The sequence below is a fragment of the Dreissena polymorpha genome, chromosome 11, assembly GCF_020536995.1.
Source record: "Dreissena polymorpha isolate Duluth1 chromosome 11, UMN_Dpol_1.0, whole genome shotgun sequence".
Lineage (NCBI taxonomy): Eukaryota > Metazoa > Mollusca > Bivalvia > Myida > Dreissenidae > Dreissena > Dreissena polymorpha.
The window spans coordinates 4,251,642-4,308,039 of record NC_068365.1 but is presented as its reverse complement, the minus strand read 5'-3'; the positions used below and the strand labels follow the sequence as shown (position 1 = coordinate 4,308,039).

The window sequence follows — 56,398 nt, the reverse complement described above, 5'->3', positions numbered from 1 at the left end:
AATAAATCAAAACAATAGCGGATTCTTCAAAACGGTAACGAAACCGAAAATGAATATTAATAACAACGCGGTTAACACCTGCTAATTAGTTTGCATTGTCAATTAATAATTGGATTGATCGACTGTTAATCAATAATTCCATATATGCCCAATTTAATTTTTTTTAAACCAAATTATGGGAGGGTAATATAGACATTGAGAGTCATAAACACAAACGTTTGAAATTTTCTAAAGTGTCAATTGAATTTCGGCATATGATTCTATTTAAAGATATGATGAAATAAGCTCCCAATCAGGACCGTTCAATTGCAACTTGCGTAAATCACCTGCGACGGTTTGCACACGTTGTGTACAGTTATTTTAGGTTACAAAATTCTACATTTAATAAATGAATTTCTTTGTCCAGACAGGGACCTATACAAACGTATAGGCCCCTGGTCCAGATAAAAAGCGCGCACAAATTGGCATGGGGGTATTTATTTGTAAATAAAAATTTCGTAGCGGGTACATCATTGAGATCATTTAATTTCCATTAAAAGTTTCGTTGTGAATTTCAACTAAAGTACAGGGGTATCTCGCGAATTATTTGGCATTGACATTTCCTCTTAATAAAATATAATGTAAACACGCTGTATCGTTACCGTTACACTGTATCAGTTCCTTCATTATTGAAACAATTATTGTATTGTATACTGACTGCACACTAGTGTCGTAACATACGGATGCAATACGTAAATTCGGACAGAACTTAAAGTCGGACACAAGTAAATAAATGATTTAATACTCTTGATTTCTTGAAACTCGGTATTTGTTGTTAAAAAGAGCTATTGCATTGATTAACACCATACGAGTCAGTCGTATTGATCATCTAAACGCTTTATTTACGTTTCCAACTTAACGTGCTGTCCGAATTTAAGTACACATACATGTGCACATACATGTAATATCTACATGTAGTATATGATTTTCTTTGGTACATTTACATTTAAGTACAAGGTGCCTGTACTGTAACATTAATTAACAATATTGACTGTGTACATCAGACTACTTGCTGTATTATGTATATGTATGTATACATATTATGTATATATGTAAATGAAGAAATAAAATAAAGATGAAAACCTGCATCTTATCATTTTGTAGGAAAATTATATGGGCTACCAAATATTTTTATTGGTAGCCCAGTGGGCTCCCTGAAAAATAAGAAATTTGTCGGACACTGATATAGTATTGACATACCTGTATGATGAAGCCAACCCCGTATCGAAATTCAACCAGAGTCGTAACATATTTAATTTATGTCACGCTATAAATCAAAGAATACTCATTTTCTTGGATACATTTCTACATATATTGGTGAATGAATATAAATTACTGCACCGAGGAATATTTTAAGGTTCAAATGTTTCAACTGCATCTTACAATAGATGAAAATAACTCTCATCAGTCTGAAATTCACAATTTTGACGCCATTGTCGCTTTGTCCAAGACTAGTTTTAATTTGGATACTTTCGAACGACCTTGACATTTTTTGCTGAAATTGTAAACATTACTTTCGTTTTCTGAAATCTATTATTTGTGATTAACAACAAGTTTGGTGGATTATAAAAATGATTTCAGTGTGAATCGGGTAGTTTTAAATATTTACTTTGAGTTTGTATTTACACTACAATTTGTTCACAAAACAAGCCAGAATATTCTTAAATACCGGGAAATGTCATTCTGAATTTGAAAACACTTGAGCACATGGTATGTTACTAAAAGTAGAAATACCATCATATGACCGTGAAATCTCGGGAGATTCGCATTTCAAGAAAGTCTGTCACATCGCTGTTTTTCTCGATATGTAAGAGCAGAATAGATAAATTTTAAATGTTTAAGATAGTATTTTGTGAAAGAATGTATCAGTTAAATGTGAAAAATGTCAATCTTTCCAATCAAGTGATTGATATGGGCCAATAACTGCATTTAAAAGCTGTTTTGGACCGGTATTTGTTAACTGTCGACTTTCGGCATTTTCTGGTTGACTTTCCTAATGGGGTTGGTCCATAACTATAAAGTCGCGCCAGTCAAAAATCATAAAAAGCGACATTTAAAGTTATGGTAGCCAGAATTAGAAAAATATGTACAACTGAGCAATCAATCATGACACTCTGATGCCTCAGGTTAGTGCAGTGATTTTTCCACCAGATTCTCACCAAGGTGATCCCGGTTGATTTCACCACAATTGAATATATGTCAGTACACAAATAAATTATACAGCAGGTAATGACAATCGATAAATGTCTTAGTTTTAATTTAATTGTTTGCACAAATTGGGACACTCTTTGTGTCTGAGATATGTTGGGTTAAATGACCTTTACAACAAAACATACATCTCTGAATCTGCGATACATTACAGTTTAAGTTTAACACATGTAAAATACCAGTATTCAGATCTTAAAATATCCTAAAAAACTCGTATGGTATGAAGTACATATATCTTGTGACGTATTTTCATTTTAAATCTTGAATTTAATGACGACTTGAATTTAATGACGACAAGTCGGACATGCAGTTAAATATTTTTATATGTATATCGTGTGACATAATTTCATTTAAACTCTAGATTTTAACGACATTAGTCTGACGCGTGCGGCGTTATTTTATTTAACAGTAAAACAAAAATTAAGTAGACTATCAAAAAAATACAAAAAGTGTACTTGTAAATAAAAACTCCTTCATTCCGTATAAAGATTGTACGTTACAGCAGAGCTCCAGATAACTTTTCTGAGTAATTGGGTTAATACTCACTACTTTTGAGTTCAATTGGGTATTTTCATATTCAATTGGGTACAAAAAAGTCGGTACCCACTACCGGGTACTTTAATTGACAATTGGGTACCTTTGTTTTAAAATTGGGTATGTTCATTGTCTTAAATTCTCACCTGCTTACCTGAATAAGCTGGTTGTAGTTCCACTCTTAATTGATTAGTTTCAGAGATTTTGTGTCATTATGTAGATGTATCCATAATATACAGTCTTGATTTAAAAAAAAAGTTCAACGATTTTTTCCACCAGTTTTCTTACAATGTAAGCACTGACAGCGATTGCCTCCGACATAATATTGTCAAGAATTAGTTTCACTATATTTTCCGCTTCTGATTTTGTGTTGCCTGCGGTTAAATATCTTAAAATTGAGTTTCTTTGTGCCTAGGATACGATGTTTCCATTTTTAAGGCCTCACGATTTCGACATTTTCACAACAATAACACGTAGTCACAAAGACACTTTTTTCCGTACATATTATTGTGCTGAAGGTTATACTGAAAGCGCTTGGACAAAGCGGAAAGAATCCGGGTATTTCGGACCAGGGTATTTCCGGGACAAATTTACTCGTTATGCAAAGGAAAAATATGATATGCGTAATCGGCAATTTCAATGGGGTTTCGGAACGCATGGTTTTATTTTTCTATGCGTAATCGGCAATTTTACATTGGATATTTGCACAAATGCCCACCTTATCTGTAGCTCTGTTACAGTAATCTGTGAAACAACGTCATTAATAAAACAAAAAAATATGTTTGACCACAACGGTGGCTAATAATGTTTACGAAAAAATACAAACAATATAGATTTATCTATTACATAACATGTTAGAATTTTATCATGCATTTATAATCACTCATAAAGAGATTTCAATATACAGTTACATGCATAGACATTTTTTTTTAAGCCAGTGCCTTTTGAATTCAGAAAATAATCAAGATAAACCATAAAATTGGGAAAAATAGATAGTAAACCATAAACTTGAGAAAAATGAGGCATTATTAATATGATTATAAATAACAGAATTACAATAATATTGTTTGGAAGTGCATGATTGAGTGCATTTTAAAATTTATATTATAAAATGCTGCTTGAATTTCTTTTTACCTTTCATATGTAAAAAAAGAAATATCATCTGCTAGTGCAAAATATGACTTGGAAAGCTGGTTTATGGTCATTTCGTAGCAAAAGAGAAGAAAATAAGTGCATTAAATAAATGAATTCATATTTTTGTATCTGGAATAGTTGTATTTTAAATAGTTCCTCCACCCTATTATGGCCGAATAAGGGCTAAATTGCTTTCCGACTTGAAATGAAAAGGCATATTGGTTGATCGTGTAGCGTTTATGTGCAAAATTTGAGGGCCTATTGATAAAGCTTGTTGATGCCAAAACAGGTAATAATAATAATTTATTATCAGGTACATGTACACAAGCAAATAAGTATATTTAACCCTTTCAGTGCGGGAACCGAATTTTAAAGGCCTTTGAAAACAGTTTGGATCCAGATGAGACGCCACAGAACATGGCGTCTCATCAGGATCCAAACTGTTTGCTATTCTGATAGTATTCTTTGAAATTTTTTTGAAGAAAATGCTTATTTTAGAAATTCAGCAGACAACATTTTAGCAGACGACAAATTTCCCAGCATGCAAAGGGTTATTAAGATGCTTAAGGTGTGGAAGACTCATAATCAGGTTTGGTGTCCCTCAAACCCTAAGCGTCTTGTAATTCCTTATGCAGTTTGTATAGATAGTGCCGCATCCTGACACGTAAAGCTTGTGCTTTGTTGGCAGCGTTAGTTGGCTGTTAACAGGTTCATTGTGGTTATCTCCACCATCAGTCTGTCCGTCTGTCCTAGCCACTATCTCCTACACCATAAGCACTAGAACCTTGAAACTTAAACACATGGTAGCTATGAGCATTATGTGCGACCCTGCACTATTTGGAATTTTGATCTGACCCCTGGGTCAAAAGTTAAAGGGGATGGGGTGGAGACGGGTCAGAGATTTTCACTCATTTTTAGCTTGACTAATATATATGAAATATATATAATGGAGCTATCCTGATCACGTCGGCGTTACTGTTAGCGTGCACATGTTAAAGTTTGTGTACTACCCCATATATTTTCTTTGTCCTTTAACAAATTACTTTTATACTTTGCATACATGTACTTCTTTACCAACATGACCCTTATCTATAAACAAGAGCAGACAACTGTATCAAGCATTTTGACAGAATTATTGCCCCTTTTATACTTAGAATATGCCTATTATTGATGAATCTATGTTAAAGTTTGCATACCACCTCAAATATTTTCTATGTCCTTTGCCATATTGCTTTGACTTATTGTTTTCATATTTTGCATACTTCATTACCAACATGATCCCAATCTATAAACAAGAGCAGACAACTGTATCAAGCATTTTGACAGAATTATTAACCTTTTATACTAAGAATATGCATATTATTGATAAATCTATGTTAAAGTTTGCATACCACCTCAAATATTTTCTATGTCCTTTGCCATATTGCTTTCATATTTTGCATACTTCTTTACCAACATGATCCCAATCTATAAACAAGAGAAGAAAACTGTATCAAGCATTTGACAGAATTATTGCCCCTTTTATACTTAGATAATTGAACATTTTGCTTAAATTGCCATAACTTCTTTATTTATGATCACATTTGATTCATACTTTGACAATACAACACTAACCTGACATACCACAATGCACTGCACCCAAACTATCCCCCATGCCCCACCCCAGAATCCCCCCCCCCAAATTTTATTTTTATAATTATTTTTGAAACTTCATCTTTTAAATTACCACCAGCCCACATAAACCACCTGTCTCCATGATGGCTTACATTAACCTGTCAAGCACTCGAAATCTCTTAAGACAATAGTTACGGTCAATCTCAACCATGCATGGCCGCATTACCAACCCTGGGGCGCCCCCTGGGTCAAACATGCGGCATGGGAATACGCGTCGGCCTCTGCCGCACCATTTTTCACCAATTGACTTCAAATTAACACTAAAGATTTCTTATGACAACACAGTGTCTCGACCATCCATGTTCACATTACCCACCCCAGGGCCCCGCCCACTTTGGTGGTAAAGATCCCAAGCTATTTCAGCATAATTAAAATCCAAGCCATTTTTGTGGTCAAGACCCGAGCTTTCTCACCATAATTAAAATCCAAGCCAGTTTGGTGGCAGAGACCCTGAGCTATTTCATCATAATTAAAATCCAAGTCAGGTTAGTGGTCAAGATCCTGAACTATTTCGGTATAATTAAAATTCAAGCCAGTTTGGTGGTCAATTTTTGTGGTAAAGACCCCGAGCTTTCTAACCATAATTAAAATCCAAGCCAGTTTGGTGGCGGAGACCCCGAGCTATTTCAGCATAATAAAAATCCAAGCTAGTTTAGTGGTCAAGATCCTGAACTAATTCGGTATAATTAAAATCCAGGCCAGTTTGGTGATCAAGACCCCGAGCTTTTTCAGCATAATTAAAATCCTAGCCAGTTTCATGGCCGAGACCTCGAGCTGTTTCAGCATATTTAAAATCCAAGTCAGTTTAGTGGTCAAGATCCTGAACTATTTCGGTATTATTAAAATCAAGGCCAGTTTGATGGTCAAGATCCTGAGCTATTTCAGCATAATTAAAATGCAAGCCAATTTGGTGGTCAAGAACCCGAACTATGAGCATAATTCAAATCCAAGCCAGTTTGGTGGTAAAGATCCCGAGCTTTTTCAGCATAATAAAAATCCAAGCCAGGTTGGTGGTCAAGATCCTGAGCTATTTCAGCATAATTTAATTCTAAGCCAGTTTGGTGGTCATGACCCCGAGTTATTTCAGCATAATTAAAATCCAAGCTGTTTTGGTGGTCAAGACCCCAAGCTATTTTAGCATATATTTATGGCATAATTTTTTCTTACCCAATTGTTTTCGTACACACATTTTTTTCGTACCCATTTTTTTCTGTTTTTTGACAGAATAATGCCCCCTTTTATAGTTAGAAAATTGAAAATTTGGGTAAATTTTGTGTTCAGGTCTACTCTTATCCTATTTGTGTTAAGGTCTACTCGTATCCTAAAGTATCAAAGCTATATCGTCTACTTAATGTTATAAGTCATGTAACTGACATTTTTAAACATTTTATTTCTTTCCCATTTTTGTTTTTTTTATTAAGGTGACATACATCAACTGTTAAATAATATTAAGTCTACCTTTTTGGTAAAATTAATGTTTTTACCAAATTTTCAAAATTGACATTACGAACACATGTAATTTGCTGAATGAAAAAGTAGCATAACTGACATTTAGTTAAATTTTCAGGAGAAGGAAAAACTTCTTTATTGAAATAAAATAGGGATACTTACAGAGTGAAACAAACACATGGGATATTTTCAGATTTGAATACTGGTATTTTACGCATCTTTAGGCAGTTCTGTGTACCAAGGATAAATACAATATTTAAACATTCATGTACAATGCACAATACTAAAAACCTGAATTGTAACTGTAATGTATTTCAGATTCAGAGATGTCTGTGTTGTTTCTAAGGTCATGTGAAAAATTAAGTTTATATGTTTATAGGTTTAAAATTGCAAATTGTCCTCTTACTTGCCCTTGTATTTCAAGATAGAATACTTTCCTTCCCAGAGGAAAGAGATCTGGGTTTGAATCCCAGTGGGGGCTTCAGAGGATGATTCATTTTAAGAAAAATGAATATATTTGCTTTACTTTGTCTCTAACTTAACCAAATAACTCTGACAATGCCTTTACAAGTATGCAGTTTTTGATAATTCAATTATGCAAGAAACATGTATAATTTTAGGGTAGACTTAGACAGCAAACTAAGAATTGGCATCCATTTTAGTTTTTTAAGTCAATACAACAATAAATGCATATAGGAACACATATTTAAATTAAAAATGCAACAATCAGAGGACATAATCAATTAAATAGTAAATGACTACTTTAAATATTTTTAGCACTGTTTGTTTTTCAGAGATTTGTGAATATGACGTTTTATGTTCTTCCCATTGAACTAATGCAAAATGTGCTTTGGAACTGGAATCATTTAGTGTTGGAAAGCTGATGTTTCACGTCCAGAGGGTCCTTGCTTCCGGAAAGCTGAAAATTGTATATGATCTCCCCACTCATTCCATCCCGCGAAACCCTTAAGGGGCTAACTTTCGTTAAGCTGGCGCATATAGTCGCGATTTGGGGCGCTTGAAAACTGGCCCAGCACGTTTGCTGAAATTTGACATGTATATGTACCAGAATGCGATCTACCTGTTGGCGTAGGCGTTATACCTGGGAAAAATCAAGTTTTTTGATTAAATCACGAAAAAGTTTCGCAAGTTTTACATAACCGGAATTACAAAATGCGCTATGTGGATATACCGAAACCCTACCGAAATCCCCGAAATCAAACTTTGATAAAAACAATGTTTCATTAGTGATTTCAGTGTATTTCGCAACGATCTATATTAAAATACGCAGTTTTTCAATACACAATCAATATTAATGGGGATTTTGTGGGATCTCGTGGATTTCTGAGGATTTTGGTAATTACGGGAAATTCGGTATTTCTTCACACCCGTCAAAATGGTCGACTTCGTCAGAATGAACGCTTAGAAAGTATTTACAAAAAAACATCATCTCAAACGATGTAAAGTGAACGCTACTTATCTGTTTTGTAGATAAGTATACGATCCATTGGAAAACACTAACATTTGACATAAAAAAACGCCAGTGGATATGGAAATCTTCATCGTTGGAAATAGCAGACGGCGTCGACCAATGGCGAAAAGAACGCGAGAAAGTATTAACAAAATAACATAATTAAAAATGATGTAAAGTGAACGCTAATTCGCTGTTTTGTAGATAAGTATACGATCTATTGAAAACCATAACATTTGACATAAAACACCCGTGGATATGCAAATCTTCTGCGTACCAAATAGCAGACATCATGCGGCGTCTAATCTGAGTCTACGCTGTTTGCCAAGGCCGATAGTATAATGAATGGAAATGCACAAACTCAGCAACTGGCAAGCATATATGCATTAGTAGATTGTTTCGTGATTATTTAGAAACGACTACATAATTCTTTTGGTTCAGCCAGTGCAACTTAACAGAAATAAGTATAATAGTTTCTACACCTGACAACAATGTGCCAACTTTATGCAAGGTAAGTTGTTTACATTATTTAAAATATTTCAAGCTTACAGTATACAACAATAAACAGCTGGTACAATGTAATGTCATCGTTTTAATTTTAATAAGCCCGTGGTTAATTACCCTTTTTAATCTTATGGTTCAATGCATCTCTAACACCTTCAATTGACATTCTCGGCTCGGGTACTACTTACCAGTACATGTACCCCGGGTACTCTTAACTTTACTCACATGTAGCCCGGGTACGGTAAAGAAACTTAAACATACCCGCAAATATTAGATTGTATCCGAGTTGTATATCTGCCAAAAATCCGATGTCGTTAAACATGCTAGCGATTAAAGTAAAACAATATTGTTTACCTTAAAGAAACTTCTCTTTAAAAAAAATCTGCATCAACATGCTTTTTAGTATGAGTGTTGAGAGGACGCCGTAGGAATAATCAAGTAATCAAGAATACGTCTCTGTTTCTGCTTTTATTTCCTTCATGTATAATGACGATAAGGATTGACGACTAACATTGACGGCAATGATAACAAGCATTGAAAACTAACACTAACGACAAGGATTGGCGTCTAGATGTAACATTGACGATTCTCTACAATAAATGAAATTAACAATAAAGAATGAATAATACGATTATAGTACAACAGATCTGCTATTCGAAGTATAATATGATAGCATACACTCATTAGAATAAAAGGTTTCATAAATAACAATTTGAAACATTTTCAATAAATATCGAAATATCTTATACAATATTTATTACACAGCATGAATTATTTGTTAAAACATAATATAAATACCAAATATGGTGTTCCCCATTTAACGGACCTCGCAAACCAAAAAATGTTTCTTTAAAATAATCTATGACGGTAAAAAGTGAACGTGCGACATCGCGGAAAATATACTTGACAACGTCATACAATGACGCGACTTTAAACAATTTAAGATTTTAAATTGAATCACATTAATGATTGTAAAAATGAGTTTTGATAATACATTGTATAAATGCCATTTAACAGAAAATTGACATAAATGTAAACATAATTAATTTTTACAAAATAGCCGACAACAACCGATTTAGTGTTAAAATTCCCGGGTATGTTTTAGTATATTTACCGTACCCAGGGTACGAGCCTTACTAACTGTATTATTATTATATCTCACCGACTACCTTTACCTTGTTGTGTTTCAACCTGAAATTTATGTAAAATCCGGCTTTCTTTACTTTTATTTTTCATTCATTTGATTACGCAATTGTTGACGTATCTCGTGGAAAATTATTTGAATCTTTGGATTTTAGTGACGACAAGCTGGAAGTGTCAATTTATTTTTTACAATGAATCTAAGATGTATTTAATTTTTGTGTGTTTGTCATGCATAGTTCAGTGTTTTCCAGAAAAATTTGAGTAGCCAGTTATATGGCCGGCAACTATGCAGTAAAACCAAAGCATTTGTGACATTTACTTGATATATTTGGGAAAAGTAGCCGGCATCAAGAGTTAATGTAACCGGCAAGATCGCTAGCAGCCGGTATTTAAAGAGAACACTGATAATAGTAAACTAAATCTCTACGACGGGATTACAGTTTTGTAAAATTGTTTTTTGGGTGATAATGGTTCGTAATTCATACTAATGTTATTAAAAAATATCGGCTTTAAATTTAATTTGGAGAATGGGATGGAAGAACAGAAAATGAAGAGCATACAGGGATGGAAATAAGTGGTTTACCGTGAACCCGGGGCAAGTAGATTTTTGCCTGGGCAACTCAATTTCAAAAGTTGGTAAACTTCTTTTTTTTAAAGCTTAAAACAATTCACTGCAATAAAAATTGAAAAACAATTGATCACCATGGATCAATACTAGTTAAATAACATTCATTATTTAGGAATAGGACATGATTCAATTCAGGCTCATAATAAAACATCATGCATTGAACATGTGTTGTCAGCAAATGTATTTAATTATCTATTATTTTATTAAAAGAATGTATAATATTCACATGTTCATATTTCTGGGCTCGTTATTCTTTATCTGGGCAACCAAAATACTAAAGATGGTTGCCCACAATAGTAAACAGTTAGTTTCAATCCCTGGCATATCATTGTATCTCTATTGTTATAAGCATTGCATTAAAGTTGTGATTGAGGTTAGCCTGTTGTTTATGGTATATTTACATTTTAGCTTGACTGTTATATATGAAATATATATAGTCGAGCTATCCTACTCAACCCGGCGTCGGCGTGCGCATTGGAATGTTTGCGTACCACCTCAAATATATTTCCTATGTCCATTGACATATTGCTTTTATATTTTGCATACTTCATTACCGACATAACCCCAATCTATAAACAAGAGCAGACAACTCATTTACTGTATCAAGCATTTTAACAGAATTAGGCCCTTTTTCACTAAGAATAATATGCATATTATTGATAAATCTATGTTAAAGTTTGCATATGACCTCAAATATTTTTTATGTCACTTGACATATTGCGTTCATACACCATGTATTTTGCTTATTAACCAACATGACCCCAATGTATAAACAAGAGCAGATAACTGTATCAAGCATTTTGTAACAATTATGGCCTTTTTTTCACTTAGAATAAGCATATAATTGATAAATGTATTATTAAGTTTGCGTACCACCTTTAAATTGCCATAACTTGTTTATTATGCTCCCCCCCCCAAATTTTTAAGGGGGAGCATATAGTCGCCGCTTCGTCTGTCCGTCGGTGCAAAAATTTGTTTCGTACCCAATTTTTTTGTACCCAAATTTATATATGTACCCTTTTTTTTCGTACCCAAATAGTTTTTTGTACCCTAATTTTTTCGTTCCCTATAGGTTTTCATAACCAAATTTTTTTTCGTACCCAATTTTTTTTTACACAAATTTGTTAGAACCCAAATTTCTTTGAACCCATTTGTTCGTACTCAAATTTTTTTCGTACCCAAATTCGTTTTGTTCCCAATTTTTTTTGTACCCAAATTTTTATTTGAACCTTTTTTTTCGTACCCAAATAGTTTTTCGTACCCTAATTTTTTTTATAACCAATTTTTTTTGTACCCACATTTTTTTGTACCCAATTTTTTCGTACACAAATTTGTTCGTACCCAAATTTCTTCGTACCCATTTGTTCGTACTCATTTTTTTTTCGTACACAAATTTTTTCGTACCTTATTTTTTATTTGTACCCATTTTTTTCGTACCAAAATAGTTTTTTCGTTCCCTTATTTTGTTTGTACCCTTTTTATCGTACTCAAATTTGTTTTCGTACCCAAATTTGTTTTCTTTTCCTACCCACATATTTTTTCGTACCATTTTTTTATAGAAATAATCGATTTTCAATTTGATTTCATCTCTCCACTCATTCCATCACGCGAAACCCTTAAGGTGTCGCAACTCTAGTATGGAATGAGTGATGTATTGGACGTCATCATTGATGACGTTCATTCGAACGAATGATAAAGGGGGCTAAGTTTCGTTAAGCTGAGGCATATAGTCGCGATTTGTGCTTCTTGAAAACTGGTCGTTAAATTTTGCTGAAATTTGACATGTATATGGAGAAGAATGCGATCTACCTGTTGGCGTAGGCGTTATACCTGGGGAAAATCTATTTTTTTTATTAAATCACGTAAAGATTTCGCAAGTTGTACATAACCGGATTTACAAAATGCGGTATGTGAATATACCGAAGCCCTACCGAAATCTCCGAAATCAAACTTTGATAAAAACAATGTTTCATTAGTGATTTCAGTGTATTTCGCAACAATCTATATTAAAATACGCAGTTTTTCGATAAATAATAAACATTAATGGGGATTTCGTGGGATCTCGGGGATTCCTGGGGAAATTTTGGTAATTACGGGAAATTCGGTATTTCTTCACACCCGTCAACATGGCCGACTTCGTCAGAATGAACGCTTAGAAAGTATTTACAAAAAAAAACATCATCACAAACGATGTTAAGTGAACCTGTTTTGTAGATAAGTATACGATCCATTGGAAAACACTAACATTTGACATAAAAAAACGCCAGTGGATATGGAAATCTTCATCGTTCGAAATAGCAGACGGCGTCAAGACTCAATGGCTGCTAATACATGTTCGAAAAGAACTCGAGAAAGTATTAACAAAATAACATTATTAAAAATGATGTAAAGTGAACGCTAATTCTCTGTTTTGTAGATAAGTATACGATCTATTGAAAAACCATAACATTTGACACAAAAACACCCATGGATATGGAAATCTTCAGCGTAACGAAATAGCAGACAACACACGGCGTCTCATCTGGGTCTACGCTGTTTGCCAAGGCCGATAATATAATGAATGGAAATGCACAAACTCAGTAACTGGCAAGCATATATGCATTAGTAGGTTGTTTCGTGATTATTCAGAAACGACTACATAATTCTTTTGGTTCAGCCAGTGCAACTTAACAGAAATAAGTATAAAAAGTTTCTTCACCTGACAACAATGTGCCAACTTAATACAAGGTAAGTTGTTTACATTATTTAAAATATTGCAAGCTTACAGTACTGAACAATAAACAGCTGGTACAATGAAATGTCATCGTTTTAATTTTAATAAGCCCGTGGTAAATTACCCTTTTTAATGTTATGGATCAATGCATCTCTAACACCTTCAATAGACTTGTTCATGAAAAATATACACCCTCAGTGCATGTTATCCCATACACCATCAACCACTTACTAAGGCTCGATTGGTCATTCTCGGCTCGGGTACTACTTACCGGTACATGTACCCCGGGTACTCTTAACTTTACTTACATGTTCCCAGGGTACGGTAAATAAACTTAAACATACCCGCAAATATTAGATTATATCCGAGTTGTATATCCGCCCAAAATCCGATGTCGTTAAACATGCTACAGATAACGTAAAACAATATTGTTTACCTTAAACAACCTTCTCTTTTAAAAAATCTACATCAACATGCTTTTTAGTTTGAGTGTTGAGAGGACGCCGTAGGAATAAGCAAGTAATCAAGAATACGTCTCTGTTTCTGCTTTTATTTCCTTCATGTATAACGACGATAAGGATTGACGACTAACATTGACGACAATCATCACAAGCATTTACGACTAACACTGACGACAAGCATTGGCGACTAGATGTAACATTGACGATTCTCTACAATAAATGAAATTAACAATAAAAAATGAATAATAAGATTATAGTACAACAGATATGCTTTTCAAAGTATAATATAATGGCATACACTAATTAGAATAAGAGGTTTCATAAATAACAATTTGAAACATTTTCAATCAATATCGAAATATCTTATACAATATTTATTACACAGCATGAATTAATTGTTAAAACATAATATAAATTCCAAATATGGTGTTCCCCATTTAACGGACCTTGCAAACCAAATAATGTTTCTTTTAAATAATCTATGACGGTAAAAAGTGAACGTGCGATGTCACGGAAAATATTATACTTAACGACGTCATACAATGACGCGACTTTAAACAATTTAAGATTTAAAATTAAATCACATTATTGATTTTAACAATGAGTTTTGATAATATAAATGCCATTGAACAGAAAATTGACATAAATGTAAACATAATTAATTTTTACAAAATACCCGACAACAACCGATTTAGTGTTAAAATTCCCGGGTACGTTTTAGTATATTTACCGTACCCAGGGTACGAGCCTTACTTACTGTATTATTATTATATCTCACCGACTACAAGGTACCTTTACCTTGTTGTGTTTATCAACCTGGAATTTATGTAAAATCCGGCTTTCTTTACTTTTATTTTTCATTCATTTGATTACGCAATTGTTGACGTACCTCGTGGGAAATTATTTGAATCTTTGGATTTTAATGTTGACAAGCTGGAAGTGTCAATTTATTTTAAAAACGAATCTAAGATTTTAAGTATTGTGTGTTTGTCATGCATAATTCAGTGTTTTCCAAACAAAAAATGGAGTAGCCAGTTATATGGCTGGCAACTATGCAGTAAAACAAAAGTATTTATGACATTTACTTGATATATATTGGGAAAAGTAGCCGTCATGTAAATGTAAGAGTAAATGTAACCGGCAGAATCGCTGGCTGCCGGTATTTAAAGAGAACACTGATAATAGTAAACTAAATCTCTACGACACGATTACAGCGTTGTAAAATTGTGTTTTGGGTGATAATGGTTAGTAATTCATACAAATGTTATTAAAAAATATTGTGCTTTAAAATTAATTTTGAGAATGGGATGGAAGAACAGAAAATGAAGAGCATACAGGGATGGAAATAAGTGGTTTCCCATGAGCCCGGGGCAAGTAGATTTTGGCCTGGGCAACTCGATTTCAAAAGTTGGTAAACTTGTTTTTTTTAAATCTTAAAACAATTCAGTGCAATAAAAATTGAAAAACAATTGATCACCATGGATCAATACTAGTTAAATAACATTCATTATTTAGGAATAGGACATGATTCAATTCAGGCTCATAATAATACATCATGCATTGAACATGTGTATTGTCAGCAAATGTATATAATTATTTATTATTTTATTAAAAAAATGTATAATAATATTCACATGTTCATATTTCTGGGCTCGTTATTCTTTATCTGGGCAACCAAAATACTAAAGATGGTTGCCCACAATAGTAAAAAGTTAGTTTCAATCCCTGGCATATCATTGTAACTTTATTGTTTAACTGCATTGCATTAAAATTGTGATTGAGGTAAGCTTGTTGTTTATAGTATATTTACTTTTTAGCTCGACTATTATATATGAAATATATATAGTGGACCTATCCTACTCACCCGGCGTAGGTGCGCGCATTGGAATGTTTGCGTACCACCTCGAATATATTTCCTATGTCCATTGACATATTGCTTTCATACATGTATTTTGCTTCTTAACCAACATGACCCCAATGTATAAACAAAAGCAGATAACTGTATCAAGCATTTTGTAACAATTATGGCCTTTTTTTCACTAAGAATAAGCATATAATTGATAAATCTATTTTAAAGTTTGCGTACCACCTTTAAATTCATTTTTTATTGCCACAACTTCTTTATTATGTTCTCCCCAAATTTTTTAAGGGGGGAGCATATAGTCGCCGCTTCGTCTGTCCGTCCGTGCACAATTTTTGTCCGGGCTATTTCTCAGCAACTAATGACTGGAATTCAATTAAACTTAATGGGAAGCTTCACTACCAAGAGGAGACATGCATATTATCAGCCGGTTCTGGTCAAATGATTTTTCACAGAGTTACAATGTATGGCCCTATGAAATTTTCCATTAACAGTACATATAACGCGATCTACCTGTTGGCTGTTCGTTATAACTGGGAAAAATCTAGTTTTTGATTAAATCACGAAAAAGTGGTGTTTTTTATTGCGCAATCGCTATAAACACGTGGCTTGGCCGAAAGTACATGTAGCTTTAATAGCAACCCCAAGACAATTCACCCCCAGGAGACAATTCACGGGCTAGACTATTCAAATTAGATTTTTCATACCCCAATTTTTCGATTTTCGTAATCATTTTTGTCGTACCCAAATGTTTTTCATACCCAAATTTGTTCGTACCTAAAAAAAAATTCGTACCCATTATTTTCGTACCCAAATGTTTTTCGTACCCAAATTTTTCGTACCCAATTTTTTTGGTACCCAATTTTTTTGGTACCCTTTTTTTTTCGTACCCATTTTTTTCGTACCTAAATTTTTTTCGTACCAAATTTTTTTCGTAACAATTTTTTTTTTCGTACCCATTTTTTCCGTACCCAAATGTTTTTTGTTCCCAATTGTTTTCGTACCCAATTTTTTTTTCGTACCCATTTTTTTCGTACCCAAATGTTTTTCATACCCAAATTTGTTCGTACCCAATTTTTTTTTCGTACCAATCTTTTTTGTACCCAAATTTGTTCGTACCCAATTTTTTTTTCATACCCATTTTTTTCGTACCCAAATAAAAAAATTCATACCCATTTTTTTAGTACCCATATTTATTTCGTACCCAGATTTTTTTGTACCCAAATTCTTATTTGTACCCATTTTTTTCGTACCCAAATAGTTTTCGTATCCTAATTTTTTTCGTTTCCTTTATTTTTTCGTACTCTAATTTGTTTTCGTAACCAAATTAGTTTTTTTTCCTGCCCATATTATGTTCGTACCCATTATTTCTTCGTACACAAATTTGTTCGTACCCAAATTTTTTCGTACCCATTTGTTCGTACTAAATTTTTTTTCGTACACAAATTTGTTCGAACTTATTTTTTATTCATACCCATTTTTTTCGTACCCAAATAGTTTTTCGTACCTTTATTTTGTTCGTACCCTTTTTTTTTCGTACTCAAATTTGTTTTCGTACCCAAATTTTTTATTTTTTTAGTACCCACTGCCCACATATTTTTTCGTACCAATTTTTTATTTTGAAATAATCGATTTTCAATTTGATATGAACTCTCCACTCATTCCATCCCGCGAAACCCTTAAGGTGTCGCAACTCTAGTATGGAATGAGTGATGTATTGGACGTCATCATTGATGACGTTCATTCGAACGAATGATAAAGGGGGCTAAGTTTCGTTAAGCTGAGGCAAATCACTGCGATTTGGGAGTCTTGAAAACTGGTCGTTAAATTTTGCTGAAATTTGACATGTATATGGAGAAGAATGCGATCTACCTGTTGGCGTAGGCGTTATACCTGGGGAAAATCTAGTTTTTTTATTAAATCACGTAAAGATTTCGCAAGTTCTACATAACCGGATTTACAAAATGCGGTATGTGAATATACCGAAGCCCTACCGAAATCTCCGAAATCAAACTTTGATAAAAACAATGTTTCATTAGTGATTTCAGTGTATTTCGCAACAATCTATATTAAAATACGCAGTTTTTCGATAAATAATAAACATTAATGGGGATTTCGTGGGATCTCGGGGATTCCTGGGGAAATTTTGGTAATTACGGGAAATTCGGTATTTCTTCACACCCGTCAACATGGCCGACTTCGTCAGAATGAACGCTTAGAAAGTATTTACAAAAAAAACATCATCACAAACGATGTTAAGTGAACCTGTTTTGTAGATAAGTATACGATCCATTGGAAAACACTAACATTTGACATAAAAAAACGCCAGTGGATATGGAAATCTTCATCGTTCGAAATAGCAGACGGCGTCAAGACTCAATGGCTGCTAATACATGTTCGAAAAGAACTCGAGAAAGTATTAACAAAATAACATTATTAAAAATGATGTAAAGTGAACGCTAATTCTCTGTTTTGTAGATAAGTATACGATCTATTGAAAAACCATAACATTTGACACAAAAACACCCATGGATATGGAAATCTTCAGCGTAACGAAATAGCAGACAACACACGGCGTCTCATCTGGGTCTACGCTGTTTGCCAAGGCCGATAATATAATGAATGGAAATGCACAAACTCAGTAACTGGCAAGCATATATGCATTAGTAGGTTGTTTCGTGATTATTCAGAAACGACTACATAATTCTTTTGGTTCAGCCAGTGCAACTTAACAGAAATAAGTATAAAAAGTTTCTTCACCTGACAACAATGTGCCAACTTAATACAAGGTAAGTTGTTTACATTATTTAAAATATTGCAAGCTTACAGTACTGAACAATAAACAGCTGGTACAATGAAATGTCATCGTTTTAATTTTAATAAGCCCGTGGTAAATTACCCTTTTTAATGTTATGGATCAATGCATCTCTAACACCTTCAATAGACTTGTTCATGAAAAATATACACCCTCAGTGCATGTTATCCCATACACCATCAACCACTTACTAAGGCTCGATTGGTCATTCTCGGCTCGGGTACTACTTACCGGTACATGTACCCCGGGTACTCTTAACTTTACTTACATGTTCCCAGGGTACGGTAAATAAACTTAAACATACCCGCAAATATTAGATTATATCCGAGTTGTATATCCGCCCAAAATCCGATGTCGTTAAACATGCTACAGATAACGTAAAACAATATTGTTTACCTTAAACAACCTTCTCTTTTAAAAAATCTACATCAACATGCTTTTTAGTTTGAGTGTTGAGAGGACGCCGTAGGAATAAGCAAGTAATCAAGAATACGTCTCTGTTTCTGCTTTTATTTCCTTCATGTATAACGACGATAAGGATTGACGACTAACATTGACGACAATCATCACAAGCATTTACGACTAACACTGACGACAAGCATTGGCGACTAGATGTAACATTGACGATTCTCTACAATAAATGAAATTAACAATAAAAAATGAATAATAAGATTATAGTACAACAGATATGCTTTTCAAAGTATAATATAATGGCATACACTAATTAGAATAAGAGGTTTCATAAATAACAATTTGAAACATTTTCAATCAATATCGAAATATCTTATACAATATTTATTACACAGCATGAATTAATTGTTAAAACATAATATAAATTCCAAATATGGTGTTCCCCATTTAACGGACCTTGCAAACCAAATAATGTTTCTTTTAAATAATCTATGACGGTAAAAAGTGAACGTGCGATGTCACGGAAAATATTATACTTAACGACGTCATACAATGACGCGACTTTAAACAATTTAAGATTTAAAATTAAATCACATTATTGATTTTAACAATGAGTTTTGATAATATAAATGCCATTGAACAGAAAATTGACATAAATGTAAACATAATTAATTTTTACAAAATACCCGACAACAACCGATTTAGTGTTAAAATTCCCGGGTACGTTTTAGTATATTTACCGTACCCAGGGTACGAGCCTTACTTACTGTATTATTATTATATCTCACCGACTACAAGGTACCTTTACCTTGTTGTGTTTATCAACCTGGAATTTATGTAAAATCCGGCTTTCTTTACTTTTATTTTTCATTCATTTGATTACGCAATTGTTGACGTACCTCGTGGGAAATTATTTGAATCTTTGGATTTTAATGTTGACAAGCTGGAAGTGTCAATTTATTTTAAAAACGAATCTAAGATTTTAAGTATTGTGTGTTTGTCATGCATAATTCAGTGTTTTCCAAAAAAAAAATGGAGTAGCCAGTTATATGGCCGGCAACTATGCAGTAAAACAAAAGTATTTATGACATTTACTTGATATATATTGGGAAAAGTAGCCGTCATGTAAATGTAAGAGTAAATGTAACCGGCAGAATCGCTGGCTGCCGGTATTTAAAGAGAACACTGATAATAGTAAACTAAATCTCTACGACACGATTACAGCGTTGTAAAATTGTGTTTTGGGTGATAATGGTTAGTAATTCATACAAATGTTATTAAAAAATATTGTGCTTTAAAATTAATTTTGAGAATGGGATGGAAGAACAGAAAATGAAGAGCATACAGGGATGGAAATAAGTGGTTTCCCATGAGCCCGGGGCAAGTAGATTTTGGCCTGGGCAACTCGATTTCAAAAGTTGGTAAACTTGTTTTTTTTAAATCTTAAAACAATTCAGTGCAATAAAAATTGAAAAACAATTGATCACCATGGATCAATACTAGTTAAATAACATTCATTATTTAGGAATAGGACATGATTCAATTCAGGCTCATAATAATACATCATGCATTGAACATGTGTATTGTCAGCAAATGTATATAATTATTTATTATTTTATTAAAAAAATGTATAATAATATTCACATGTTCATATTTCTGGGCTCGTTATTCTTTATCTGGGCAACCAAAATACTAAAGATGGTTGCCCACAATAGTAAAAAGTTAGTTTCAATCCCTGGCATATCATTGTAACTTTATTGTTTAACTGCATTGCATTAAAATTGTGATTGAGGTAAGCTTGTTGTTTATAGTATATTTACTTTTTAGCTCGACTATTATATATGAAATATATATAGTGGACCTATCCTACTCACCCGGCGTAGGTGCGCGCATTGGAATGTTTGCGTACCACCTCGAATATATTTCCTATGTCCATTGACATATTGCTTTCATACATGTATTTTGCTTCTTAACCAACATGACCCCAATGTATAAACAAAAGCAGATAACTGTATCAAGCATTTTGTAACAATTATGGCCTTTTTTTCACAAAGAATAAGCATATAATTGATAAATCTATTTTAAAGTTTGCGTACCACCTTTAAATTCATTTTTTATTGCCACAACTTCTTTATTATGTTCTCCCCAAATTTTTTAAGGGGGGAGCATATAGTCGCCGCTTCGTCTGTCCGTCCGTGCACAATTTTTGTCCGGGCTATTTCTCAGCAACTAATGACTGGAATTCAATTAAACTTAATGGGAAGCTTCACTACCAAGAGGAGACATGCATATTATCAGCCGGTTCTGGTCAAATGATTTTTCACAGAGTTACAATGTATGGCCCTATGAAATTTTCCATTAACAGTACATATAACCGATCTACCTGTTGGCTGTTCGTTATAACTGGGAAAAATCTAGTTTTTGATTAAATCACGAAAAAGTGGTGTTTTTTATTGCGCAATCGCTATAAACACGTGGCTTGGCCGAAAGTACATGTAGCTTTAATAGCAACCCCAAGACAATTCACCCCCAGGAGACAATTCACGGGCTAGACTATTCAAATTAGATTTTTCATACCCCAATTTTTCGATTTTCGTAATCATTTTTGTCGTACTCAAATGTTTTTCATACCCAAATTTGTTCGTACCTAAAAAAAAATTCGTACCCATTATTTTCGTACCCAAATGTTTTTCGTACCCAAATTTTTCGTACCCAATTTTTTTGGTACCCAATTTTTTTGGTACCCTTTTTTTTTCGTACCCATTTTTTTCGTACCTAAATTTTTTTCGTACCAAATTTTTTTCGTAACAATTTTTTTTTTCGTACCCATTTTTTCCGTACCCAAATGTTTTTTGTTCCCAATTGTTTTCGTACCCAATTTTTTTTTCGTACCCATTTTTTTCGTACCCAAATGTTTTTCATACCCAAATTTGTTCGTACCCAATTTTTTTTTCGTACCAATATTTTTTGTACCCAAATTTGTTCGTACCCAATTTTTTTTTCATACCCATTTTTTTCGTACCCAAATAAAAAAATTCGTACCCATTTTTTTAGTACCCATATTTATTTCGTACCCAGATTTTTTTGTACCCAAATTTTTATTTGTACCCATTTTTTTCGTACCCAAATAGTTTTCGTATCCTAATTTTTTTCGTTTCCTTTATTTTTTCGTACTCTAATTTGTTTTCGTAACCAAATTAGTTTTTTTTCCTGCCCATATTATGTTCGTACCCATTATTTCTTCGTACACAAATTTGTTCGTACCCAAATTTTTTCGTACCCATTTGTTCGTACTAAATTTTTTTTCGTACACAAATTTGTTCGTACCTAATTTTTTATTCATACCCATTTTTTTCGTACCCAAATAGTTTTTCGTACCTTTATTTTGTTCGTACCCTTTTTTTTTCGTACTCAAATTTGTTTTCGTACCCAAATTTTTTATTTTTTTAGTACCCACTGCCCACATATTTTTTCGTACCAATTTTTTATTTTGAAATAATCGATTTTCAATTTGATATGAACTCTCCACTCATTCCATCCCGCGAAACCCTTAAGGTGTCGCAACTCTAGTACTACATGAATAATGGTTTAGTATGGAATGAGTGATGTATTGGACGTCATCATTGATGACGTTCAATCGAACGAATGATAAAGGGGGCTAACTTTCGTTAAGTTGGTGCAAATCACTGCGATTTGAGCGCCTTGAAAACTGGCTTAGCACGTTTGCTGAAATTTGACATGTATATGGACAAGAATGCGATCTACCTGTTGGCGTAGGCGTTATACCTGGGAAAAATCTAGTTTTTGATGAAATCACGAAAAAATTTCGCAAGTTTTACATAACCGGAATTACAAAATGCGTTATGTGGATATACCGATACCCTACCGAAATATCCGAAATCAAACTTTCATAAAAACAATGTTTCATTAGTTATTTCAGTGTATTTCGCAACAATCTATATTAAAATACGCAGTTTTTCGATAAATAATCAATATTAATGGGGATTTCGTGGGATCTCGGGGATTCCTGGGGATTTTGGTAATTGCAGGAACGTCGGTATTTTTTCACACACGTCAAAATGGCCGACTTCGACAGAAAGAACGCTTAAAAGTATTTACAAAATAACATCATCACAAACGATGTAAAGTGAACGCTACTTATCCGTTTTGTATACAAGTATACGATCCATTGGAAAACACTAACATTTGACATACAAAAACGCCAGTGGATATGGAAATCTTCAGCATCCAAATAGCAGACGGCGTCGACCAAAGGCTGTCAATACAGGTTCGAAAAGAACGCGAGAAAGTATTAACAAAATAACATAGATGATGTAAAGTGAACGCTAATTCGCTGTTTTGTAGATAAGTATACGATCTATTGAAAAACCATAACATTTGACACAAAAACACCCGTGGATATGGAAATCTTCAGCGTAACGAAATAGCAGACATCACACGGCGTCTCATCTGGGTCTACGCTGTTTGCCAAGGCCGATAATATTGAATGGAAGTGCACAAACTCAGTAACTGGCAAACATATGCATTAGTATGTTGTTTCGTGATTATTTAGAAACGACTACATAATTCTTTTGGTTCAGCCAGTGCAACTCAACAGAAATCAGTATTAAAAGTTTCTCCACCAGACCACAAATTGCCAACTTAATACAAGGTAAGTGGTTAATATTATTTAACATAATGCAAGCTAAGGGTTCTGCATATTATGCAGATTGAGCTGTCTTTGGGTGTAAATTGAAATCTCTTTACTAGTGATAAGGAGTGATAACATTCTAGCATTCGATGATAAAAAAAATCTGTATATGAATGTATTTTACGCAAGTATTACCCTTTTGTTGTTTGCTTGTTTTCATGATGGCGTTTCGTACACTTAAGTAACGACTAAACGTACAATCTTAACACGTAATAGCCGAGTTTCCATTTGCGGGTACTCTTTAAATACGTTAATTGTGTAGTAGTGAAATTGCAACATATCTTTTATTTATAGTTATTAGACACATATCATTATGAATAAACTGGCTACTATATATACACTAGCTCCTGTTTATCCATTTTTTTAAAGACAAGTATGTTAAAATATTCTATTGAAGCAACTGTTACGTATTTTGGCTTTACAATTTGGCTTAGATGATCGCTCAATATGCCAAGAGATGACATGAATCGAGGTATCATAAATCGTGTTTAATGACTAGACACTCAGGTATAATGCCACATGTGCTTTATGCAGGCACCCAAGAATGGGTCCTTTGATTTATGACACCATGTTTTCTTTGTTATTGTTTGGACAGTATCCAATCATAAAGAGATCATCTTTTTGTGATGAACAAAGGTGCAGGTTAAAGGGGCCTTTTCACAGATTTTGGCATGTTTTGAAGTTTGTCATTAAATACTTTATATTGATAAATGTAAACATTAAATTTTAAAAGCTCCAGTAAAAAATCAAAAGTCAAATTTAAAATAGGAAAAAAAGTAGCTCGCAGCAGGGCTCGAACCAGTGACCCCCAGAATTCTGAAGTAAAAACGCATTAGCCAACTGAGCTATCGTGCAAAGCTTACATAAGAAGCGTATTTTATACGATATATAATAATCTTGGTAGTTCCACAAATTTAAACGACAACAACAGAACTCTTCAAATTATTCAATCATTTCGCGTTGCAACGCTTAATAATTTTTAGGTTTTTAAATCGTCAAAAGATGCATATAATGGCTATATTAGACCATGGCAAATGTTCAGTTATACCGTTTCCTCACAAATATCATAACTAAACAGAAAATTTGCGAATCTGAAACAACTTTTTTCAATTTTGTCAATTTACCAAACCGTGAAAAGATCCCTTTAAAACCACTGAAACAAAGAGTGTCAAAATTGGTGTAAATAATTAAATAAAAAATAATAACATTTATCAAGAGAATTTATTTAATGTGTAACAAGACAAGTTTTTACAAGCATAAATGTTCAAGTCTGTTACTATATGTTGCGTACATAAAGTCAATATATTTGCTGTTTGTTTTCATCCATATTTGTGTTCGTTCATTAAATTTGATTTATTTTAAAAGAATTTCAATATTTGAGAAATTTTCATCTAAAAAATGGTCACAAAGATGTGACAAGTAGAAATTTTTGTGGTAACCACATACCGAGCTGGTATATTGTGCCGGTCAGTCAAAAGCTATACATAGCTTATGTTATTACATGTTATTCTCATACAGACAATAAATAAATTTTGATTAGATTTGATTTGTGTTCCACTCCTGCGTTCGCTTTAAGTAAAGACAAATAATAACAATAATATAATCGTTCTAAAAATGCATTTCCTTTCATGCTTTTGTGTTATTCAGACATAGTTAGTAAAATTATATTTGATATAGTGCATGATTATAAATAAAAACGATAATTATGTCAACCTTGTTCGCAAAAATATCTCAGCTGGTCTGTTGAAAAACATTGCGGCAAGTGGGGCTTGATTGGTCATTGTCGGCTCAGGTACTACTTATGTGTACCCCGGGTACGCTTAAGCATACTTACATATACCCTGGGTACAGTAGATATACTTAAACATATCCGGAAATGTTAACGAAAATTTGTCGTTGTCTGCTTTTTTAAATAAAAATTAATTATTTTAATATTTATGTCAATTTTCTGTTAAATGGCCTCTATATTATCGAAACTCATACTCACAAAACATGTTGATCCATTAAGAAAATTAAATTTGTTTCGTAATTACGGTAATCGGTAGCGCGTTTTACGACATCGGATTTTGGGCGAGAATAAAATTCGGGTGCAGTCTTATGTTGGCTGGGTACATTTTAGTATTTTTACCGTACCCGGGGTACATCTAAGTATACTAACATGTACCCGGGGTACATGAAAGAAGTACCCGAGCCGACAATGACCAAGAGAGCGCAAGTGGGCAGTGCAGTTCTTTTATATGGCTTCAATTACACCTTGTTTACACTCTAGTCTCGAAGTCTTATTTAGAGTCCAATCTAAATTACACTCAGCCAGAAAATTTCTTTAAATGATGTCTGGGTTGAGTTAAAAAATGGTTTTGTCAGTTTAAAACCATGGCTGTTGCGGGCAGGGCAGTTGCCCTTATATGGCAATAGTAAAATCTTGTTACCACTCTACAAATCACATTTAATTTCCATCCTTCAAGAAACAGTGTAAGGTCATTTGTTCTAATGATGCCTTGGCTGAATTTGAATAAACTGTTTCAGTTCCTTGAAAAACATGGATGCCAGGCGGGGGGCAGTTTTCTTATACGTCTATAGTGAATCCTTGTTATGGCACTTATTAAAACATTTATTCACAAATCTTCATGAAATTTGGTCAGAATGTGTCGATTTTGGCCAGTATTTTATTCTTTAGGTTCATTATTCTTTGAGTTCATTCCTAGTATTTACATTAAAAGGAAAGTACGATTCCCGTTTTCTAATATTTGACTTTTTGGTTAATTCCATGCAAATAGTGTGTGCATTTTGAATTGAACATTGCATTTTCATTTATAAGTTAAATGATATAATAATACAAGACTGTTAAGAAGGTGCACAATATGTATTACAGAGTATAGTCGCATTATACTACAAGTACTAATTGAAGCTGTAGGGTTGTGTTCAGGCAGTCTGCGTTTGGTTGCCGAACCGATCACAACGTTTAATACGTTGCAGCAATTAGAGACCATATACCATTGGAAGTATCTGTGATATTGGATGCCTTTTGAGTGTGGGTGAACCAAGCAACTTTGCGAATTATACCATTGCTTGCTGGGTAGCCTAGAGCTCGTATATTGGTCTGAGTCACAGGTTTCCTAAGGGTGAGCGCCTGGGGCCCATGACCCTCTTGTTACTAGCAGAGTAATACAAAAATATGGCATAATTTCAGATTTGAATACAGTTATTTTACACCACTTCTTTAGGCAGTTTGATGTACTAGTAAAAATAAAATACTTGAACATTCATACACAATGACCCAAACCATACAGAACAGATAAGCTGACTATACTGCAAAGATTTGCGGACCATAAGGAATGCTGAATGGGTCAACGTCCCATCGGCTACAACTTCCCCTTACCCCGGGAACTTTGAAGTATACTAATTTTTTCATACCCAAAAGTTTAGTACCCACATTTTTGTTCATACCCAAAATTTTCGTACCCAAATTTTTCACATATGGGCACGAAAAAATAATAAAAAATTGCGTACAAAAAAAAAAAATGATTTTGATAAGAAAAATATGGATAAAAAAAAATTGGGTTACGAAAACATACATGTACGTAATTTTTGGGTAAGAACAAATTATGTAAAAAAAATGCGGCACAACAAAAATTTGGGTATGAAAAAAAAATGGGTAAGAATATTGTGGGTACGAAAAAAATAATGGTATTAAAATTTTGTGTACGAAACAAAATTGGTACGAAAAATTGTGCATAATAATTTTTTCAGGGTACTACATCCCCGTACCCCAGTGTGCTTTACGACACCATGTTGTTAGTTAAGTCTGGACAATACCTGATAAAAACGAGATAATCGGATTATGCAAATCGAAGGGGCAATTAAACACCGAAATACAAATTGTTATACGATTTTATGATGCATACAAGCAAATGGAAAATATTACAGTTAATTTCATGTTTATTTAATGTGTCAACGTGTTAGTTTTATCACACAAATACCGTTTTGTTAAAAAAAAATTATATTGTTTATTTGGAATTGATGTTTTTATTGCTTTTTTTCAATCTTATTTGTTTCAGTCAAGTAGAACAACGTGTGTTTCCGGGACTCATCAATTGAAGAAACACCATCAACTTGAGACAACAGAACAACTTTAAATGCTAAATGACTTTGAAACTAACAACAATAAGAATTTTAAAGCGAGATTATACAATTTTTTAAACTATTTAGGCATTTATATAAAATGTGTAAAAAACATATAATGTATAATACATATATTTCAATAAAAAATAAAATAAAAGTTAACAACAAGAACAGGGAAATGAACTACGCTGTGGCTGATATTTGGGCCATTTACCAGGCCTTTTACCCGTTGCGCTGACTGCAATGTTTTTTTCTTGGGTGAAAAGTCGCCTATAATGGCAAAATAACGCATAACAAATGCTAAATTTAAACATCGATTGGGAATGTTTCATTAGTATGTTTATGTTCCTACTCACATAAATTGTGTTCTCCCCCATCTGTGTTTACACGGGCTTTGGACCGTTCCCTGAGAACAAAGCGTTCACAGGAAGCCACATTAAGGAGTGACACATCGCCACCTCCCCACCCTCGAACCGAAACTTTAAGTTCGGGGGTGTCTTTACGGTCGTTGTTGATTTGACCTAGTGACCTAGTTTTTAACCCTATTTGAACTATATAAAACACCAATCCAGATTTCATCAAGATAAACATTCCGGTTAAATTTCATAAAGATTGGATGAAAACTATGACCTGTATTGTCTACACAAAGTTTTTCTATCATTTGACCTTGTGACCTAGTTTTTGACCCCAAATGACCCAAATACAATTCCAACCCAGATTTCATCAAGATAACATTCTGACTTGATTTCATACATATTTGATGAAAACTGTGACCTCTATTGTATATACAAGGTTTTTCTATTATTTGACCTAGTTACTTAGTTTTTGATCTAGTGACCTTGTTTTTGACCAGACGACCCAAAAACAATCCCAACCCAGATTTCATCAAGATAAACATTTTGACCAAATTTTATAAAGATTGGATTGAAACTGTGACCTCTACTGTTTACACAAATTGTTGAGACGCACACACGGACGCCGGACAACACACAATCACATAAGCTCACCATGTGACTTTGTGACAGATAAGCTAAAAAAAAGAGTAAATCAGGTCCGTTAAGCACAGTTTATACGTTATTTTATCGGGAGGGCTACCATCCCAAGTCACTAAATACTGCCACACTTTTGATTTTAGTTTCATAACGCCATCTGATAATTATGCCCCCCTTCGAAGAAGAGGGGTATATTGCTTTGCACATGTCGGTCTGTCGGTCCGTCCACCAGGTGTTTTCCGGACGATATTCAAGAACGCTTGGTCCTAGGATCATGAAACTTCATAGGTAATTTGATCATGACTCGCAGATGACCCCCATTGATTTTCAGGTCACTAGGTCAAAGGTCAAGGTGACCCGAAATAGTAAAATGGTTTCCGGATGATAACTCAAGAACGCTTAGGCCTATGATCATGAAACTTCATAGGTAAATTGATCATGACTCGCAGATGACCCCTATTGATTTTCATGTCACTAGGTCAAAGGTCAAGGTCACAGTGACCCGAAATAGTAAAATGGTTTCCGGATGATAACTTGAGAACGCTTAGGCATAGGATCATGAAACTTGATAGGTACATTGATCATGACTCGCAGATGACCCCTCTTGATTTTCGGGTCACTGGGTCAAAGGTCAAGGTTTCAGTGACCCGAAATAGTAAAATGGTTTCCGGTTGATAACTCAACAACGCTCATGTCTAAGATCATGAAACTTCTTAGGTAGATTGATAATGGCTGGCAGATGACCCCTATTAATTTTCAGGTCACTAGGTCAAGGTCACGGTGACCCGAAATAGTAAAATGGTTTCCGGTTGATAACTCAACAACGCTCATGTCTAAGATCATGAAACTTCTTAGGTAGATTGATAATGGCTGGCAGATGACCCCTATTAATTTTCAGGTCACTAGGTCAAGGTCACGGTGACCCGAAATAGTAAAATGGTTTCCGGATGATAACTCGAGAATGCTTAGGCCTAGGATTATGAAACTTGATAGGTAGATTAATCATGACTCGCAGATGACCCCTATTGATTTTCAGGTCACTAGGTCAAAGGTCAAGGTCACAGTGACCCGAAATAGTAAAATGGTTTCCGGATGATAACTCAAGAACGCTTATGTCTAAGAACATGAAACTTCGTTGGTAGATTGATACTGGCTGGCAGATGACCCCTATTGATTTTCAGGTCACTAGGTCAAAGGTCAAGGTCACGGTGACCCGAAATAGTAAAATGGTTTCCGGATGATAGTTCAAGAATGCTTATGCCTAGAATCATGAAACTTCATAGGTACATTGATAATGACTCGCAGATGACCCCTTTTGATTTTCAGGTCACTAGGTCAAGGTGACCCAAAAAAGTAAAATGGTTTCGGATGATAACTCAAGAACGCTTATGCCTAGGATCATGAAACTTGATAGGTAGATTGATCATGACTCGCAGTTGACCCCTACTGATTTTCAGATCACTTTATTAAAGGTCAAGGTCACGGTGACCTGGAATAGTAAAATGGTTTCCGGATGATAACTCAAGAATGCTAATGGCTACGATCATGAAACTTCATAGGTGCATTGATCATGACTTGCAGATGACCCAATTGATTTTGAGGTCACTAGGTCAAAGGTCAAGGTGACCCGAAATAGTAAAATGGTTTCCGGATGATAACTCAAGAACGCTTTTGCCTAGGATCATGAAACTTCATAGGTACATTGATCATGACTCGCAGATGACCCCTATCGATTTTGAGGTCAAAGGTCAAGTTCATGGTGACACTGAATAGTAAAATGGTTTCTGTATGATAAATGAAGAACGCTTATGCCTAGGATCATGAAACTTAATAGGTAGATTTATAATGACTTGCAGATGACCCCTATTGATTTTCAGGTCTCTAGGTCAAAGGTCAAGGTCAGGGTGACCCGAAATAGTAAAATGGTTTCCAGATGATAACTCAAGAACGCTTATGGCTAGGATCATAAAACTTCATAGGTACATTGATCATGACTGGCAGATGACCCCCTTTTGATTTTCAGGTCAGTAGGTCAAAGGTCAAGGTCACAGTGACAAAAAACATATTCACACAATGGCTGTCACTACAATGGAGAGCCCATATGGGGGGCATGCATGTTTTACAAACAGCCCTTGTTTCAATTTGTCAGCCACAACTTTTTCAGCCATTTTGACTCTTTGTCGGAAAGTAGACCGTAATGCGCTTATTGATTGAATGACTAAAGAAATAAGTAACCAATATCGCGCGTCGTTATTTTAGGTTAAGATAAAACATTTACCTTCCCGTATCAAATAGTCAGAGTACAGCGCACTCTACGTATCTATGTCTATATATTAAAGAATTAAATTGAATTAAGTAGGGTTGGTATCGTAATCGAATCGACGCATTCAATTCTAGTTATAACTCGTATTAGCTGCTCAGTGGCAGGGGTATCAACGCAGGGCCCTCAATCTTTCAAATCTGTGGCCGAATTTCAGCCGCATTCCCCCAACTGAAAAGTATACGTTTTTTTCCCCTTTTGGGGGAAAAATTCCCCCTAAAATGTAATAATGAGAGTAAGTAAAAAAATCCCCCCCCCAAAAGCGAAACGCTGCAAAAAATTCCCCTCATGAGGGTAGCGAGCCTCTTTCCCTAAAATGGATTCAGGGCTCTGCAACGGGCACCACTAGATTCATTGTTGCTAGGTTCGGCTTATATCGCCTTATCGGGCTTTTCCTCCCATTTGTAGTTTAAAAATCCGAGTGTCACTTGTGTTCGGAGGCACAGCACTTAAAAAAAATCCGAGTGTCACGTGTGTTCGGAGGCACAGCACTTAAAAAAAAAATCCTAGTGTCACGTGTGTTCAAAGGCACAGCACTACAAAAAATCCGAGTGTCACTTGTGTTAGGAGGCACAGCACTACAAAAAATCCGAGTGTCACTTGTGTTCGGAGGCACAGCACTACAAAAAATCCGAGTGTCACGTGTGTTCGGAGGCACAGCACTACAAAAAATTCGAGTGTCACTTGTGTTAGGAGGCACAGCACTACAAAAAATCCGAGTGTCACTTGTGTTCGGAGGCACAGCACTACAAAAAATCCGAGTGTCACTTGTGTTCAGAGGCACAGCACTTAAAAAAAATTCCGAGTGTCACATGTGTTCGGAGGCACAGCACTTAAAAAAAATCCGAGTGTCACTTGTGTTCGGAGGCACACACATGCATTCTTTTTATGCCCCCCTTTTTATGCTTTGCACATGTCGGTCTGTCTGTCGATTGGTTCGGGTCACTAGGTCAAAGGTCAAGGTCACAGTGTCCCCAAATAGTAAAATAGTTTCCGGATGATAACTCAAGAACGCTTATGCCTAGGATCATGAAACTTTGTAGGTAAATTGATTATGGCTGGCAGATGACCCCTATTGATTTTCAGGTCACTAGGTCAAAGGTCAAGGTCACAGTGACCCGAAATAGTAAAATGGTTTCCGAATGTTAACTCAAGAACGCTTAGGCCTAGGATCATGAAACTTCATAGGTACATGGACCATGACTCGCAGATTACCCCTATTGATTTGCAGGTCACTAGGTCAAGGTCACGGTGACCCGAAATAGTAAAATGGTTTCCCGATGATAACACAAGAACGCTTATGCCTAGGATCATGAAACTTGATAGGTAGATTGATCATGACTCGCAGTTGACCCCTTTTGATTTTCAGGTCACTATATCAAAGGTCAAGGTCACGGTGTCCTGAAATAGTAAAATGGTTTCCGGATGATAACTCAAGAACGCTTATGCCTAAGATCATGAAACTTCATAGGTACATTGATCATGACTCGCAGATGACCCCTTTTGATTTTCAGGTCACTAGGTTAAAGGTCAAGGTCATGATGACCCAAAATACTAAAATGGTTTCCGGATGTTAACTCAAGAACGCTTAGGCCTAGGATCATGAAACTTTATAGGTAGATTAATCATGACTCGCAGATGACACCTATTGATTTTCAGGTCACAAGGCCAAAGGTCAAGGTAATGATGACCCGAAATAGTAAAAAGGTTTCCAGATGATAACTCAAGAATGCTTATGCCTAGGATCATGAAACTTGATAGGTAGATTGATCATGACTCGCAGTTGAACCCTATTGATTTTCAGGTCACTATATCAAAGGTCAAGGTCACGGTGACCTGAAATAGTAAGATGGTTTCCTGATGATAACTCAAGAACGCTTATGGCTAGGATCATGAAACTTCATACGTACAGTGATCATGACTGGCAGATGACCCCTATTGATTTTCAGGTCACTAGGTCAAAGGTCAAGGTCACAGTGACAAAAAACATATTCACACAATGGCTGTCACTACAACGGAGAGCCCATATGGGGGGCATGCATGTTTTACAAACAGTCCTTGTTTACAATACTAAGTCCTTAGGTTTAAAAATCTTGGCCAACTTCAGCCTTAGACTCTCCATAAATTCTGCCATTCCTTCCTCACTTAGATGTACGCCGTCTGAAAGCCAGTGGACATCCTCCCGCACGTGAACCATGGATGATACCGGAAAATATCTCTTGACACAACGATCGATAGCGCTGCCTATGGCCGTGAAGCGGTCCGATGTAAGGGCGTTATCGCGAAATGCCCACCTCTGGCAAATGCCGGCCACCACCACGGTGGCAACACCTCGGGCCTTCACCAGCCGACACAACTTAAGGATGTCCAGACTTATATCACGTGGCTGGCACCTTGAAGTGATATCGTTTCCCCCAAGGACGACGATAACTACATCTGGTTCCCATCTTAACATCCTTTCGAGCAATTGTTGATGAGGCCGCTGGGCCCTCATCCCCCCCTGCCCGAAAAACCGGAAACGACCAGGCACCTAATAAACAAAAGAAAACAATATTGATATAAACGGATATACAAGGCTACAGCGATTGTGAGTGCTGAGAGGGTGTACACACGACAACAACTTAACATACTAAGTTAATAGTCCCTGGCAATGTACTCTCTCCCTTTAGCTACATACGCCAGTAAGCTTCAAGGAAAAATAGACCATTAATGCTCATTACCATTCAACACTGGAAGCAACTCCTCAAGTATACACATATCAGTGATCCCGCCACAGTGTCTTATCCGAGGGACATAGCTGTCACCACAGAAGGCTATCTTAGTAGTGGATGATGTCATTTTGAATAAAACATTAAAAACATGACTCGCGTTTAACTTAGTTATACCCTGAACGATAAATACTACACGAAAAACAAAACCAAGTTTTATGATTGGCTGAGATATTGAGCTCTTTTGATGTCAGCTCCAGGTGCACTATAGATCTCTGTTCCTCGCATAAGTGATGGGCTCTACATCCAGATTGATAGTTTGAAATTTTGTTATGTTTTGCGAGGTAAGCGCAGAGTCGCGGTTTAATAATTTTTTGCATTAATTTTGTGAATGAAGAGGTTAAACAGATCGGTCGATATGAGGCTGGGGCGTGTTAAGTTTATTGGCTTTGAGGATCGGTATAATTGTGGCCTCATACCATTCGTCAGGTAGGGTACCTTCAGCCTATCGGAAATTTGCATGTTTATTAATGCACATAGATTTGAAAGTAATAGTATCAAAATGGGTATGATTTTTAAATGTCAAAGTTGTATGATACATATATGAAATTTACAAATATGCAAATATTAGCAAATTCAACTAGAAATGGCTCTGCAGAGGCCCACGAGTATCCCAACGCCGCATGTTTGACGCAGGGGCGTCCCAGGGTTGGTAATAGGGGGCCATGCATAGTTGAGATTAACCGTATTGTCATGAGAAAAGTTCAGTATCAATTAGAAGTGAATTGGTGTAGAAATGAAGAAATTATAGTAAAAGGCAATGTTGAGTGCGTGTGGCCTATGTGGGTGGAGTGACCCAGGGGGGGGGGGGGGGGGTGGGATGGGGCCATGCATAGTTGAGATTGACAGTATTGTCATAATAGATGTTCAGTATCAATTTGAAGTAAATCGGAGTAGAAATAAAGAAGTTAATGTAAAAAACATACAAAAATGAGTGAAAATCTCTGACCTGGCCAAAAAAACCTATAACTTTTGACTCAGGGGTCAGTTTAAAATTCCAAATAGTGCAGGGTCGCACAATAATGCATAATTGTCATTAAATCTATAGCCTAGTTAGCAAGTAATTTATTACTTTTCAAACGGTACCTTTTTAAAAACCGAAAGTAGGATTTCTAGCAGTATACATGTATGTCCATTTCGACAAACGCGCTTATTTATAAATTTTAAAGTGCTAAAAAATACGGATTTATACCTTGTAACCACCAGATATATTATAATTGGCATAGATAAAATATGTTTCTTATTTATTCTTATATTTACTTTGCCAAATAAGGTGTGTGGCTGTAACAGCTTTAATAGTTAAATTTATATTTATAGTTTTTAATTCGCACTATATAAGTTAAGATAAGTAAGCAGAGGTTTAAGTACAAAAATAATGTGCGTATGAAAATTTTGGGTAAGAAAAAAATGTGGGTACGAAAAAAAATTGGGTACGAACATTTTTGTTTCCTTTTTTTATTAGGAAAGATGGGGTACCTGTTATTATACTGGGGTACCCAAAATATCATTTGAAAATCGTTGTACGGTGAAGTATACTTTAAAGTACACTGGGTACTGGGAAGTAGTAACCGTGGGGACCTTGACGCATTTACCATGACTTTGGATTTGACATTTCCTCTGAATTAATTTCAAATAAAACATGCTATATCTTTATTGTTACGGTCTTCATAGTTGATTCATTATTAAAACATACTATATATTGATTTAAGAGAACATCTGGACAAAAATGGATGCAATTATTTTAGCTCAGCTGAGCACAAGGTGCTAATGGTGAGCTTTTGTAATCCCTTTTTGTCTGTCGTGTGTTGTGCGCTGTCAACATTTGCCTTGTTAACTCTTTATAGAGGCCACATTTATTGTCCAATCTTCATGAAATTTGGTCAGAAGATTGGTCTTGATATCTTGGATGAGTTCGTAAATGGTTACGTTTGCTTGAAAAACATGGCTGCAAAGATGCAGGGCATTTTTCTTATATGGCTTACTAAAACCTTGTTAACACTCTATAGAGGCCATATTTATTTCCAATCTTCATAAAATATGGTCAGAAGATTTGTCTTAATTGAAAAACATGGCTTCCAAGGGGCGGGGCATTTTTCCTTATATAGCTGTAGTAAAATCTTGTTAACACTCTAGAGGCCACATTTACTGTCTGATCTTCATGAAACTTGGTCAGAAGATTCATCCCAATAATATCTTGAAAGACTTGAAAAATATGTCGGTTGGTTGAAAAACATGGCTGCCAGGGGGGGCATTTTTCCTTATATGGCTATACTAAAACCTTGTTAACACTCTAGGGGCCACATTTATTTTCCATTCTTCATGAAACTTGGTCAGAAGATTTGTCCCAATAATATCTTGTTATTTCAGGTGAGCGTCTTTGGACCTTTCAGGCCCTCTTGTTTAATCAATACATTCTTATAAATATAATGGAGAAAATAAGAAGATGGTCTTTTTAAGTAGCATGAAAAATACTTTAACCTTACTTAAATGGTATGTAATGGCTAAATTTCTGGAACCATTCCCCAACTCCCATGCCCAGTACCCTGACCAGGAACTGGGTGGTCCCTTGACCCCCAGGAACATCGTCCGGTTTTCAGACATTTTCATCGTTCACCCATGCTATTGAAATTGAGATCATTAGTTGAAAGGCATGTTTGGGGGGAATAATGTCTCTGACTGCGAAACGTTTGTAAAGTTTGTGTATTGATAGTTATTACATAGTTAAAACACCACACATATGGTAAAGTAAGTATGTGTATGAACATGTCTTTGTAATTTAATTGTATCCTTTATTACGACATGAATACAAAATTTGAAATAGTAAACAAAAATGGACTGATGGATAATAATAATTTTGGGCAAGTAGTTCAGATTTTGGGGCGAGTTGGCTTTGGGGGAGTCGTCTGGTAACTATCATATAATTTGTCTCATCAAAAGTGAATAATGAAGTTTAACAATTTGCTCATATTAAAAAAAACCCAGACTAAATGGTGCTTATTTTAATTAACACAATTATAAAAAAGCTCATAACATTTCATAACTAAAAGTAATCCAGTATGTGAACAATTAATTTATTACAAAGTTTTACTGTATGTAATGAAAAAATAACATTATACAACTACATTTTCTATACAATAATCACGAATATAATACATCAAACTTAACAAATATTTCATGAACAAAGTATTTCAAGATAAAATATATAAGAAAAAAAATTGGGGCAAGTTGTCTTCTGCTTGGGGCATGTTGTCCAATATATTTGGGGTTAGTTCTTTGTTTTAAAGCGGCCTTCTCATGAAGCTGCACATTGAATGGTGGAAGTTCAAGGTCAAGGTCATCCTTCAAGGTCAAGGTCATCCTTCAAGGTCAAAGGTCAAAATAAATAAATTTAAAAGCGGCGCAGAAGGGGACATAGTGTTTCCGACAAACACATTTCTTGTTGATATTCCGATATGCTTAAGGGAGTTAATTTATTCATGTAAACGGGCGTATTTTTTAGAATTCCTTTTTCTATCGTTTATTTCACTGATTAAATGCGGTTATACTGATAGTTTTAAATTGTATTCCACCAGAAAAAAAAATCGGAGAAAGAAATATTGTGATATTTATCGTTCGTATAATGTGAGTTTTCTTATATATTTTATATTGCAGGGGTGTTAATTATAAAATGTTGAAGGCTTCAAAGTAGTCTATGTTCGTTTATATTAATGGTTAATTTTCAAGATAATGGTGAAATAGCATATGGATTATTGTAAGTATGTATTTGAAGAAATATTGATTTGGATATATGAGTAGCCATATAATAGATCAGAAATGTGGAATTTTATGTTTTTTATTCATTTATACTAATCCCCGCGTCGTGGTACCTTCCCATTAATGCGAAGTACTATAGGATTATTGTTTTATTAAAAACAGTACATTCTCGTTGCCTGAATAAATATTTGTACGATTTTAACGCGATGAGTTTTAATGTACGTATATTTTAACAGGGTATCACGTGTCTTTAAAACATTGGAAATAATGTTGTAGGATCCGGGCAAGAGCAGGTTCGCATTTCGTATCTATTCTTCGCGGGAAAGGGTTGAATTAGTGCGGTAAAAGATGTGGATTCTTTATTCATTTTTGTTAAGGTATTTATTGTAAAAAAAATCTGTAAAGCTGTAAAAACAAGAAACTGTCAGAGACGGGTGATGCTCCCCGAAGGTTTTTTTGGTCACAATATTGCACTATATATTCAGATAAAAGGAAACGTCTTGAGGGGCATAACTTTGGACAAAATAATACGATGGATGGTTTAGCAACTTAAAAAGTTCAAGGGGCCATAACTCTCTAAATAAATCATCTAACCAGAACCCACTAATAACATACGCATCTCCTGAAGGTAGTTAAGCTTCCCATAAAGCTTCATTGTATTCCAGTCAGTAGGTGGGGAGAAATAGCCCGGACAAAAATTGCACTATATGTACAGTTTATAGAAAATTTCAAAGGGCCATAACTCTGTGAAAATAAATCGGACCATAAACGGCTGATAATATGCACATCTCTTGTTGGTAGTGAAGCTTCGCATAAAGATTCATTGAATTCCCGTAATAAGTTGCTGAGAAATAGCTCGGACAAGAATTGCACTATATGTACAATGGAAAATTTTAAAAGGCCATAACTCATCCGACCAGAACCCGCTGATAATATGCACATCTCCTCTTGGTAGTGAAGCTTCCCATAAAGTTTAATTGAATTTTGGTCATTTGTTGCTGAGAAATTGCCCGGACAAAAATTGTGCACGGACGGACACACGGACAGACAAAGCGGCGACTATATGCTCCCCCCCAAAAAAAAATTTTTGGGAGTGCATAAAAATACTTCTTTATTATTAACTGCCTAAAATATATAAGAAATCTTGTGTTTTCTAGGGGTATACATTTGGCCCTTAATTGGTAATAAAATGCAGTGATAATATGTCTCTGATACTGACAATGAAGCAAATCTGCCCTTAGGCTATTTCATATCACTTTAGCAAAAGGAGATGTAACACATGTAACTTTAATTAATTTAATATTTACGTTTAACTTGTCTCCTTTCAGAAACAATACGTATTTTACAAGATCCATACCAGTCAAATATATACAAGAAGCAAGAGCGAAATTGTGCGCAGCGAGACTTGCTCATATAGAATTGAATCTCTTATTTCTTTCTTTCGAAATAATATCATGTCTCCAAACTAATATGCATTGCGCACGGTGTTTTTTATATGCGGATTAATGCTCGGTTTTAGATGAATAATTAATCAACGCCTCAATATTTAAAAAAAATTAACAGCGGATTATTGTTCACCGACTTTTTTTATAGAGATTTGATATAAATATTATAGAGCTGAAAAAACAACAACATTAAGCCCTGTTTTCCCGGAACACGCGCTGAACATACACCTTATAAAAACGCTATACCAATTCCGGTACTTGTGCACTTAATTGATTGTAAACAATGACTGTTGAAATCCTTGCGTGGGAATTTTTCTGGTAACCAAGAGCGACGTCAACGTTCACGAACCCTTTCATTCATAAATGTATAATGCGTCGTGTCAAAACCAGCATCACAGGATGTAAAATATATTTTGAACCTGACACGTCCGCTGCTGTTTGCACCCGCAAATTAGTTTAAAATGGTTTCCGAATCGGTACGTTGATTACATAACATCAGAACATAATATCCCGTCCAAAAAGGGCGCTATGCTTCTTAATAGTACATGTATATTGCAAAAAAGTGAAGCTCCCCACATATAATGTCGAAGTTTATAACAATACAAGTTATGTTTCATCTTTTGTAATGAAGCTTGAGGTTTCGTATTTTTGAAAGTATGAAAGAGGTATACATTTAAACAGGGAAACGATCTTTAAAACATTCATATCAAGAAAACACAAGAAACGATGCCTTCTTTGAAGTTTAGTTCCAACTAACCTCACTTAAACGCGGTGTAAGCTCCCGTATACGCATGCACCCATGACATTCAATTAACAAAAACAAGCCGACAACGAGCGATTAAGTGTTAAAATCCCCAGGTACGTTTTAATATATTTACTGTACCCGGGGTACATGTAAGTATACTTAAGAGTACCCGGGGTATATGTAAGTAGTAACCGAGCCGACAATGACCATTCCAGCCTTACTGTTGGTTATTCGACAACAAACCATGATAGAAAAATATTATTTCTTAAATATAACACTTCAGATATACGTACATCTGGAATCACACCCCACCGTTCCAAACGAACTACATAACTGTCACCGAAAAACGCTATCTTCGTAGTCTCGGTTGTCATTTCAAATACTAAATTCTGGTTCAAATTCAATGCTTGTTGATGTAAATATTGGAGGTTAACAACTGCGGGAAATACCGCGCGACAAAAATTCGCATGACGTCATATCGCCGAAACTTCTGATTGGCCAAAACATGAATTATGCATTGTATTAAAAAACGGTTTAAACGGTCACTTTCAAATAGACCAGTTCACGCGTGAAGTCACGCGCACCTGCGTGTTAACATCCGGACTATATTGGTAGTCAAAAGATAGATACAATCAATGGGGACAAATAGAGCGTGATCGGTTATATTTAAACGATTATATTTAGATTTTATTTTTCAAATGCCAACAAGTTGTTAACCGATGGAGTAAGATGTGATTTTTTTTCGATTATTGGAAAAAATAAACGCGTTTGTTTGTTAATAAGTTGAAACTAAACTTCAAAGAAGGCATCGTTTCTTGTGTTTTCTTGATATGACTGTTTTAAAGAACGTTTCCTCTGTTTAAATGTATACCTCTTTCATACTTTTATATATCACAGCTGACCCGGTTTAATAAGTCCTGTTTTTTTGATAATAATTAATTACTATTTTTACTTCCGTGTTCACAATGCTGGAAATAGTCCGTTTCCCACAATCCTTAGCGCGCATTCACACAGATCTGAAAGAACGGTCTATACCGGGAAAAACCACGCGCCAGTTTTGGCGCCTGACGCTATCCCGCCGAAATTTTTCATTGGCCAATTCATATGTAAACGTCATTGCATTCGCAAAAAAGCGGTTAACTTTAAAAGCCAGAACATGATTGGCAAAGCGCGAAAGTAAATTTGTCTCGGATATTGGAAAAAAGAAACGCGCGTGTTAGTCAGTTAAATAGTTACTTAGTTAGTTACTTATTTTGTTTGAAGTTAATAAATGTGTATTGAAAAGTGAAAGGCAACAATAACTTAAACGGCTGCAAGATCTTCCACAATGTGGCCAACGGACTGTCAGTCGACTTAGCCTACGGTAAGTAAACATGCAGTTTATTGACAATATTGACAAAAATCTGCGCAGATTTATTGGCTTTGCGTAATGCACTTTTTTCGCACTGCTTTCAGAAACTTGTGTTTACAATAACACTCGCACATGGAAATATCATGAATATTAGTGACATGAACACCATCTTCAGTAATACTGAAGAAACTGACAGTATTTAACATGTTTAATGCACTTTACTCAGGGCAAGAGATAAGGGTCGTTTTTACGATTTGAAATTTACAGAAAACTTTTCAAATGAAAAACAATCGTACAAACAACGATTATGTAAATACAGAACAGATTCTAATCAGTTAATAATCTATCCGCGCGTCCCGCGTTTATCATGCACAGATATCGAAATAGACGCATAGTTTTAAAATATTTGTGTCCCAGTGGACGATTGCTAAAAGGAATCTGTTAACGCATACGTTAATCACGATAAGTACGAACCCTCTTGGGTACGAGTTACGCTAAGTCTAACAGAATCAGGCTTCAATAATGCAACAAGTCTTTTGATTGGCTCTAGTAGAGTCCCAGCTATATATATATATATATACGAACCAATTAGAATCAAACTTTTTAATAGTGTCGAAATAGCGGCGCCATATTGGAAAATTTGATTAAGCTGGTAGCGTGATCGATAACCGTTTCTTCAACAATTACTTTATATAAACCTACAAAAACGATAGCAATCAAATGGTAAGGTATTTTATATTTCAATTATGTTATTTTGTATGTTGATTTCCCTTTATTCATTACAATACAGACGATCAAATTTCATTCAGATTGGTCGTGTGGAAATTCGTACCGAGTTTCAACAGTCTGCTGTCAAAATGCCTCTATTTATTGCATTTATGTTGCAATATACGTAAAATCAAATGCAAATGAACACAACCGAAGTACTTTAATGTGTTTTTAAGTATACAATATATTAAATGTCAAATGACCAATAGTTGTAATGTTTAATGCATATGAAATACTTCATTTACTTTGTTCACATCGAACTCAGTACGTTCGTACCATTGTGTTTTTGATCTCATTTATTTGTTTTTTAATTTAATTTGTTGTAGAAAATATTTAAAACCAACAACTTTAATCGTTATTTTAAATAATGTCTTGTTACAGTTGAATTTAATTGTGTTTTTTTAATACATTCAGAATCTTTAATGATTACAGTGTTTTTATGTTGTAGTATTTGTAACTGATAATTTGTGGTTAAAGATTGAGACAAATTATGGTTAACATTGAAGGATTTTATTTTTAACAAATCGTTCTATTTTATATTTTATAATAAAATGCATTTTACATTGTTATTGAAAATCCTAAGTAAATGATACATTCTTACTCTGCACAGAGTCTAGTCAATATAAATTGCCGCCATAGAGTCTTTTGATGATTTTTGCTTTGGCAGACTCTTGGCGTCAATAGTTCACTCTATCTTTTTAATAGCGAAAGTTTTCCTTCTTTGTCTTTATTGATGCGCAAGGAATTTGGTGCGCAACATTCAAGCCCTGATATCAGACAGTTAATATCAACGGATTGCAATAATATTTACATACCTGTGTAGATAATTCATTTGTCAATAATGTTCCGTAATAATTATGTAATGAATCTTTCAATTTTGCACGCCTGACCAATTTAAATCAACAGACTACTCACATTTTCCATTCCAATCGCTGTGCCCGCTGTATACCGCAGGTAGATTTTAATCTATAACGCAGCCTATTACACTGTAATGCCTTCTTCTGATTGGTTGATATTTAAATATTTCATAACATGACAAGAGGTCACTGTGACATTCAGTTTATACATTTCCAAAAAAAAGAGTTTTATTTGTATCTAAAACGTATGCTCCATCGTAGAATGACACGCTCTTGTCATTAATCCAAACTAATTATATGATGTCCGTCGTAAATTCCCAGGGGTTTTTCTGCACTGTCTGCGCCTCTGGACAACGGAGGCATTCCCAAAGCAAACGGACCCGTTCCCAATCAAATTTTGATTACATATTTCCCAATTCCAAAAAAAAAAATTTGAAAATCGTAAAAAGTAAACATAATTTATATCGAAAGAGTGACTTCCCTTCATCCGCGACGTAATTAAGCCTTTAGCGACTCAGATTTTCGCAGGTGTATTTGCCGGATGCATCTGCCAACATTGACAGCGAAAAGGTTTGAACTGTTCCGCATTATAACAAGTATATAGAGCCGCACAATACACATTCTAGTCCAAATCTGTAGACGCTTATTTTCAAACATGGCTTCCCATAACGATAAGTCCTACAGCAAATAAAAAAAAAAGAGAGATGCAAAAGGATGTTCTACGATAACGTCGATGTTTGCGAAAATCGCTGAATCTTCTACTCCCTCTAGTAACCCCGAACAAGCAGTGCAAGCAAGTGAAATACCCATGGCTGTTCCATTGTCCGACTCGGTCGATAATTCTTATTCGGAGCCTAGTAAGAAAGTTGTTTTTCAGTCTCCAAGTTCAAGTTCATCAAATGCAAAAAACAAAAAGCAAAGAAAAATCATGCTGTGACTTGTGTGACTTACTTACCTTTTACCAGTGTTTGTTTTTGAAGACAAAATAACAAATAAAAATATGTTTTTTTTGTAAAACCACTAACTTATTTAAGCATGATAAAATTCCCAAATTGACGGTTTCATCGACTCGAAAATTCCCAAAATGGACAATTTTGTCGATTCCCAATTTGGTCAGACTCCTTTTCCCAAAATAGGCAGAAAAACCCCTGATTCCATAGTCATTTGTCCTCGCTGAGCATCGTTATTTCTTTTCATTGTCCGCCATCTTGGATCACGTTAACAACATGTGTGCAACGAATGTAAACTTGCATATGTCAGACTACTTTCGCGAACCAATAGTTAAGTATAATGTCGTTCGCCATTTTCACGGTACACCGCCGATCGCAATACTGGTTATAGGCGCTTGCTGGGGCATATGAAATTCCAACCATCAGCGCGACCTGCTAGATCACTCAGGGGCGATAATAATGGACAGGGATATAAATACGCGCACAATTAAATATTGCAGTTGGCTCTTTAATTTAATGATCGGCGAAAAAAAAACGAAAATAACAAACATACGTTTTCAGAAATCGCAATACAATTTTATGGGTCGTGGGGTAAAAAGTGGGTCAGTCGGTAAAGGGCAAACAAACTTAATTTTAATTTAGGCCTTAATTTCCAATATTTTATTTCTTCCTTGAACACTCTATTTGGACACCTACTTTAAGCAGCTGCAAGACTACGCGAACTGCGTCTGTACATTTGAATTTTGTTAGCACTTTGATATTATTTTATTTTACTCTGCAGACTTAGAAAAGAGGGAAATTGTTCCCCGACTTGAAAAGAGACGGCCGCCATAATTGAATTTTAAAACTCAAATGACAACGTGTACGCATTGTCTGGGAGTTACATACTGTATGCTGGTATGTGCTCATATTGCACTCAATTTGTAATTAAACGTAATTACCATTTCCAAAAATGCGCTAACGCACGTCAGAAAGCACATTAAAGACACTGTTGGTCCTATTGAAGACAATTAAAATGTTCACACTTAGCTTAAATTGTTTGCAAAAAGTAACTTCCATAAAGGCAATTACTAACTGTACACGTGGAAAACAGACGTTGTTTCAGTTCGGTAGATGTTTCAAAGTTTGACACGCACATGCAAACTACCGAAGTTGTAAAGCCATACTGTTTGTAAAGTTTGCCTTTGTTCATTTTAATTTCTTGAAGTTCAATCGAATCAGCAATTAATACAAATAATTAAAGTTATTATATAAAAGTTCTTTAAATCAGCAATTCCTCCAAATACTTCAATTGAATTTGAAATGATGCATTAAGAGGCAGAGCATTTTATTTAACAAGTATAATACATTCAGTATTGAAATACAGAAATGTAATAGTTATTGTCTTATCATAAGATTATTTATTTTTTTAACAATTATTAAATTAAAATGCTCCCATCCGCGAGACGACAACGCTTTCACTATGTACAGAAGCAGTTATAGATTATACCATAACCGGTGTTACTTGTTTATTATTGCTGACCTGAACACAGTGTTTTTTTTCCGCCTGTTTGGGAACAGGTCCTGTCCCCTAGAAATTGGGAATTTTTGAGTCCCGAAATCCTTCATATTGGGAATTTTCGCGTCGTGAAATCCATCAAATTGGGAAATATCAAACATCATACAAATACATCAACTGGAATCTATTTTATGTAGTAAACAATGCTTTTATACACTATCAATGGTATTCTGGGATAGGGTATATCATAAGTCTGTATAACAAATACCAATTTATTTAAAAAAAAAATAAGAACTGGTTTTCCAGATAGAATTAATGGGTTTTGCCGCAATATAACTGAAAATTGTTTAAAATGGCATAAAGCCCAATTGAACAATTACTTTGTGTGGCAATTTGAGATAACTTGTCTAAATTAAAAGGACCAGCAGATGACCATTGTTATAATGGAAAACAGAAATTTAGGTGGCTAAATTTATGCTTGGCTGATTTCGTTTTGTTCACTTTCTTCAAGTAGTATTTTGAATTTTGACTCATTTTCTGGCTATTTATATAAAAACCACGATGAGAGTGTGCAAAATTGTCGGAAGTAGTTGACTTTAATTTCCCTGGGAGTATTTGAAGAGTAAAACAAGATTTCGGATTTCCATATTTGGGTTTGTTTACTACTTAAAGACGTCGCTATGTATAAAACCAAAACCCGGGAAAATATTTTGTCAAAGACGGCATTTCGAAATATCTATCATTCTTTTCGAATAAGGGTTTTATTTTGTTTATTGAATCTGTATTTAACGAAAACGTTCAATAAACAACTGTCACGAACATGTGAAACATTGTTATCGAAGCGTACAAAACAAGGTCAATTTTACTACTATTGCCTTATTTGGTTGACTGTTTCCCTGCCAGCATTCAATAATGCCGCATTATGTATGCCGGCCAGGGAACAGTCAACTTGGTAACTAGATGGCTCCACCTATCGGAAGTTGTGTCGGCCTCATTCTAAAAGAACAACAACAACTACAACAACAACCGTTTCCTTTTCATACTTGTTTACTAACTTCTGAAGTTGTTTTGTGACAAAAAAGATAGTCTATTTGGGATTTTTGAATCGATACGAGGCCGTTTTTATATAAACTATTTGGGATAAGACTGTTTTCTAAATTGGGAAGGGTCCGTCAGCGAGTTGGGACCAGGTCCGGTCCCGATTGGGAACAGGGCCGTTTACCGGACCCGTTCAAAGAAGGAAAAAAACGCTGGAACAATGTAAACAAACGAGTCCTGCCGAGCGGATAAATTGCATTTGATTTAAAATTAATGTAAATACTTTGTTGTTATTGATCTAACATACGTGTGGAACAGTTTAACTATGAAAAAGGGCATATAATATGTGAAAACGGGAGGTCCGTACCTGTAGCAAAACCCTAGTGGTTTTGGCTAGAAGTACGGATCCATACCCCTAGAACGAGATTCTAGAGGTACAGATGCGTACCTGTAGTCACTTCCTAAACAGTTCTACATGTAGATATAAACCTATATTTTTTTTCTCAATAGATTCAAAACAATTATGAATAACAACAGAACTGGAAATACCCGCGGGCGCGGGAGACCAAAGAAACGACAGTTTCAACAGAAAAAGGTAAGAATACTTACCTGAATACTTACTTGACAACAGCGCTTTTTTCTGATTTGTATAGCGGCCCTGGCCCCCTCACTCTGGAATAAATGAGTTGCTCATTAAAAAAAAAATTAACCAAATTTTCCTTATTGAAATAAGCAAGCACATGTTGTTTTCTGAATTTTATAAGTAGTGTAACTGACATTTTGTTAAATTTTCAGGAGAAGCTAAAATTTGTTTTATAAACATAATAAATACTTTTGAGTATTCCAATTTTATTATCAGTGTTATAGTAAAATTTGTAAAAAATAACACAACTACAAATTGAGATATCATTAAAAACAATACAAAGTTAAGAAAGAAGCAGTTACCATACTTTTATCAATAAAATATTTTGAATGCAAAAAGTAGAATAAGTGCTCTTAATGTATTTCGGAAAATATGCTCTCCTGAAAAATATACAAAATGTTAGTTAAACAAGTTATTACATTCAGTACACGATATGATTGTCTTCACGATATATTTGTCTTCACTTAATATGTAGACTTTATTCTGAATACTTGAAATATGTGTTGATTGATATTTTTTTTTATGATAATAGAAAATTAAACTATTTACATTTTTTATGCACCCCGTCGAAGAAGAGGGGGTATATTGTTTTGCACATGTCGGTGGGTCCATCCGTAGGTTAGTCCACCAGATGGTTTCTGGACTATAACTCTACAATGCTTAGGCCTTGGATCATGAAACTTCATAGGTACATTGATCATTACTGGCAGATGACCCCTATTGATTTTCAGGTCACTTGGTCAAAGGTCAAGGCCACAGTGAGTGAGTGACTCTAAGTAGTAAAATGATTTCTGGTTGATAACTCAAGAATGCTTACGCCTAGGATCATCAAACTTCATAGGTACATTAATCATGACTGGCAGATGACCCACATCGATTTCCAGGTCACTAGGTCAAGGTCACAGTGACTGGACACAGTAAAATGGTATCCAGATGATAACTCAAGAATTCTTATGCCCAGGATCATGAAACTTGGGAACAGGAACATTGATCATGACTAGCAGATAACCCCTAATCATTTTCAGGTCACTAGGTCAAAAGTCAAGGTCACAGTGACTCTAAATAGTAAATGGTTTTGGGATGATAACTCAACAATGCTTACGCCTAGGATCATGAAACTTCATAGGTACATTGATGATGACTGGCAAATGACCCATATGAATTTTCAGGTCACTAGTAATATACCTGCTTTATGTTCCCAAAAAATACAAGTTGTATCAATCAGTAAAAGTTATCTGCACAGAAATAATTTCCGTATTACACTACTCACAAGTTTACCAATTTCATATAACCATTCTAGCCAGACTACTTTTAATGAAGTCACCTCGAAAAAAAAAATTATAAGAGCATTCATTCTTTGTTAATTATGAATGCTTAAACTCATTTTTTATTCCCCCGAAGGAGTGCATAATTATAGTGCACTGTCTGTCCGTCTGCCCTTCCGTCACACTTTTGCGTTTAGATTAAAAAAAAAATATAATTTGTATATAAATTCAGATTTAACCTTCACAGTTGGTATGCATGTGTATATGGACAAGGCCTTTCCATACACACACAAATTTTGACCTTGACCTTGAACTTAGGGTCCGTGTTTAGCTTTTTAAATCTTGGTTTAGGTTTCGAAAGTGTTGAATGTTATAAGTAATGTAACCGACATTTTTATACATTTCACTTTTAAGCTCACCTGATTGCTCAGGTGAGCTTTTGTGATTGCTCTTGATTCGTCGTCTGTCCGTCCGTCGTCTGTCCACATTTGATTGTAAACAGTCTAGAGGCCACATTTTTTGTCCGATCTTTATGAAACTTGGTCAGAACATTTGTCCCAATGATGTCCTGATTGAGATTAAAACTGGGTCATGCTGGGTCAAAAAGTAGGTCAAAAAAAAAGAAAAACATTGTAAACACAAAGTCACAATTTTTGCCCAATCATCATGAAAGTTGGTGAAAACATTGGTTTTATTGATATCTCGAACAAGTTCGAAAATGGTCCAGATCAGTGAAAAAAACATGGCCCCCAGTGCAGTCTTTCCGAAATATTGTCGGTCCTCGGATTTTTCTGATAATAATTTGGAAAATCTGGAAATGATTCTTATATTGCCAGACCTCGTGTCCGGTAGTAAAATTATGGCGAAATTTGGAATTCCACAAGCTATTTCCAGAAAAGTTTCAAGGCAAAAGAGGCAATATACCGAGTTATTTATGAATACTCCAATCATGTAAAACATTTTTTTATTTGTTGCATTTCTTGAATGACGTAGGTTGGCTACTGACAACAACAAACCAAATAATTAAGAATTAATTTGTTGTCAAATACCCACGACCACGTCTGATAGTTTAGATGCGTAGGGATTAAATCACGAGAGCGAAGCATTTGAAACCACGCATCTAATTTTCAGGTCGTGAGATATTCAACAACAAAGTATAAAGTATACGAATTATTTCGATTCTAACACGGTTTTACGTAAGATTTATTCAATGTATATTATTTTTCTTGTGTACTATTTCAGTCACTGAAATTCAGATTCAAATCTTCAAGCAAGTCGGGCTAGTACTATGGGAATTTGAACAAGCCCGAGTCAGATTTTACTAGCCCAAACATTTTTGTTAAAAATGCAGATAAACATAACATAAAACATCCAAAGAAGCATTCATTTATTCAATCTTTAGAATACAATACAAATCTCTTATTAATTTCATCTTCATCCAAGTTAGCTTCCTCGTCATCTGAGCCAGCCTCTTTCGGATCCTGAAATAAGAAGAAATTAATATCACACACAGATTTCAATCAAATCACAATTATAAATTTATACATAAAGTTTAGGTAAAAAATTAGCAGAAATGTATCCCATATATCCATGTGAAAGAGAGAGAGCAAACCTGAACCACCAGAAAATATATAAGCAATTAAGTGCAAGGTTATTCTACAAAAAGCCAGTTGAAAAATGCGTCAATCACAGTTACCTCAGATTCGCATTCCTCAACGACGTACTTGAATGACAACTGTTCGGCCATTACTCTCTGTCCCGAACGCAACGCAAAACATTTATTTTACATTATAATAGTTATCCGGGAACTACAAAACATGCGCTTTATGCGCAGTAATCCAATTATCAGCTGATTGCCCAGCACATGTGTGCAGTGTGTTAAAACATAAGCGGCTGTTGATTTAAGCTGCTCAAAACTTTGTTTACAAATATTGAAAATGAAAGTCACATATTTTGCCTAATCATCGTGAAATTTAGTCAATTCATTGGTTTTATTGATTTGTCGGACAAGTTGGAAAATATCTCAGATTGGTGAAACACACTTTTTAGCTCACCTGATTGCTCAGGTGAGTTTTCAGGATTGGTCTTTGTCCGCTGTCCGTCCGTCAGTCAACATTTGGTTTGTAAACACTCGAGCATTCACACTTCTTGAGCATTCTTTGTGAAAGTTGCTGAAAGATCTCAGTCAAGTTTTATAATGAGCAAAATCACATAATTAATGTTATAAATATTGCCCTTAGATTGTCCAAATTTTCATTATATTATAGAAAATCCTTGTAAACACTCTAGAGGTCACAATTTTGTTTCAGATTTTATAAATCTTGGTCAAAATATTTATTTTTGTAAGCAAAGTTTGATGTTTGGTAAGGGTTCTTAACTCAAAATATAGGTCACCAGGTCAAATGTTACAAAAACAATAACACTATACGCCAGAGTTTTGGTTCATTAATGATGAAACTTCACCAGGATGTTTGTCTGGACAATATCTAGGTCAAGTTTGACGTTAGGTAAAGATTGAATGAACCGACTATTTAAGGTGAGCGAACTAGGGCCATATTGGCCCTCTTGTTTTCATGTTTGTGTTTATAAGATGACATTCAACAACTGTTTAAATATTAAGTCAACCTTTTTTGGTACAAATAATGTTTTTTACCAAATTTTTATACGCCCGTATAAAATACGGGACGTATTATGTGAAACCCCTTGGCGGCGGGCGGGCGGCGGGCGGAAGGCATCACTTTGTCCGGACTCTAATTCAAATTGTATTCATCCGATCTTCACCAAACTTGGTCAGCAGTTGCATCTAGTTGATATCTAGGCCAAGTTCGAATATGGGTCATGCCGGGTCAAAAACTAGGTCATAGGGTCAATAAGTGCATTTTCAAAGGGGCCACTTTGTCCGGACTCTATTTCAAATTGTATTCATCCGATCTTCACCAAACTTGGTCAGCAGTTGCATCTAGTTGATATCTAGGCCAAGTTCGAATATGGGTCATGCCGGGTCAAAAACTAGGTCATAGGGTCAATAAGTGCATTTTCAAAGGGGCCACTTTGTCGGGACTCTATTTCAAATTGTATTCATCCGATCTTCACCAAACTTGGTCAGCAGTTGCATCTAGTTGATATATAGGCCAAGTTCGAATATGGGTCATGCCGGGTCAAAAACTAGGTCATAGGGTCAATTAGTGCATTTTCAACGGCGCCACTTTGTCCGGACTCTAATTCAAATTGTATTCATCCGATCTTCACCAAATTTGGTCAGAAGTTGTGTCTAGATGATATGTAGGTCAAGTTCAAATATGGGTCATGCCGGGTCAAAAACTAGGTCACGAGGTTACTTAGTGCATTTCAAGCATTTTGCATGGTGTCCGCTCTCTAATTGAAGTAGTTTTCATCTGATCTTCACCTAATTTGGTCAGAAGTTGTGTCTAGATGATATGTAGGTCAAGTTCGAACATGGGTCATGCCGGGTCAAAAACGAGGTCACATAGTGCATTTCAAGCATTAAGCATGTTGTCCGCTCTTTAATTGAAGTAGTTTTCATCTGATCTTCACCAAATTTAGTCAGATGTTACATCTAAGTGATATCTAGGTCAAGTTCAAATATGGGTCATGCCGGGTCAATAACTAGGTCTTGAGGACACTTTCAAGCATTGAGCATGGTGTCCAAAACCTTCGAACGGGCGTATCTTGTGACAGTTTGGCACTCTTGTTGAAATTGACATTATGAACACGTGTCATTTTCTGAATGTAAAAAGTAGCGTAACTGACATTTTGTTATATTTTCAAGAGAAGCAAAAAACTGTTCAATTAAAATAATAATCTTTTTCGTATTCAAATTTTGTGATAAGTATTATTATAACACTTGAAAAACGAAAAAAACTCCAAATTGATATGTCTTTATTTTTAATTAAAAAATTAAACAAGGAGCAGTAATTATATCATAATTTCAACACTGAAATACTTTGAATTCAACAAATAACGTAAGTGCTCTTACTGTATGTCAGAAAATATCGAAAAATATATATTCTTGATCAATTCACAAAATGTCAGTTACCCTAGTTATGACATTCAGTAGATGATATGTCTTCCGATCGAGACGGCTCTTGTTTTTAAATTAAATGATTCAATTTTGTATATAATAAAAGGAATATTACGCAAGTCAATTGTTACAAGTGCTTGTATCAGTCTCGTGGCTTGCGCTTTGATTGTAACCAACTTGTATTGCCAGCTGGAAAGAAAAAAATGCCAGTTAAAATTTTAACAACTCGCAATTTTTTTGCGAGTTGATAAAAAAGTAAATTATTGGAGTCCTGAGTCTGACATGCTACGCACTTGTACCCAGAGCTCCAGATAACATTTTGGTCAAATTCTTATTTTGCCCCCTATTTTAAAAATTAATTATTATTTTATCCCCTATTTCTAAAATTTAATCTTACATAACTCCTTATTTGTTAAATTAATTATTTCAAGCCAGGGCTATTGTTGTTTCCATGGCTCAGCTGTTCTCCCAGACAATGAACCTGAAGGTTTTTAACCGATTCAGAGTCACAGTCATTTACGCATGAGCTTATAGGTTCATGAATTATTGACAAAACCATACTTTGGTTATTTGGTTCTTGACAATCTGGTTGAAAGAATTCATGTGGTGTGAATTTTTTACACATAAATGCTTTTTTTGCTTCCGAAGCTTTAATACACACCTTAAGTCGCCTCTTTTGATTTTTTATGTAATGACCATTGGGAATCGGAAAAAAGGCCCAAATTTTGAAGGAAAGAAAACACTTACATGGGTGTTTCAATTATGTCGACAAAAATGTCCATGAAGGTGCTTCGTCTACCATGAAAGTCGCAGTCAATAATACAGTTGAGATGAGAGTAGACAATTATGCACATGAAAGCTTTCCAAGTCTTGAGTTGACATTTTGAATGAAGATTACTGTGTTGATGTGCATGGTTGCTTTGTGGATTATCAAAATGAAAGAGACTTGGTATTAAATGCTGCTAAAATCTTTTCTCACAGAGTGCAATTGGAATTATTCATGTTTATTTTATGCTTTCCGATGGTTTATAGAGAAATATCAGTGAATTAAATCTGATAATTTCACTGTTTCAAACAATGAAAATTATCCGTTAAAAATTAATATTGCAGGAAGGAAGACCAGATGATGTTGTTAAAAAGGATAAGTATATGGTTGCTCAGTCTACCACACAGGAAAGTATAGAAAAATCCAATGCTAATACAAATGTAAATAAAACAACAACAAAAATTTTAACTTTACAAAATTTGCTTACTCTTGGCCCAATTAATGTTTTGTCCGTCACAACTGACTTTGGTCTACAGGATTCTGTTTTTGGACCCTGGGAGTATAAAAATGATCATAACTGCATTGTAAAGTATACCATTCAAGGCTCAGACATCAGTCATTCAATTCGCCTTGATAACATGTTAACAAGAGGAATACCAACTACTGAAAGATCATCCCTCGCTTTCCGTTGGTATTCATGGATTCGTTTGAAGGCCATTGCAAATCAAAAAAACTTAACAATAAACTCAGTGCTGACGAATGAGGGTCAATTTCTTTCACTTCTACACGAAGTAAATCTTTATTACACTAAATATTCAAAAGCTTGTAGAGATGAAGGCTTAGAGCCAAATCGTGGACCACAATCCCATGAAGATGCTTGCAATTTAGAGCGCCTTCATTATTATGGAAAGGGCACAATAAAATACTACAGAAAAACAACTTTCTTGCAGTTAGTTGCAAAAAGATATGGAGAAAATGTAAAGGCTGAATATTTGGTAGACCCAACTACACGACTCATGAGTTGCACAGACTATGAGGAAATATTAAAGGACGTTCATTCAGAAATTATCCACCGTTATTCAAGACACGAGAAGTTGTTAGACAACTTTGCTGGGCCTCAATGTAATGAGGATCGTCTTAAAAATGAAAGGATCAACTTTGATGTCAAATTTACATCTGCCTCTTCTAAGGCAAAACAGGAACTTAAGACAGACTCGGACTTGTCTTTACAAAAAGTATTAGAACCAACAGAAGCAGACACGAGCGAATTTTACCTTAGAAAATGCAATCTTTGCAGCAAAGTCCGATGGTTAGGAAAGAGAGCAGCTGAAAAGTTTGTCTTGGGCTCATATGTATATGGTAACCTTCATAAACAAGTACAATTCTCCTGCAATCTGCTTCATGGCACTTCATGTGATGAGGAAAATGACATTATTCCTCTTCCATGTTCTGAACCAAGTCCACAACTATGGGTAGCATACAACAGTCTGCACGAGTCAAAACTTATGCCAGTTGCTTTTGTGTTGAAAACAATAAGCGAAGTTAGTGCAGGTGTTGAACATGTTCAGATAATGGCAAAATATGCATGCACGAGTCAAGAATTTGACATAATCAAAGGCAGGGCAGTATACACTCAGTCTCTGCCTTCGGCATGTGTGAAGTTTGTTCAATCTTTGACTACTGGTCGATTTAAGTCTTGTAAAGAAATACCTACTTTGAAAAAAGGAAAGCTTAATATAATGAAACCACGCGAAGCTCTTGTTTGTCAATCATGGTTAGATCATAGCGAGCTGTCATCTGAAGACCCATCTGCTCAGCACACTGTCCTAAATCTAAGTGGAATTCGTGATCTCCATGCAACATATGGTGCCATGAAGATGATCCATTGCTCTCAATGTGGAATGTGTTCACCTGGCTTTGAAGCAGATGCAGCTAATTGTATAAACGTCCCTGAAGCTGGCCAACAGATTCCACTGTCAAACTCTTTTCTTCTGCAAGCTTTAAAGCAGTCTCGGGTCTTAGCAGGGTCTAGTGTCACTCTCGACTCAGCATTTTCGAGTGCTAGAGTTTATAATGATGAAACAGTAACAGGGGTATGTACAAATTGTTCAAAATTTTGTAAAATTGATGATGGAATTGTAACATTGCTGCACAAAAAGTCTGCTGGTGAAGAGAGTTCTCAGGGAACCACTGTTGATAGTCAGCAATCTATTGATGACAATATTTCAAATATAAACCCTTACGGTCCTGAAAATCTGATGGCTCTTGATGTTTTTCAAGATGAGGCCTCATATCAGCATGAAATGTTCATGGACACTTTATCTCAGGCTGAAAAACTTGTTCTGTCACCGATCCATGCTGTAATAGTTATATTGCGGTCTCGAACAAATAATATCCCATTCTCCAGATATGGCTCAATATCTTTTGCGATAAAAGAACCAGTCAAAACTAAAGCTCTTCCATGGCACACTTTCCAAAAGTTACCATTTGTTATCATGGTCTCTAAGCAAGAAGATGGGAGCATTAATGAAGCTAAAATTAATATGGCAAAGATTGTTCATGCAAAAGAGCTTATGGAGCGTGAAGTGACTTGTCCTGTATATGGTACCAAAAGACCATTTTACAGGTACTGTGATAAGGTTCATACACCTTTTACAGTAGCTGCCATGGAGAATCTAGCAAGTCAGCTATCAGATACAAGCACAGCTGTTTACCCAAATGGTTTAAGAAAAATCAATGTTGAGCTGATCCATGAGCGTGCTTCTAAAAGATTAACTATTCAGCTGTTCTCTGAATGGATAAACTCTGGTTTTATTATCGGAAGTGGCATAAAAGATGCGATTCTAATTGAAAATCAAAAAGCCACATCCAGCTGCCTTAACATGGAACAAATTGCAAATCTAATATGGAACGATCTAGCAAAGTTCATACTAGAGAGTCAAACTAATGACAAACTTAACCATGATGAAGATCCAAATGAAACCATAAAAATAACACTCACTGATGTTGTCTTGTACGGTGTTCAGAGGAAATGGCTCAATCCTAGCACAGATGTTTCAAATGCATCACAAAAAAACATTGAACAGGTATTATTACCTGAAGATGAATTAAAAAACCTAACCTACCTATGTTGTGAAGAAGTAGAACTTCTCCTAAGGGAGAGCAGCAATGATGAAGGAGATTCAGGTAGTGTTGCACAGGGTGGAGTTTCTAACTTGTCTGAAAACCCAGAGCAAATTCTCAAGAATGGAATGCAAAACACAGTGTTACAAAGGATCTCAGCACCAGATGTGGACCGTCAGAACCCTGTTGCTGAGGA

At 35.1% G+C, this 56,398-nt stretch overlaps 1 protein-coding gene across 1 annotated transcript; it reads right to left on the bottom strand.

Moving 5' to 3' along the window:
* Nucleotides 1–33,237: 33,237 nt before the first annotated feature.
* LOC127849519 (uncharacterized) lies at nt 33,238–40,453 on the bottom strand. The gene is made up of 2 exons (XM_052382141.1): nt 40,195–40,453; nt 33,238–33,720 (listed from the first exon to the last, which is right to left on the bottom strand). The coding sequence occupies exons 1-2, from the start codon at nt 40,273–40,275 to the stop codon at nt 33,253–33,255; spliced, it is 549 nt and encodes a 182-aa protein (XP_052238101.1). The 5' UTR covers nt 40,276–40,453; the 3' UTR covers nt 33,238–33,252.
* Nucleotides 40,454–56,398: the final 15,945 nt, after the last annotated feature.

What these genes read in the sequence shown, in the direction of transcription:
- LOC127849519 (XM_052382141.1), bottom strand. Translation starts at nt 40,275, where the DNA reads ATGACAACCGAGACTACGAAGATAGCGTTTTTCGGTGACAGTTATGTA. An exon ending in GGTGGGGTGTGATTCCAGAT is followed by an intron (nt 33,721 to 40,194) that starts GTACGTATATCT and finishes TTTGTTTATTAG; the next exon opens with GTGCCTGGTCGTTTCCGGTT.